The sequence below is a fragment of the Heteronotia binoei genome, chromosome 2 (assembly GCF_032191835.1).
Source record: "Heteronotia binoei isolate CCM8104 ecotype False Entrance Well chromosome 2, APGP_CSIRO_Hbin_v1, whole genome shotgun sequence".
Lineage (NCBI taxonomy): Eukaryota > Metazoa > Chordata > Lepidosauria > Squamata > Gekkonidae > Heteronotia > Heteronotia binoei.
Window position 1 is genome coordinate 21,162,815 of NC_083224.1, and position 70,121 is coordinate 21,232,935.

Sequence of the window (70,121 nt, forward strand, 5' to 3'; positions counted from 1 at the left end):
GGTGTGAGCCAGAAGCTTAAAAACTGTGAGCTAGCTCACACTAACTCCGCTTTAGAGGGAACATTGCTGCTCACTTCTTAGAGACATGATCAAGATGGGTAGCTGTGTTAGTCTGTCTGTAGCGGCGGAAAAGAGCAAGTGTCCAGTATCTGACTTCACTCCTCACTTCAGGTAGAAGCAGTGAAGGAAGTGAGCAGTGACTCACGAGAGTGCATACCCTGCCACAAATTTTGTTAAGTTTTTAAGGTGCTGCTGAGCTCTTGTTCTTTTATAGGCTGAGAGCGAGTGAGTGGGCCAGAATCATCCAGTGAGCTTCAGGACTTGAACCAGAGCTACCTAGGTTCTCTCTGGACACTGGCTTTTCACTTTCTTATTTCCCCTTCCTCCAGCTGTGGAATGGAGTTTGTTTTGTTTTTAAGTATAAGACAATGGCTCTGGTCAGCTTCATTGTTATTTCTTAGTGACATTTACTGATAACTAATATTTGGCTGATTGGTCGAGCATCTGTCTGAAAGACAGCAGGTGATGTTGCAGACCTCTGTCACAGAGCCGTTGCCTGTCAGACGAAACAATACTTACTGTGATTCAGAGCACTGATCTGATGCGCTATAAAAGAGCTTAATTTGTTCGTGGAGCCGCTGGGGGGAGGCGAAGGGAATGGAGGGGCGGGCGGCGGCAGCGATGGTGGCGGGGCGGTGGTAGCGGCGGGGGAGACAGGCAGGCAAACTGGGTGCTTGCCTGAGGCACCAGGAGGGGGGAGCCCAATTTGCTGCCCCCACCCTCCTGGCACACTAGGCAACTGCCTAGTTTGCCTAGCGGGAGGGCCGGCCCTGGGTGCAGTGCTTAGAGTGTCAGAGACCTGGTTTTGAATCCCCACTCCTCCATGGAGACTTGCTGGGTGATCATGGGCCAATCGCGCGTTCTCAGCTGGACCTATTTCACAAGACTGTTGTGAGGATAAAATAGAGAAGGGGAGAATTTTTTAAGCCCGTTTCGGTCCTGACCCATACTCCTTCTAAGCTGTGGAGTTTTGTGAGCAACAATTCAACTTTGTGAGCTAATGGCATTAAAATGTGTGAGCTACTGCATAAATTAGTTTGCTGTGGGGCCATTTTTTTTCCTGAGGTAAGACAAAAATGTGTGAGCTGGAAGCTAACAAACTGTGAGCTAGCTCACACTAACTCAGCTTAGAGGGAACACTGGTTCTGACTGGGGAGAAAAGCGAAGTATGAATGGAGCAGATAAATAGATGTTGGAATACACTGTCAAGAGCACAGGAAAAGAAACCCCTGCAGGGCAACGATGGGAAGTAGTCAGATGGAGATAAAGATGTTGCCCTTTTTATTCTACTAATTGCTGTTTCCTTCTTTGTACCTGGAGTGCAACAGGGAAGCTTACTTAACTTTCTTTTTTTGCACCAGCAGCTACGTAGCTTCTCTAGTAGTGTAATCTCCCTAAGTAAAACCTTTGTTCTTTCTTCACCTCACCTCTCTGCGCAGTTCTTTATGAACAGAACCTCATTCAGCCACAGCGCTCAAGGCAGGGTTGTACCACAGCCACCCCGTTGTGTTTATTTCAGTAATCTATGGTGCTTGTGAACTCTGTGATGTTCTTCCAGTGAAAAAGGCAGTAAAACTGCAAATGTGATAGACAGGAACTTATTCTTCTAGCTTAGCTTCTGACTTAAGAACATAAGAGAAGCCGTTGGATCAGGCCAATGGCCCATCCAGTCCAACACTCTGTGTCACACAGTGGCCAACCCCCCCCCCCCCAAGTGCCATCAGAAGGTTCACAAGTGGGTCTAGAAGCCCTTCCACTTTGCCCCCCCCCCTCATGCACCAAGAATACAGAGCATCACTGCCCCAGACAGTTCCAATAATATACTGTGGCTAATAGCCACTGATGGACCTCTGCTCCATATGCTTATCCAATCCCCTCTAGAAGCTGTCTATGCTTGTAGCCGCCACCACCTCCTGTTGCAGTGAATTCCACATGTTAATCTCTCTTTGGGTGAAGAAGTACTTCCTTTTATCCATTCTAACCCGACTGCTCAGCAATTTCATTGAATGCCCATGAGCTCTTGTATTGTGAGAAACGGAGAAAAGTACTATTTTCTCTACTTTCTCCATCCCATGCATAATCTTGTAAACTTCTATCATGTCACCCCGCAGTCGACATTTCTCCAAGCTAAAGATCCCCAAGAGTTTTAACCTTTCTTCATAGGGAAAGTGTTCCAAACCTTTAATCATTCTAGTTGCTCTTTTCTGGACTTTTTTCAGTGCTATAATATCCTTTTTGAGGTGTGGTGGCCAAAATTGTACACAGTATTCCAAATGAGACCGCACCATCGATTTATGCAGGGGCATTATGATACTGGCTGATTTGTTTTCAGTTCCCTTCCTAATAATTCCCAGCATGGCGTTGGCCTTTTTTATTGCAACCACGCACTGTCTTGACATTTTCAGTGAGTTATCTACCATGACCCCAAGATCTCTCTCTTGGTCAGTCTCTGCCAGTTCACACCCCATCAACTTGTATTTGTAGCTGGGATTTTTGGCCCCAATGTGCATTACTTTGCACTTGGCCACATTGAACCTCATCTGCCACGTTGACGCCCACTCACCCAGCCTCAACAGATCCCTTTGGAATGCCTCACAATCCTCTCTGGTTCTCACCACCCTGAACAATTTAGTGTCATCTGCAAACTTGACCACTTCACTACTTACTCCCAACTCCAAATCATTAGTGAAGAAATTAAAGAGCATGGGTACTGAGCCCTGCGGCACTCCACTGCTTACCGTCCTCCACTGCGAAGATTGCCCATTTATACTCACTCTCTGCTTCCTATTAATTAGCCAGTTTTTGATCCACGAGAGGACCTGTCCTTTTACTTCATGACTCTCGAGCTTACTAAGGAGCCTTTGATGAGGAACTTTTTCAAAAGCTTTCTGGAAGTCAAGGTAAACAATATCTTTTGGGTCCCCTTTGTCCACATGTTTGTTCACCCCCTCAAGGAAATGTAACAGGTTACTGAGGCAAGATCTTCCCTTACAGAACCCATGCTGAGTCTTCCTCAATAACTTGTGTTCTTCAATGTGCCTCCTCATTATGTCCTTGATAATGGTTTTTACCAACTTCCCTGGTATTGAAGTCAGACTGACTGGCCTGTAGTTTCCCGGATCTCCTCTGGAACCCTTTTTAAAGATGGGTGTGACATTTACTACCTTCCAGTCCTTAGGAAACGAGGCAGATTTCAATGAAGGATTACATATTTTTGTCAGGAGATCCACAAGTTCACCTTTGAGTTCTTTCAGAACCCTTGGATGTATTCCATCCGGACCTGGTGACTTATTCGCTTTTAATTTGTCAATCAGTTGTAGGGCCTCCTCTCTTGTCACCTCAATCTGACTCAGGTCTTTAAACACCCCTTCGTTATGGACTTGTGCAAAGGGTAGCTTGGACAGATAAACAGGAATTCTTCAAGCATTGCCTTTTCGCGCATGATGCGATTGCATATGAGTCTATTGACTTCCTCATTTTGATTGGTTCTACTCTGTCTTACCTAGTATTTCTCCTTTTTGGGAACGGGTTGTGCGGTGATGGCAATCAAATTCCAGTCTAGCAGGTCTGTGCAAGTAGAAATATAGTGTACCCTGTTCCTGTGACTAGAATCATCGCTTTCCATTTTCAAAAAGCTCTGAACGTGGAATGAGAGCTATTTTATGGAAGCACCAATTGCAAAAACTCAATGCACTTAAGACTGTGAGGGCCTTAAGAACGGCCTTACTGAGAAACAGTGTGAAAGAGTGTGTTGCAGTTGGCAAGTTCTGGAGCGATGTCACTTCCTTGCTCTCTCCACACGCCATTGAAAAAAATAGAGAGTGTTCCTCCTGCTTCTGAAATGGTTAAGGCTGGGAACTAGTAGCCTGTGGGTATAGTTAATCACCTGTTCGCCACAGCTAATAGCAATTCTTGGGGTGACTCAAATGAGCTTTTTAATGGAAGCTAGAAACAGTGCCTCACACTTGACTCCAGAGGGAAAGAAGTCTCAGAAACATGTCATCTGCTCCCACCACAGAAGTTTCCCTTCCGTGTCAAATTTTGACCTGGCGTTTTCAGCTTCTGCTAGCTATAATATTGGCAAAGATTAAAGGGGAGGTAAGAAAGGGCTTCCTTGTTCTTGGGTATGCAGTGCTCTCTTCGATCTTTGACGAGTACAAGCTTAATTGCACCATCTTCTGTTTCTCTTTTGTTTGTTTTAGACTTCGATTTGCACTCTTATATATGTGAGTGGTAAAGCTGCAGTACTGCAGCCCTAATCTCTGCTCACGACCTGAGTTCAATCCCGGCGGAAGCTGGGTTCAGTAGCCGGCTCATGGTTGACTCAGTCTTCCATCCTTCCGAGGTCGGTAAAACGGAGTACCCAGTTTGCTGAGGGGAAAGTGTAGATGACTGGGGAAAGCAGTGGCAAACCACCCTGTTAAAAAGTCTGCCATGAAAACATTGTGAAAATGTCACCCCAGAGTCAGAAACGACTGGTGCTTGCACAGGGGGCTACCTTTACCTTCCTGGAGGATGCTTCCATCCTTGACCCATTTCAGTCCGGCTTTCGCCCGGGACATGGGACAGAGACGGTGCTGGTCGCCCTAATGGATGACCTTCAACGGCATCTGGATCGGGGCGGCTCGGCGGTGCTGATGTTGCTGGACCTGTCGGCGGCGTTCGACACGGTCGACCATCGGCTACTGAAGGGTCGCCTCGCTGACGCAGGGATTCAGGGGTTGGCCTTACAGTGGCTTTCCTCTTTCCTTGAAGGTCGGGGACAAAGGGTCGCAGTTGGGGGGGAGCTGTCCCGGAGGTGCACACTTGACTGTGGTGTGCCCCAAGGGGCGGTTCTCTCCCCGATGTTATTTAACATCTATATGCGACCTCTTGCCCAGATTGCCCGAAGGTACGGGCTAGGGTGTCATCAGTATGCTGATGACACCCAGCTCTATCTATTGATGGACGGCCAGCCGACCTGCGTCCCGGAAAATCTAGACCGGGCATTATATGCCGTGGCTGAATGGCTCAGACTGAGCGGGCTGAAGCTTAATCCTGTGAAGACAGAGGTCCTTTGCTTGGGTCGCCGTGGTCCGGAAGGGGGAATCCCCCTACCAGCCTTTGACGGTGCGCCGCTGATAGCGGCGGACAGGGTCAGGAGCTTGGGGGTGCTGTTGGAGCCTTCCCTAAAGATGGAGGCTCAGATAGCAGCTGCTGCCAAGTCCGCGTTTTTTCATCTTAGGCGGGCAAGGCAGTTGGCCCCCTTTTTGGAGCGCGACGACCTAGCAACAGTGATCCATGCTACGGTCACCTCGAGGTTAGACTACTGTAATGCCCTCTACATGGGGCTGCCCCTGTCCCGAACTCGGAAATTGCAGCTGGTGCAGAATGCCGCGGCCCGGCTGTTATTAGGTCTCCCAAAGCGGGAACACATTCAGCCGGGTCTTCAGACCCTGCACTGGCTTCCAGTAATATACCGAGTCCGGTACAAGGTGCTGGTTATTACCTTTAAAGCCCTATATGGCTTGGGACCTGTCTACCTGAAGGACCGTCTTTCCCCGCACGTTCCCCAGAGAGTACTGAGGTCGGGAACACAAAATCTCCTTACCATCCCTGGGCCGAAGGAAGCCCGTTTGAAGTCCACCAGAGAAAGGGCTTTCTCTGTTATGGCCCCTACATGGTGGAATCAGCTGCCGGAAGAGGTGAGGGCCCTGCGGGACCTTGTTCAGTTCCGCAGGGCCTGTAAGACGACCCTCTTCCGGCTAGCCTATAACTAGCTTGAGAATTTTAATGTAACTTGCTGGATTTCTTTTATATACAGTTGTAATATTTATTAATGTGTATTAATAACTAAGGCTTTATCTGTTTTATCTGTTTTAAATACGGATCCCTTTATATGTTTAACTATTGTAATTTTGTTGGATCTACTATTGGAAGCCGCCCTGAGCCACTTGTGGGAAGGGCGGGATACAAATCTTAAATAAATAAAATAAAATAAATAAATAAAAATATGTCTTGTATTGAGTTCCAGGCTTTCCGTGGCCTTGAGTTTGAGACAACATATTCCAGCGGCTTAAAAATGTTAAGACCAGTGACTGTTTGAGGAACTAGAACTCTTAAGAAAAGGATCCCAACCTCTAGTTGTGGCCCGTGCTCCCTCTAAGCTGTGAAGTAGCAAAAATTCTACTTTGTGAGCTACTGACATTAAAGTTGTGAGTGATTTGGCTGCTGCATAAATTAGTTTGCTCTGGGGCCATTTTTTCCTGAGCTAAGGCAAAAATGTGTGAGCTGGAGGCTAAAAACCTGTGAGCTAGCTCACACTCAGTTTAGAGGGAACTCTGCTTGCGGCACATGCAATATTTTTACTAGTGAAAGTAGAACAGGTTGTGTAAATTCTACCCCTTATTGAGCAAACATTGCGCGTGTCTCAGTTTCGGCAAACGACACAGTTTAAGCTAGTGTAGTGCCTTTTTTTTTTGGTACTCTAATGGGGTATTGTTCATTTCCTGACTGCCAAATTTTTCTTGCAGAAGGACAATTGGGAATCTGTTCAATAGCTGTATTTGTGATCTGGTCTTGGAAATATAAGAAAAGTTCCCTAGAAATCTTACTTGGTCTTTAAGTTTCCACTAGACTTGAATCTGGCTCTTCTACTGCTAATGAACACAAATATCCCTTCTCAATTATACGAATTGGCTGCTATGGGGTTGCCAATCCCCAGGTGGGGGCAGGGGATCCCCCAGTTTGGATGCCCTCCCCCCGCTTCAGGGTCATCAGAAAGCGGGGTGGGGGAGGAAGTGAAATGTCTGCTGGGCACTCCATTATACTCTATGGAGACCAATTCCCACATGGTATAATGGAGAATTTATCCGGGACTCTGGAGGGGGCTGTTTTTTGAGGAAGAGGCACCAAATTTTTAGCATAGCATTCAATGCCTCTCCTCAAAAGACCCTCCAAGTTTCAAAAAGATTGGACCTGGGGGGTCCAATTCTGTGTGTGCCAAAAGAAAGTGGCCCTATCCTTCATTATTTCCAATGGAGGGAAGGCATTTAAAAGGTGTGCGGTCCTTTTAAATGTGATGGCCAGAATTTCCTTCGGAGTTCAATTATGTTTGCCCCAACCTCTCTCCTGTCTCCACCTCCAAGTCCCCAGATACTTCTTGAATTGGACTTGGCAACCCTAGGCTGCTAGCCATTGAGTACTGCCAAACTGATAACATAGGACAGTGATTTTCAGACTGTGTGTTTTGCTAGAGGCGGAAGTATGCCTTGAAAAGTTTAACCACAGTTCCATGTGCAGCATTCTCTCTCGTTCCCCTCTTCCGCCCGTCACCAGCATCCATGGGTAGCGATAGAGAACAAGAACAAGAATGCATCCTACACTAAAATCAAGGTTGAGGAATCCCTGAAGTATCCCCATTGCTCAGAAATCACAGTTCTGTGAACAAGGCCTGGCAGAAAGGACGACCAGAGGCAGTGTTAAGTAGGCCATCTCACAGCTGTAAGAAAGATGCCTGTTTTGTTCTCCAGCATCCTCGGTATTTCTAGATTCTCTTCTCACCTCGCTTCAATTTCACCAGCAAAATCTTGGACATTCCGTTCTTTTTGTGTTTTGCTGTCCTTGACACCCACAGAGAGCAGCCTAGCAACCCACCCACAACGCTCTTGCACACCATCATTTGGAGATCACCGCTGTCATATGTGGTAGAATTAAGTTTTCCAGGGTGTCCAGCTGGAATCACCACATGTGGGAATATCTTGTATAACTGTATATTATTTCTGTTTGTCGCTCCTCCAAGAGCATCCTTCAATTTCCAATGCTGATCCTTTATAATGCTGTAAATCCAGTTCCGATATATTTAATGTGCAAGTCCCTGTTTGTGTTCTTGAAGTTGCCACCGTTCTTGTTGCATCCGAAGTATTCCCAACTGTAACTGGTTTTTTTTTAATAAAGTCAGAAAATAAAAAACTAGAACGGCATTTTTAATAGTTTACTAGAACGGCATTTCTGCTGACGCCGAGAGATTGCAAAGTAAGATGCTTCATATTGTTGAGCTGTAAAGCTCATGAAATTTGAATGTGAAAGATTATTTCCGTACCGTTTGGGAGCAGATTTCCTTAGTTTCACAGTGAATCACCGACGAGGGAAACGTTTGGCAAACACATGGCATTTTGAAAGCAATTTGATAGAACTACTCATCAGAAAACCAAACATTCCATAATAATTAAAACGATATCCAAAGAAAACTGGTTTTGCTCTAGCATGACAGATGGATGGGCTTGTTCAGCTGCAACTGTTCTTTGGCTAACAGACTTTTGGAGAGGAACACGCTTGTCTGTAAAGTTATTAGCTAGTCCTGATCTAGCTGTCTCCTTCATACATAACAACCAGATGCCTGAAGGGAGGAGAGAGGTGTAACCCAGGGGATTAGCGCAAGGATTGCATCCCCATCAATCAAAGAAGCTCCTTTGGTGGGTACAGGAGAGAGGGCCTTTTCAGTAGCAGCCCCACGATTGATGGAACCACCTCCCCTGGGAGGTGCACCTGGCCCCTTCACTTTCGATCTTTAGGAGGCCGTTGAGGACGGTTTTATTCAGGACTCTCAGTTTGGTTACATTTACTCACAGTTTTGAGCTGTGATCTTAAATTTTGTTTTTATGGTTTTTTTAAATGTATTTTCCATGTTTTAATTGTGTCGTAAGCTGCTGTGAGCCCTGTAAGGAAGAAAGGTGGCTAACATTTTAAATAAAAATCTTTGCTCCCAAGCATCTCCGCTTAACCTCACATGATGGGTGTTGGACCTCAGCCTGAGCCCCTGGGGAACCACTGCTCATCAGAACAGACAGATTGGACTAAGTGGTCCTAATGGCTTGATCCAGTAAAAGCCATGAATGAATGAATGAGTGTGTGTGTGTGTATATATACATAATAAAACATTTTAAAAGTGCCTTTAGTGGGCTTAAAGCATTTAACGTTTACTATGTTGTTGTAATCCTTACTGCAAATCTGTAAGCTAGATCAGTATTACCACCCCCACAGTGCAGAAGAGGGGGCTGATTTATTATTGACTCTGTGTGTGTGTATATCCATCTCCTAAGGTATATCCATCTCCTAATGTTCTTTTACTGCGAGCCGGTTTGGTGTAGTGGTTAAGTGTGCGGACTCTTATCTGGGAGAACCGGGTTTGATTCCCCACTCTTCCACTTACAGCTACTGGAATGGCCTTGGGTCAGCCATAGCTATCTCAGGAGTTGTCCTTGAAAGGGCAGCTTCTATAAGAGTTCTCTCAGCCCCACCCACCTCACAGGATGTCTGTTGTGGGGGGAGAAGACATAGAAGATTGTAAGCCACTCTGAGTCTCTGATTCAGAGAGAAGGGTGGGGTATAAATCCATAGTCGTCTTCTTCTCCTCCTCCTCTCAATGCATTCTAGCATCATTCTGGAAAGGCATATGTATATGAAAAAGGAGTCAGTTCATTAACTGGTACTCTTTTTCCATAGGCTCTAGTCCTCTTTCTCTGTTGAGTTCCTTTGTCTCATAGCCATCATGGTTGATAGTCTGCCCGTCCTTGTTCATTTTGTCACTCCATGCAAACTTCTTTACTGCTATAAAAAGGCTTTCTGCTGATTTAAAGACCCCAAACAGACAGCATCCAATGGAGCGGCAGTTGCCTATGGATCTCATCTGCGTCCCTAAATAGCTGCTGGCGGGGGGCTTTTTTTGGTCTGGGATATTTATGCTTGGAAACCGTTCAACTCGGTAGGAACTGCTCCTATTGAAAAGTCTGGCTTCTTAATGCCCCAGCAATCTGCTGTAATTTGCGCCATTCATATTGCTTAGTCAGTGACCTCATGTTATTCAGCAGCAAATGCATCCGAGCATTTCGTGAGCATGAAGCTCAGAAATGTGAAGTTTTAATTATTGGATGCGGCATTTATTTTGAGAATTATTGCGCTGGTGGAAAGTGTTTATGCGGTAGGAAAAGGTGGGGACAGTCAAATAGTTCCAAACCTATGTCTGTTCACCCATAATGAAGCATGTACCCATCCTTAGCAGTGTGGTGTTCCTTACTGAGGCAAAACTGGATACTCATGAAACTCAAGAGCTCATTGCTGTATTTTGTTTGGAAAGTATGGTGGGATCAGTGCATACAAAACCTCCCTCCCTCATCTGTGTGGCTCCTACATTAACCAAGTTTGGCCACCCCTGGTTTGGAGTAGGGTTTGGGAGACCCAGGTTTGAATCCCCGCTGTGCCTTGAATGCTTGCTGGGTGGCTATGGGCCGGTCACACACCCTTACTCAGTCTGTCTCACAGGAGAGTTAAGAGCCTAAAAAAAGGTAAAGGTAGTCCCCTGTGCAAGAACCAGTCGTTTCCGACTCTGGGGTGATGTCGCATCATGACGTTTTCACGGCAGACTTTTTTTTACGGGGTGGTTTGCCATTGCCTCCCCCAGTCATCTACACTTTCCCCCCAGCAAGCTGGTGACTCATTTGACCGACCTCGGAAGGATGGAAGGCTGAGTCGACCTTGAGCCGGCTACCTGAACCCAGCTTCCGCCGGGATCAAACTCAAGCCGTAGGGACTGCGGTACGGCAGCTTTACCACTCTGTGTCACTTGTTCAGTAGCACCTTAAAGACTAACAGAAATTGTGCTAGGATATGAGGTACCTGAACGTATATGAAGAAGTCAGCAGTGACTCGCGAAAGCTCATACCCTACCACAAATTTTGTTACTCTTTAAGGCGTTACAGACGGGGGACTTGTGTGCAGCTGGCAGAGACTTAGTTTATCCTTGCAATACAAGGATAAACTTAGTTTATCCTTAGTAATACAGACTTGGAAGCTCTGCTCCGGCCATCTCACAGCTCTTAAAACACAGCAGGCTGAGGGTCGCGCATGTGTCCTGTTCTCATCTTGCCATGGAATGTGCCCAGTGGCAGAGACTGGCATGCAGGGTCATCATGCCCTTAGCAGATGGTGCTGAAAGGTTGGGTGGGTGAAGGAAAGCAAACAGCCTACTGCCCAGCATCGCTTCAGCCTAGGGCAAGCCCCTGCAATAGGGTTATGGCCACAAACTGGGGCTGAGTGGAGTGTGCAGTCTTCTTGCCAGGACTTACCGTAGGTTTAATTTCCTTTGACTTAGAGGAAGCTATTTCCTCCTGAAGGAGGGCAGAATGGAAGGGCTGTCCTATAGAGGGTGGTGTGGAATTGTTTTCTGTGGCCCCAGAAGGTAGGACCAGAACCAACGGGTTGAAATTAAATCGAAAGAGTTTCCGGCTCAACATTAAGAAGAACTTCCTGACCATTGGAGCGGTTCCTCAGTGGAACAGGCTTCCTCCTTGGGAGGTGGTGGGCTCTCCTTCCTTGGAGGTTTTTAAGCAGAGGCTAGATGGCCATCTGACACCAATGAGGATCCTGTGAATTTAGGGGGAGGTGTTTGTGAGTTTCCTGCATTGTGCAGGGGGTTGGACTAGATGACCCTGGAGGTCCTTTCCAACTCTTATCAATCTGTGTTTCTGTGACACTGCCAGTAGGCAACCTAGGCGATTGCCTAGGGCGCCGGCCTTCTGAGTGTGCCAAATTAGGAGCCCCCAATGTGATCTGGACTGGTGATGTTATCAGTGCGCGGGGGGGGGGGGCACCAGAAGTGAGCCTTGCCTATGGTTGCAGACAGTCTACGGCCGGCCCTGCCCTTCCCTCTGTATTCTTTTCACATGCGTTATTGTTCCACAGTTCTCAGCACCTGTGGCACAATATTTTCTGCAGAGGTCACTTTAAAGAGATGTCATCTCTTGGTTTAGTACGAAAAGGAAGCAAGTGGGTGAAGGGCCCCCACTCAGTAATACTATGCAGCTACGATCCTGACTTTCTGTAGGAGTTTTGCTGGCAGAATTGCTGGCAGAGCATTAGCTCCTGGCCTTTCTGTTTCGCTTTGCCACTGCACTGTTATGTCACTGCTTCGCTTCAAATGAAGGGTGACAGGCTGGAGCTGCATGTAGAACTTGACAGGGGAAGTAACATAAATGGAGCGCTTTAGTAACCGAAGGGCCTCAGAATTGTTTCGCTGTCTCCAGCTGACTGGTTGGCTTTAAGCGGAAAGAGATTTCTTTTTGAGAACATGAAATGCAGCGTAAGAGCGGTTCGTTCTATTAATAAATATAATAGTTAAGTCTTGTGGCTTGAATTGTTTTCTCCAATTGATTGTCCCTGTTCTACACTCCATGGAATTCTTGATGGAGGAACGTGACTCATTACAGATGCAAAATACCGACTGGGTTAGCAGCACGTGGGCCTAACTTGGACCATTATTTCCCTGTAAGATATAATTTGCAAATTAGAACCTAGTCTCTGCAATGCTCCCCTCCCTCCCTCCCTTTCTCTTCTTCACATCAACTTTGGTTGGGCACTGATGCTAACCATGGTTCCTTTGAAGCCACTGCTTTAAAACCCACTTCAATGGCCGGTCTCATGGGTACCAGTGAACTTTACCGTTTGTGTATATGTATGGCCGTGCTGTAGAAGAAGAAGATGATATTGGATTTATATCCCGCCCTCTACTCCGAAGAGTCTCAGAGTGGCTCACAAACTCCTTTACCTTCCTCCCCCACAACAGACACCCTGTGAGGTGGGTGGGGCTGGAGAGGGCTCTCACAGCAGCTGCCCTTTCAAGGACAACCTCTGCCAGAGCTACAGCTGACCCAAGGCCATTCCAGCAGGTGCAAGTGGAGGAGTGGGGAATCAAACCCGGTTCTCCCAGATAAGAGTCCTCACACTTAACCACTACACCAAACTGGCTCTCCTGTAGCAAATGCCAAGAACAGGGAAGGGGCAGGAGATGGGAACACATGCTCCTGATACTGAATCCCAGCTTTTATAGAAGAAGAGGAGAATATTGGATTGGTATTGCGCCCTTCATTTTGAAGCTCAGAGTGGCTCACAATCTCCTTTCCCTTCCTCCCCCACAACAGACGCCCTGTGAGACGGGTGATAGATAGATAGATAATTTTTATTTGTATCCCGCCCTCCCCGCCGGAGCAGGCTCAGGGCGGCTAACAGCATTATATAAAAACAAAGTTACATCCAGCATTCAAAATTCTGACAAGTTTAAAATCAATCAATCAATTAAATTAATAAAAGTGCTATTGCTATTCGTTCTTTTGTGGTGGCGGTTATCCTTAGCAGCTTCTTTCTTCAGCGAAGGCCAGTCGGAAGAGGAAGGTCTTGCAGGCCCTGCGGAATTGTTCAAGGTCCCGCAGGGCCCGCATTTCCTCTGGGAGTTGGTTCCATAGGCTCGGGGCTACAGAGGAGAAGGCCCGGTTGCGGGTGCATTGCAGCTTCACCTCTCTTGGTCCGGGGGTGGTCAGCAAGTTTTTTCCAGTTGACCTCAGTGCTCTCTGGGGTGGGGCTGAGAGAGCTCTCCCAGAAGCTGCCCTTTCAATGTCAGCTCTGCCATAGCTACGGCTGACCCAAACCCAGCTGCAGGTGGAGGAGCGGGGAATCAACCCCAGTTCTCCCAGATAAGAGTCCGTACACTTAACCACTATGCCAAAGTGGCTCTCTAGGAAGTCTTCGCTCTGCGCCGTGGTGCAATTTAACATACGATCTCTTTTTTCATTGGTTTTTTTTTTTCTGTTTCAGGATCATGGCAAGTCCAAGAACCAGAAAGGTCCTTAAAGAAGTGCGAGTGCAAGACGAGAACAATGTAAGCGAGCGGTTTGGTGTATCTTCTTAGAGGCGGATGATTAAGCGTCAGTGAGTCATGCTGGGCTGTAATTAGATAGCTGCCTTTGTGGGCTTGTCGTGTTAACATAGATGGGGAAAGGTTACTGCACAAATTGGTAATGTGCGCTCTTTCTCTGGACCAGTCATCTCAACACCACTTAATACAGTGCTCATGCTTTTTTTGCTAGCGCAGAATGTGTGTCACAGGGATATCTGCATCTGTGTTATATTTTGGGAAACTGGCGCGTCGCCATAACGTTTCATACCTTCGTAACTTCTGAAATCTGCTTTGCAAGCAAAAGCGTATGCAAAAAAAATCACAATGTTTAGATATGAGGAACAATCCCATCAGAAGACAATTTTTTAAAAAAAACAAACAGATATAGAATGCACAGTCTAGTGGAACATTTCTCCCTAGCATGCTCGCAGGGGCAGCTTTTCAAGGTCACGGCACAGATGGACAGTTGCGTTAGAGTTGCAGATTTGGTGCGTCGGCCCTTTTCTTAGTTACAGGCTGCGTTTCTAGGCAGAATAAGGCTGGAAGAGATGCTTTGATCTGGTGAACGCGATTGGTTTCCCTGTTTTAACCAATCTGGAGCAAAAAAAAAGGCTATTGCGTGTGATCGCTACTGGTGGTGAAAAGTGCTGTCAAGTGGCAGTCAGCTTACGGCAACCCTGTAGGGCAGGGGTATTGAACTCAGTTATGAGGGCCGGATCTGACATAAATGAGGCCATGCAGGGCCGGGCCACGTGTGCCATAAAACGTAATGCCAGGTAGCAGTTTTATAAACTTTGTAAAGGACACAGACAAGCACAACAGTTTTTTAAAAACTTAAAACATTAGCGCTTGTTGATCTTAAAGGTGCTTTCTTTGTATCTCTCCTGTGCAGTACAGGTGCTCTCAGTTTCACAGCACAGCTACTGAGCAGAGCCTCTCTTTCTTCTATTGGCTGAGGCTCCTCCCCTTCCTAGTGCCCCCCGGAGAAGGAAGGAAAGACAGAGAGCTTCCTTTGAAGCAAGCTATCCCTCTCCCCCTATGTCCCAAAGGGAGGAGCCTCAGCCAATGGCAAAAAATAGAGACTTTGCTGTGTAGCTCCTGTGCAATTGAGCAACCCTTGCAAAGCAAGCTGTGATGCAGAAGGAGGGAAGAGAGAGGGAGAAGGAAGCAGATGACAGCCAGTTGCTCGAGGGCCTGATTCGGTCCCTGGGCCGCATGTTTGACACCCCTGCTGGAGTTTTCAAGGCAAAAGATGTACAGAGGTGGTTGGCCATTGCCTGCTACTGTGAAGCAGCCCTGGACTTGCTTGGTGCTGACCTGGCTTAGCCTCTAAAATACGACAAGCTCAGGCTAGCCAAGTCAGGGCCGATCACTACTGCAGTCCCCAAGTTTCCTGCGTGAATGTTCGTTCCTTCTGAAAGTAATACTCTTTTCTGCAGTTCATCTGGTCATAGGGATTGGCGTCTTCCTGGTGGAAAGCGCCATCAAGTTGCAGCTGTCTTAAGGCAACCCCTCCTGGGGTTTTCAAAGCATGAGATGTTCGGAGATGGTTTGCCATACTTGCCTCCTTGATGGTCTCGTATCCAAATACTAACCAGGGCTGACCCTGCTTAGCTTCCAAGATCTAATGAGATCTAGCCTGGGTCCATAAGCCCTTTACTTATTCCTCTGTGGGATGGGCAGGGGGGTTATTCTTGACCCTGTAGCAGGGGTGGCCAAACTGTGGCTTGAGAGCCACATGTGGCTCTTTCACACACATTGTGTGGCCGTCAAAGCCCCCACCACCCCATTGGCTGGCGTGGAGAATGCATTTCAAGTTAAAAGTTGCTTTCTTTCCACCTCGCCCTCCCCTCCCTTCCTTGCTGCTCTCAAACATCTGCTGTTTATGTCTTGCGGCTCTCCAACATCTGACATTTATTCTGTGTGGCTCCTGCGTTAAGCAAGTTTTGCCGCCCCTGCCCTGTAGAGTCATGGTTGTTTTGCAATCCCACAAATATTTTGCAACCCCTCAGGCTTTCCTGCCCTATTAATTTCCCTGCAGTGCTATAAAGTTGCGTGCATCTCTTGGACATAGGTGTAAGAGCAACCTGAACTGTAAGGGAGAAATGCATACAAATGTGGCACAGCTGAACTTTATTGCGTGTGACGCCCCGACGTACATCCCTGTAAATAACGTTTCTGCTATATAACCTGCACAGAGCAAAATGTGGATGTTCTTCCTTTGTACCTGCCTTAAGGTCCTGATGACGTTTCCTTCAGATAAATTAATATGACTCTAAAATATTTCTCTGTTGTGCTATCCTTGTTTGAGCTATACTGTGACCTCGGGCAGAACTGGCTGCCTGAAAGCTGAGCGGAACTCTTTTCTTTCCCCCCCCTCCAATTGCAGGTTTGTTTTGAGTGCGGTTCTTTTAACCCTCAATGGGTGAGCGTGACCTACGGAATCTGGATCTGCCTGGAATGTTCAGGGAAACACAGAGGCCTGGGTGTCCATCTTAGGTCAGTGACTGCGGCATGATGACGATGAATAAATGATGCCTTGTCTTGCTATCAGTTCCTTCTTTGTCCCCGTGGCGCAGAGTGGTAAAGCTGCAGTACTGCAGTCGGAGCCCTCTGCTCACAACCTGAGATCGATCCCAGCGAAAGCTGGTTTCAGGTAACCGGCTCGAGGTTGACTCAGCCTTCCATCCTTCCGAGGTTGGTAAAATGAGTCCCCAGCTTGCTGGGGGGAAAGTGCAGATGACTGGGGAAGGCAATGACAAACCACCCCGTAAAAAGTCTGCCGTGAAAACGTCGTGAAAGCAACATCACCCCAGAGTTGGAAACGACTGGTGCTTGCACAGGAGACTACCTTTACCTTTATATTGCTTGAGAACTCTGGTTATATGTTTGGTTGTATGTTTTTTAACTAATCTGGTCCTCAGCTAAGTGACAAGTTGCATGGTTATCGGCAGGCCTTTTTTGTAGCAGGAACTCCTTTGCTTATTAGGCTACACCCCCCCCCCCCCCCCGATGTAGCCAATCCTCCAAGAGTTTACAGGGCCTACTGTAAGTTTTTGGAGGATTGGCTGCATCAGGGAAGTAGTAGAAGCATCCCACAGAGCCACTCTGGTCAGACCAGTCTCAGTTGCAGTTCTAATGAAGATGCTTACAAAGACAGCCAGTTCAACAAAGTGTATTAGGGTCAGGCAGATATCCAAGTCAAGAATCAGTCCAATAGTCATACACTTACAATCAGTCCAGCCAGGCAAAGGTACAAATACACAGTCCAATAGAATAGTCAAGTCACAGTCCACAATCATCAATTCCTTTGTCCATCCAACAGTATGCCACGCTATATCCGTCCTTTCCAATCTCACACTGAACAGACAACAGGCTACTGTATTTCTATTCACCTTAGCCAATCACATTCCACATTGGTTAATGACATTCACATGATGACACTTTAACACCTGTGTTCAAGGGTTACACAATCCTTTGGCAGTTCCAATATGTCTTAAAGATATAGGACACTGACATAGTCTAATATGCAAAGGAGTTCCTGCTACAAAAAAAAAGAACAAGAAGACTGCGGTTTATACCTCGCCCTTCTCTCTGAATCAGACTTGGAGCAGCTTACCATCTCCTATATCTTCTCCCCCCACAACAGACGCCCTGTGAGGTGCGTGCGGCTGAGAGGGCTCTCCCAGGAGCTGCCCTTTCAAGAACAACCTCCGCGAGAGCTATGGCTGACCCAAGGCCATTCCAGCAGCTGCAAGTGGAGGAGTGGGGAATCAAACCCGGTTCTCCCAGATAAGAGTCTGCACACTTAACCGCTACACCAAACTGGCCCCGGTTAGCGGCATAAGTGGGAGGGAATAAAGAAGACATTGAGTCATAGACACCTATGAGGAAAAAAAAACATAACTGCTGTAGTTCTGGAAAATATATGGAATTTTTAAACCCTTTTTTACATTTAAGAACATCATCCATTTGTTTAGGTTCTAATATTTTTTTTTTTTAAAAAAATGCTCTCTCTTCAGATGGGTGTCTCCAGTGCACTTGTAGGGTTAGGCTCTGCTAATAGTTCTGTGAATGGTGGTGCTACAGCAAAGAACCTTCTGCTGATGCAAACCTCTCTCGGATCAGCAGAAGGCTTCTGAAGCCAGAGAAGAAAGCTGAAATGAGCAGGACAAATCCGTGGCATGCACTTTTAAGCGGGGCCTTTGTTTTATAGAAAAAGCTCTTCAGGAACTTATTTGCATATTAGGACATACCCTCCTGACACCAAGCCAGCCCGAACTGTGTTCCTACTAAAAAAAAAAGCCCTGCTTTTAAGAGTAGGAAACGTCAGATGGTTTCTGGGTACCATATTGTCTTTTTTCCTGTGGCACCTACTTGTACTTTTATTTGGTGCTTCTGTCAAAGAGATTCCGTAAGAGATTAATTACAAAACATTACAAGCTAATAAAATAACAGAAGATCACTGGTAGCTATGTTGGATTTATTGGATTTATATCCCGCCCTATACTCTGAATCTCAGAGTCTCAGAGCGGTCACAGTCTCCTCTACCTCCCCCCCCCTCCACAACAGATACCCTGTGAGGTGGATGGAGTTGAGAGAGCTTTTTATAGCAGCTGCCCTTTCAAGGACAGCTCCTAAGAGAGCTATGGCTAACCCAAGGCCATTCCAGCAGATGCAAGTGGAGGAGTGGGGAATCAAACCCGGTTCTCCCAGTTAAGAGTCCACAAACTTAACCACTACACCAAATTGTTTTATTTTCAGTTTTGTGCGCTCCGTCACAATGGACAAATGGAAGGACATCGAACTGGAGAAAATGAAGACTGGTGGGAATCGCAGATTCCGGGAATTTTTAGAGTCTCAAGAGGATTATGACCCTTGCTGGTCGTTGCAGGAGAAATACAATAGCAAAGCCGCCGCGCTCTTCAGAGATAAGGTAACTGTTTCAGTGGTCGTTTCGGTTTCCCTGGTGCTTGATAATTTCAAGATTTAAACGTGGTATATAGACATGGTGCTTCTCTGAGTGATGAAGATCATGGAATACAAAATTGAAGGATTTCTAACTATTTTCCTGGTTCTGCAATGTTGTAACATCTGAAATGTAAAAGGCACTGAGATTAGAACAGGGAAATTATCCTTTGTGGAATTAGCTGCTAGAGGGTGTAGTGATGGCCACAGGTGTAGACATCTTTAAAAGGAGATTAGACAGATACATGGAGGAGAAGTCTACCAGTGGCTGCTAGCCATGGAGACCGAGAAGAAGACTGCAGATTTATACCCCACCCTTCTCTCTGAATTATAGACTCAGAGCGGCTTACAATCTGCTATATCTTCTCCCCTCACAACAGACACCCTGTGAGGTGGGTGGGACTGAGAGAACTCTTATAGAAGCTGGCCTTTCAAGGACAATTCCTGTGATATCTATGGCTAACCCAAGGCCATTGCAGCAGCTGCAACTGGAGGAATGGGGAATCAAACCCAGTTCTTCCAGTTAAGAGTCCTCCCACTTAACCACTACACCAAACTGGCTCTCTTAAGACCAACAAAGTTTTATTCAGAATGCAAGCTTTCGTGCGCATGCACACTTTTTTCAGACATTTCCTCACCTGAAGAAGTGTGCGTGCACACGAAAGCTTGCATTCTGAATAAAACGTTGTTGGTCTTAAAGGTGCAACCGGTCTCCTACTTTGTTCTGTTGCTTCAGACCAACACGGCTGCCCACCTGGATCTATCCGGAGCTGGAGTTAGCCGGCACAAATCTGACTGAACCTTGCACCAAAAGCCCATTGCAGCCTCTTGTGGTGAACGTCATAAATTAATTACACAACACAGGAAAACGTCCTGGGGGTGCCCGTTGATGACTCCCTGCCTCTGTACCTTTCTCTCTCTCTGAAAGGTTTCTGTCCCAGCTACTGGCAGGGAGTTCAAGAAGCCTCTCGTTACTGGCATTAGAAGTCATCTTTGTAGTTCTGTTTTGTTTCTGTGGTGGAGTAGAAAATAGTTTTAGACTACCGAATGTAATATTGTACTTTTACTCCTTGGGCTAGATCAAGGTGGGCAGCCTCGTTAGTCTGTCCGTCGCAGCAGCAGCAGATGATACTGGATTTACACCCGCCCTAACTCTGAATTTCAGAGCGGTTTAACAAACTCCTTTGCCTTCCTCCCCCACAACAGACACCCTGTGAGGTGGGTGGGGCTGAGAGAACTCTCCCAGAAGCTGCCCTTTCAAGGACAGAGAGTGGCCTACAATCTTCTTTACCTTCCTCCCCCACAACAGACACCCTGTGAGGTGGGTGGGGCTGAGAGAGCTCTCTCAGAAGCTGCCCTTTCAAGGACAGAGAGCGGCCTACAATCTTCTTTACCTTCCTCCCCCACAACAGACACCCTGTGAGGTGGGTGGGGCTGAGAGAGCTCTCCCAGAAGCTGCCCTTTCAAGGACAACTCCTGCCAGAGCTACGGCTGACCTAAGGCCATTCCAGCAGCTGCAAGTGGAGGAGTGGGGAATCAAACCTGGTTCTGCCAGATAAGAGTCCACACAAACTACACCAGAGTGGCTCTACAGTAGCAAAGGAGTCCAATAGTCCCTTAAAGGCGAACAATATTTGTGGCAGGGCAGGAGCTTTCGTGAATCACTGTTCACTGTTTTTTTTTTTCTTTTTTCCTATTCAGGTGGCTACATTGGCCGAGGGTAAAGAATGGTCAGTCGAAACATCTTCTGCCAGAAACTGGACTCCACCTCAGCCTAAAGTTGCTTTGTCTTCAGCTCACCGGTAGGAGTTCATTTGTCCATGCGATGCAGTGGACGGTTTTGTTTTCTTCAGAAAGGGGTTATTTGATAGCAGGAACTAGACCTATTAGAACGCATGCGGTGGCGGCTGAAAATCCCAGCTTTGTGCTATTGTCGAAGTCCTCCTCTCTTCCCTGACGTTAGTAACTTAAAATACTTGATATGACCTTATCGGGCTCAAGACTTTAGCCGCCCTTGCAAGTCAGTCAAGGAAGTGGAGCGGAGATAGGGACGCTCCGAATACATAATATATTTAATTTTCCTATTTCTTTGTTTATCCAATGGGCACTATTTGTTATGGGACCAAACACCCCCCCCCATTATTTAACTTCCCGTGGGGGACACTCAGATGACATATTTAATTTTCCTACTTCTTTGTTTATCCTGTGGGTACTATTTATTATGTCCAAGCTCCACTCACAACCTGAGTTCGATCCCTGCAGAAGCTGGATTCAGGTAGCCAGCTCAGGTTGACTCAGCCTTCCATCCTTCCGAGGTCGGTCAAATGAGCACCCAGCTTGCTGGGGGTGAAGGGTAGATGACTGGGGAAGGCAATGGCAAACCACCCCGTAAAAAGTCTGCCAATAAAACGTCGTGATGTGATGTCACCGATGTTCCCTGTAAGCTGCAGAGCCTTGTGAGCGAAAATTCTACTTTGTGAGCTACTTGAATTAAAGTTGTGAGCTACTGCATCAATTATTGTGCTCTGGGGTCATCCTTTCCGAGCTAGGACAAAAATGTGTGAGCTGGAGGCTAAAAATCTGGAGGCTAAAAAGCTAGCTCACACTAACTCAGCTTAGAGGGAACACTGTCGGTAACAGCTTGGTGCTTGCACATGGTCACCTTTACCTTTTTTTCTATTTATTATGGGACCCCAAATCCCCACATTATTTAACTTCCCATGGGGTCTTCTTCAGATCTTTGTCATTCGGATCCAAATCTGTTACCGAAGAGTTTGCAATGTGCCCCCCCCCCCCCCCGCCCAAGTCTAGTTATGATTGATCTACAAACTGATGAGATTTTTGCAAGACCAACCCCTCTCTCGCCTGCTTCTTATCTTGTGGTTGTTTGCAAATCTCGATCAACATTGTCTGCCAGTTTGTCTCTGGGCACAGTCGACAGGGAGGCTCTTCCCCTTACCGCAGACCATTTAGGACTTTGAAAGTGTTGAAGGACTGTGTTCTTTCACACATTCGATCTCACTCATCCGCTCGGATAAACCCTATTCGTGTTTCACCTCCTCCCAAGGTGTCATGGTCGTCAAAGCCTTGTCTGTCTCTTAGTTCTGTCTCAGATTTGGAACTCCCTGCCCGCATCTCCTTGTCGATCACCTGCATCACCTGGACCCTATATGGCCCAGGACTTTCCTATCTGCGGGACTGCCTTGCCCCACATGTTCCTCAGAGAGCACTTTGATCAAGTCCTCAAAATCTTTTGGCTATTCCTGGCTAGGCTTAATTCCACCAGAGCCTTCTCAGTTGCAGCCCCAATATTCTGGAGCATCCTCCCAGAAGCCATCGGGGCCCTGCGGGACTTATCAAAGTTCCGCAGGGCCCGCAAGACTGCACTGTTTCGGGTGGCATATACATCTAACGGGAGAGGGCTGCCACAAATCTGGATCTATCGCGCTTCAGCACTAAGCGGCTAGGATCTGTACGCGTTAAGAAAGGAAAATATTATATGATCCGCCTGAGTAGATGGAGTAGCCCCATATTTTATTTGATTGTTTGATTGTTTTAATATTGCTTATTATTTGTATTTTATGTTGTTAGCCACCTTGAGTCTGCATAGAAGGTGCGGGATGTAAATAGAACCTAAATAAATAAATCCCCTGCACAGTGAATGCATAGCTACTCCCCGCCCCCTGCCACTCCCCAGTGACCCCAAAGGAAAGCAAAAAACCTCCAGGATCCAAGGGCAAGTCTGGCCTGGAGGAAAATTCCTTCCCTGATTCCAAAGTGGCAGTCGGCTTTCCCCCGGACAGAGCCGCAGGAGCTAAGCACCGGCTCACTCCTTCCTGCCCACCTTCTCACGATCTGCTTAAATTCACAGCGAGTCATAAAAATTGGCATGGCTGTTTCCTACCGTATTAAATCTCCGCTCTGCTTTTATGATCTGAAGCGGTTATAATCTCCTACTAGTTGAACTTTTACACGGGTTTGCATATTTTTGTGTGTTGAAAGATTGCGATGTGTGTTAATGGGGAATACAGATTGTATATTTTAAACAAACGTTCCGTTTGTTGCTGCCGATGGAGAGAGATTGTTTCCCCTCACTGGCTTGCCAAGTTTGGCCAAGTAGAACCCGTCGAACATAAGTTGCCACGGGCTCCTTTAATGTGACAACCTTATTGGCAGGCACTAGATCCAGTCAATTCATGCCGTGGTATTTCCGTGTTACTACCTGTGGGTGTACAGCCCTGTGGCTCAGAGCGGTAAAGCTGCAGCTCTGCTCACGACTTGAGTTCGATCCCGGCGGAAGCTAGGTTCAGGTCGCCGGCTCAAGATTCATTTAGCCTTCCATCCTTCCGAGGTTGGTAAAATGAGTGCCCAGCTTGCTGGGGGGAAAGTGTAGAGGACTGGGGAAGGCAATGGAAAGGAAATGAAAAGCCCCCTATGCAAGCACCAGTTGTTTCTGACTCTAGGGTGACGTTGCTTTCACAATGTTTCCACGGCAGACTTTTTACGGGGTGGTTTGCCATTGCCTTCCCCAGTCCTCTACACTTTCCCCCCAGAAAGCTGGGTACTCATTTTACCGAGCTTGGAAGGAAGCTGAGTCAACCTCGAGCCGGCTACCTGAAAACCCAGCTTCTGCCGGGGATCGAACTCAGGTTGTGAGCAGAGCTTAGGACTGCAGTATTGCAGCTTTAACACTCTGTGTCACCGGGCTCTTGGGCAAAAAAGTCTACCCTGAAAACGTCACGATGCGACGGCATCCCGGAGTCGGAAACGACTGGTGCTTGCACAGGGAACTAACTAACTATATATATAGGTGTGGCTGTGCGAGTGTGAAAATTGGACAATGAAGAAAGCTGACAGGAAGAAAGTTGATTCATTTGAATTGTGGTGTCAGAAGAGAGTTTTACTGGTACTGAGGATTGCCAAAAAATAAAACTGGGTTCTAGATCTAACCAAGTCTGAACTCTCCCTAGAAGCTAAGATACCTAAACTGGGGCTATCGTACATTATGAGAAGGCCTGAGTCACTGGAAAAGACAATAATGCTGAAGGCATCAGGAGACGAGGAAGACCTAGTACGAAATGGATGGACTCCATCAAGGAAGCCACAAGGGCCTTCAGCCTTGCTGTTAACAATAAGATATTTTGGAGATCATTCTTTAATGCCTTTCCTTCTGCCATTCTAAGCAGTAGATTTTCCAGCTTGCCTATGAACATATGAAGCTGCCTTCTACTGAATCAGACCCTCGGTCCATCAAAGTCAGTCTTGTCTTCTCGGACTGGCAGCGGCTCTCCAGGGTCTCAAGCTGAGGTTTTTCACACCTATTTGCCTGGACCCTTTTTTGGAGATGCCAGAGATTGAACCTGGGACCTTCTGCTTCCCAAGCAGATGCTCTACCACTGAGCCACCGTCCCTCCCCAACAGTGCTGTTGCCCTTGTTCGAGTAACGCAACGGAGACTGTCACACACATACTTTTACGCTGTGCTCTCTTATCAGGATGAGAGATGTCAAATACTTATCCCACTACTCTCTGAATTTAAACCTTTGCAAGGCTACATTGACCTCAGACCTGAAGTATTGCAGACATCCTTGTTAAGAGAGAGCCAGAAACTGGTAACACGTGTGGTAGCAAAATTCCGTGCATTAGCTCTTAGGAAGAGGAATGGTGTGATTAAGGAAATGTCATTGATTTAGAATTTATTTTTATGTAAATTTACAAACCTGCTTTCTGCTTGCTTCAAACTGGCTGGTGCTTGGACCGTAATAAAGAATTGATTGATTGAATTGGAGATCATTAATTCAGCATCTTGATAAGTTAGAAGCGACTCGATGACATTTAACACACTCACAAATGTGCAGCAGGGTTGCCAAATTCAGGGGCTGCCTGGTCTGATCTTTCCAACAACAAAGTAGAGGCAGTGGAGAGCCAGTGTGGTGTCGTGGTTAAGTGTGCGGACTCTTATCTGGGAGAACCGGGTTTGATTCCCCACTACTCCACTTGCACCTGCTAGCATGGCCTTGGGTCAGCCATAGCTCTGGCAGAGGTTGTCCTTGAAAGGGCAGCTGCTGTGAGAGCCCTCTCCAGCCCCACCCACCTCACAGGGTGTCTGTTGTGGGGGAGGAAGGTAAAGGAGATTGTGAGCCACTCTGAGACTCTTCGGAGTGGAGGGCGGGATATAAATCCAATATCTTCTATCTTCTTCTATTTTCAAAAGTAGATGTCTCTAGGAACAAGGAGGTTTTACTTTGTTTCTATTGAGGGATTCTCCCTGTGATCCAACTCCCTTGTGCTTCCAGAAGGGCACAAAGGGGGGCTAACCTATGCTTTAATCCCCCCCCCCCTTTAAATTAATTTCACCATGTTCCTAATTCTGTGTTTCAGAAGTTCTGCTGGACAACCCCAGAACGCTGGCGCCTCTTCTGACAAAGCCTTCGAAGACTGGTTGAATGATGATGTTGGCTCTTACCAAGGGTAAAATCGCAGTTCATTTAGACTTGAGGGTTTGCAGATTCAGTTGCCGGCGGCAAGTGCTTCACCCAAATCTATACATCAATGGTGCAACCTCATTTGGAATACTGTATGCAATTCTGGTCACCATGCCTCAAAAAAGATAGCATTGGAAAAAGTGCAGAAAAGGGCAACTAGAATGATTAAAGGGTTGGAACACTTTCCCTATGAAGAAAGGTTTAAAATACTTGGTGCTCTTTAGCTTGGAGAAACGTCGACTGAGGGGTGACATGATAGAGGTTAGAGAAGGTAGAGAAAGGGTAGAGAAGGTAGAGAAAGGGTAGAAAGGGTAGAGAAGGTAGAGAAAGAAGTCCTTTTCTCCCTTTCTCACAATTCAAGAACTCGTGGACATTCAATGAAACTGCTGAGCAGTCAGATTAGAACTGATAAAAGGAAGTCCTTCACCCAAAGGGTGATTAAACAAGGAATTCACTGCCACAGGAGGTGGTGGTGGCTACAAGCATAGACAGCTTCTAGAGGGGATTGGATAAGCATATGGAGCAGAGGTCCATCAGTGGCTATTAGCCACAGCTTATCGTTGGGATTCTCTGACTGGGGCAATGATGCTTTGTATTCTGGGTGCTTGGGGGGACACAGTGAGAAAGCTTCTAGTGTCCTGGCCTCGTTGATGAACCTCCTGATGGTGCCTGGTTTTTTTGGCCACTGTGTGACACAGAGTGTTGGACTGGACGGGCCATTAGCCTGATCCAGCACGGCTTCTCTTATGTTCTAATGTTCTGTTGCCGTACGCTTAGGAATGTAAGATTGCCGTAACTGCACAGCTCACTTCCATTCATACTTTACGGTGCTCTGTGGCTCAACTGTAAGCTTAACAGATGCCACATAAAAATACGAGTTGCATCGAAGCCATGAAGGGCTGTGGCTCGAGCGTTTATAGCCTCTGCTTGGCACGCAGGAGGTCCCAGGTTCAATCCCCCAGCATCTCCAGTTAAAAAGACCAGGCAGTATGTCATGTGAAAGACCACAGCCTGAGATCCTGGAGAACTGCTGCCAGTCTAAGTAAACAGCACTGACTGTGATGGACCCCGGGTCTGGTTCAGTATAAGGCAGCTTCATATGCTCATCTATGTTCATGTACTCTCTGGCTTAGCCCAGGCCTAGGCAGAAAATTTCTTTGGCTCTACAAGCCAGCTCAAAACTTTAGGAGGCAAACTCATTTTTTTTTCAGCTTTCAGTGTTCCATTTTATAATGACTACCCCCACCCCCAATTCTGGCTACCGCAAACCTGATCCTAATGTAGATAGATTCAAGTGGGCAGCCGTGCTTGTCTGAAGCAGTAGAACAAAGCATGAGTCAAGTAGCACCTTTAAGACCAACCAAGTTTTATTCAAAACGTAAGTTTTCGTGTGCTCCAAGCACACTTCATCAGACGAGGAAGCAGGTACAGTGAGCAGGGCTACATATAGCTGGTAGGCGGTGGTTTAGAATTCAAAATGATACAAATATAAGAGCAAACCTTTGATCTGGATAGCATGAGAAAGCAATAAAACAGTATTATGTCAAAATGTGAGAATGTCTGTCAATCACTCTTATTATATAAGCCTGGGTCAAAAAGAGGGCATTACTTTCTCAGTAGTTTTCCCCATCCAACTAATTTGCCTTTTAACATGTAACATACATATAGTTTGCCATTAGAAGAAAAATACATTAAAATATAGCGGAAGATGGTTTAGTATATAGACATTCTCACATTTTGGCACATTACTCCAACTTTGTTCTATAATAAAATTTGTGGCAGGGGTATGAGCTAAGACATGAGCAGTGAGTCGTGAAAGCCCTGCCACATATTTTGTTAGTCTTTAAGGTGCTATGCATGGGTTAGAGAAGGTAGAGAAAGAAATCCTTTTCTCTCTTTCCCACAATACAAGAACTTGTGGACACTCCATGAAATTGCTGAGCAGTCTGGTTAGAATGGGTAAAAGGAAGTACTTCGTCACCCAGAGGGTGATTAATACATGAAATTCACTGCCACAGGAGGTGGTGGTGGATACACACATAGATGGCTTCAAGAGGGATTGGATAAACATATGGAGCAGAAGTCCATCAGTGGCTATTAGCCACAGCTTATCGTTGGAACTCTCTGTCTGGGGCAGTGATGCTCTTAGGGGAGGGACGGTGGCTCAGTGGTAGAGCATCTGCTTGGGAAGCAGAAGGTCCCAGGTTCAATCCCTGGCATCTCCAAAAACAGGTCCAGGCAAACAGGTGTGAAAAACCTCAGCTTGAGACCCTGGAGAGCCACTGCCAGTCTGAGAAGACAATGCTGACTTTGATGGACCAAGGGTCTGATTCAGTATAAGGCAGCTTTATATGTTCATTATGTTCTGCATTCTTGATGCTTTGGGGGTGGGGGGCTTTTAGTATCCTGTCCCCACTAGTAGACCTCCTGATGGCACCTGGGGTTTTTTTTTGGTCACTGTGAGACAGAGTGTTCGACTGAATGGGCTATTGGCCTGATCCAACATGGCTTCTCCTATGTTCTTAAGTGTTAGTAGAGTCTTGCTGTCTTCTATAGCCCCTTCCAAAGTCACTCTTCCAGTTGCAGCCTTTACATTTTCAGTTTTTGGGGAGTTTTTTCCCCCTTACTTCATAGGGGAAAGAAATGCGGTAGTGTGTGTATTATAGTCTTTGACCTCATAAATTGCTCAGCATGTTACATCCCGAAAATGCTTTAATTGAACATTCGTTAGCATCCCCTCTTAACCTTTTCGTCTGCCGGGAAGGCATATAAGATGAATTGGAAGAATATAAATTGAATAGAAGGAAACTCATTAACTACCTAGGCTGCCCGTCTCAAAGACACATTTTATTTGGCACTGCAGTAGCTAATGTTGAAAATTTCCCATTAAGAGCTTATTTCTGTTGGCCTGATATGGTTTTAATAGAGGCATCTGGTCGCTGTGGACAAGTTCAGAAATAAGATTGGCTCGCTGTAGCCTGTAGGGAGTTGCTGATGTCACTAATCTACAGGGTTTCTAACGTGCTGGATGCTGTCCGTTTGCACGCAAACAAATCTGTGGGATCTGTCGAAGCAGCTGCTGCTTGGGCCAGCCCATGCCTACACGACGGGGCTCCTGATTGGGTCCTGGTATTGTTGATCAGAAAGGAGATTACGTGATGAGGAGCTCCACCTTCAAAGAAATGCCCTCCCCCACCCGCTCTACATAAGAACATAAGCGAAGCCATGTTAGATCAGGCCAACGGCCCATCCAGTCCAACACTGTGTCACACAGTGGCAAATTTTTTTTGTGGCTAATAGCCACTGATGGACCTCTGCTCCATATTTTTATCTAAACCCCTCTTGAAGGTGGCCATGCTTGTGGCCGCCACCACCTCCTGTGGCAGTGAATTCCACATGTTAATCACCCTTTGGGTGAAGAAGTACTTCCTTTTATCCGTTTTAACCTCTAGACTTAGCTGTCTAGATCAGGGGCATAGAACTCATTTGTTATGAGGGCCGGATCTGACATAAATGAGACCTTGTCAGGCCGGGCCATATTGGGCCAGGCCATGTGTGTACCTGTTTAAGATTAGGTAGCAGAGATATAAAGTTTATAAAGGACACAAACAATTTTAGACAGACAGACAGAGAGAGACACACACACAGAGAGACAGACAGAGAGAGAGAGAGAGACAGAGACAGATAGAAAGAGAGAGAGAGAGAGACAGAGCCAGCCAGCATGCTTAAAGTTAGCATTCATTGGACTTAAAGGTGCTTTCTTTGTATTTCTCCCATGGAATCCAGGGAATTGGGCAAAGGAAGCTGTGTCTCTTTCCTCCGTTCCCCAGGGGACAGGGTAGGGAGGAGCCTCAGCCAATAGAAGGAAGAGAGGCTTGGCTCAGTAGCTCTGCTGTGCAATTGAGGCAGCCTGGAAAAACAAGCTTTGCTTCCTCCCCAAGGGAGGAGCCTCAGCCAATGGAGAAAATAGAGGTTTTGCTCTGTAGCTCCTGTGCGATTGAGCAAGCCTTGCAAAGCAAGCTGTTATGCAGAAGGAAGCAAGATATAGTGAAGTAAGCAGACGGCAGTTGCTCGGGGGCCTGATAGGAGCCCTCCGGGGGCCTGATTCAGTCCCTGGGCTGCATGTTTGACACCCCTGGTCTAGATTTTGCTGAGCAGCAGAATTAAAAAGTTCTGAGAACGAGTTTGGTGTAATGATTAAGAGCGTGGACTCTAATCTGGGAGAACTGGGTTTGATTCCCCACTTGCAGCTTGCTGCTGATGTGACCCCTGAGTCAGTTGCAAGTTCTCCCTCTGAGTCGGAGGACATCTTGGGTGTTTCCCACCATCGTGTCAGGGAGGCAGGAAACAATTCTTCTTCTTCCTCTTCCTGTGACTTTGGAACACCCATCTCCTCAGTTCTTTTCCTGCCTCGAGAGGGAGAGCAACTGTTTGGTTCTCACAGAACTGTTCCTCTCGAGAGCAGTTTGTGTCAGAGCTCTCTCAGCCCCACCTACTTCACAGGGTGTCTGTTGTGGAGAGGGGAAGGGAAAGGAGATTGCGAGCCGTTCTGAGATTCTGAGTGAAGGGCAAGATCTAAATCCAATCTCCTCCTCTTCTAAAAGGGCGGAGAAGCAGCTCTGGGGCAAATTCCAGGGAGAAAACCAGACATAAACCTGCAAAGAGCTGGGGCTTGTGCCTCTCCAGCTTGGCTCAATGCCGTCCAGCAGAGCAGGTCTCCTTCAGGCCAATGGAGGTTTCAGTAGGTGGTATCTTTCTCTTCTCCAGTAGCCGCTGGGTGCCTTGGCTCTACCCTGTTGGTCAGAAAGCTGCTTCCATTGTGCCTTCTGCTGAGACAGCCAACTTAAATTCACCGTCTTCCTTATTGCTGCTGCAGTGACACTATAGCCCAGGGATGTCAAACATGCAGTTCGGAGGGCAAATCAGGCCCCCGAGCAACCGGCTGTCATCAGCTTCCTTCTGCATCACAGCTTGCTCTGCCAGGCTTGCTCAATTGCACAGGAGCTAAAAAGCAAAATCTCTATTTTTTTTCATTGGCTGAGGCTCCTCCCTTGGGGAGAAAGGGGGGACGAATAGCTTGTTTTGCCATGCTCTCTCAATTGCACAGTAGAGCTACTGAGCCAAGCCTCTCTTCCTTCTATTGGCTGAGGCTCCCGCCCCCAGTCCTCTGGGGAAGGAAGGAAAGCTTCCTTTGCCCAGTTCCCTGGATCCCATGGGAGAAATACAAAGAAAGCATCTTTAAGGAGAGGGGCCTGGGAGACCCCTTTCTGGAGAAGGGCAGGCACAGAAGACCTCTGGTTTTGGATGCCCCATTACAGAATCTGAAACATAAGGTACAGGTTTCGTTTGGTTTAATGCTATGTGCGTGGATGGAAGTGTCTTTCATTTACAAGTCACTTGCTCATTTTCTTCCCCCCCTTGCGTCTCCTACCAGTGGCCAAGAGAATCGCTATGTGGGGTTTGGAAACACAGTGACGCCTCCGAAAAAGGAAGATGACTTCCTCAACAATGCCATGTCCTCGCTATATTCGGTAAGCACATACTTTCCTTCTGTTATGAGTAGATCTTATTTATTTTATTTTAGTATATTTAAGAACATAAGAGAAGCCATGTTGGATCAGGCCAATGACCCATCCAGTCCAACACTCTGTATCACACAGTGGCCAATATATATATGCATACACACACACACACACACACACACACACACTGTGGCTAATAGCCACTGATGGACCTCTGTTCCATATTTTTATCCAATCCCTTCTTAAAGCTGGCTATGCTTGTAGCTGCCACCACCTCCTGTGGCAGTGAATTCCACACGTTAATCACCCTTTGGGTGAAGAAGTACTTCCTTTTATCTGTTTTAACCTGACTGCTCAGCAATTTCATTGAATGCCCACGAGTTCTTGTATTGTGAGAAAGGGAGAAAAGTACTTCTCTCTCTACCCTCTCCATCCCATGCATAATCTTGTAAACCTCTATCATGTCACCCCACAGTCAACATTTCTCCAAGCTAAAGAGCCCCAAGCGTTTTAACCTTTCTTCGTAGGGAAAGTGTTCCAAACCTTTAATAATTCTAGTTGCCCTTTTCTGCACTTTTTCCAATGCTATAATATCCTTTTAGAGGTGCAGTGACCAGAATTGCGCACAGTATTCCAAATGAGACCACACCATCGATTTATACAGGGGCATTATGATACTGGCTGATTTGTTTTCAATTCCCTTCCTAATAATTCCCAGCATTATTTCTGTTCTGCCAATTCCCCATAAGGCTCAGGGCAGAGTACAACATATAATACATATAATACAACATATAATAAAACAATAAAATACAATAAAAACATTTTATAAACGAACAGCTCAACAGCACTCAGAAAATACAGATACGGGATTGTCGTCAAGTGACCAAGGCAGGGAGATCCTGGTATTAACCGGTGTCTGAAATACAAGCTGAAAACCAGAGTTAGTGGAGTTTTGCCCTGACCACACGCTGTTAAAAAAACCCGGAGAGCTGCACAAAGGGATTTCTTAGCCATTACAAGTGTTAATCAGCTTAGCAAAACAAGGCCAGGCTGCCTCATCACGAATCATTGCTATTGTGAAAGGTTTCGACAGTACGTGATTTACATTTGAATGTGCATAATTACGTTTTCCCTGCATTTCATGGCCTTTTGATCTTGCAGTTCACTACGTTTTTTTCTCCACTGCATCATGTAATGTGTGAGCTTTCATTGTGAGGACCCTTCGCACATGTGTTCATGGAAGCTCACGCTGGAATAAAAATTGGCGTGTCTTTTAGGGCAGAGGTCCCCAACTCCCAGGCCATGGACCAGTACCAGTCCATGGCCTGTTAGCAACCAGGCTGTGAGTTTTATAATTATTTCATTAGATATTACAATGTAAGAAGAAGAAGAAGACAATGACAACATTGGATTTATATCCCACCCTCCTCTCAGAGTGTTTTACAATCTCCTTTATCTTCCTCCCCTACAACAGACACCCTGTGAGGTGGGTGGGGCTGGAGAAGGCTCTCACAGCAGCTGCCCTTTCAAGGACAACCTCTGCCAGAGCTGTGGCTGACCCAAGGCCATTCCAGCAGGTGCCAGTGGAGGAGTGGGGAATCAAACCCGGTTCTCCCAGATAAGAGTCCACACACTTAACCACAACGCCAAACTAATAGGAATGTTTTTTTAAAAATAAATAAATAAATAAAAGATATAAATTGCACAATTGTGTCCTCCCAAAGCCCTCGCACCCCCTCCCTGGTCCGTGGAAAAATTGTCTTCCACAAAACCAGTCCTTGGTGCCAAAAATGTTGGGGACCGCTGTTTTAGGGCATAGCTCTGTTGTTCAGGGGAGCAGTGACTCACAAGAGCTCATCCCCTGCCACAAACAGAGCTACTCGACTCCAGCTCTTTTTACTTCTCCAGACATGCGAAAAAGGCTCCCCTGCAGACAGCTTGCCTAAATAATCTTGCCTAAGGGGGGGAATGATTGGCTAGGAACTTTTTTTAACCTGTCAAGCTGAGGAGGAACAAAAATCCAAGCAGCTGTTTCCATTAGTCATATAAGGAACAGGACTGCGACTGGGTGTCGTTAAAAAAACAACACTTCGTTGTTGGTGGGGCAGGGAAGAGCTAAGAGCATGAAGGTTAAAATTTAAGGCCTGTGAAGGTTAAAGAAGATGATGATGATATTGGATTTATATCCTGCCCTGTACTCTGAATCTCAGACTGGTCACAATCTCCTTTACCTCCCTGCCCCCCAGCCCCACAACAGAGGTAGCTGGGGCTGAGAGAGTTCTTACACAGCAGCTGCTCTTTCAAGGACAACTCCTGCAAGAGCTGTGGCTGACCCAAGGCCATTCCAGCGGCTGCAAGTGGAGGAGTGGGGAATCAAACCCGGTTCTCCCACATAAGAAGAAGTAGAAGAAGATATTGGATTTATATTCCGCCCTCCACTCAAGAGTCTCAGAGCGGCTCACAATCTCCTTTACCTTCCTCCCCCACAACAGACACCCTGTGAGGTGGGCGGGGCTGGAGAGGGCTCTCACAGCAGCTGCCCTTTCAAGGACAACCTCTGCCAGAGCTATGGCTGACCCAAGGCCATTCCAGCAGGTGCAAGTGGAGGAGTGGGGAATCAAACCCGGTTCTCCCAGATAAGAGTCCGCACACTTAACCACTACACCAAACTGGCTCTCCAGTTTGGAGAGTCTGCGCACTTAACAAGCCATAAGAGTCTGCGCACTTAACAACTACACCCAGCTGGCTCTCGAAGTCCTGATGAACTTCTCCTTTTCTTCCTACCTTACCGATTATATTTTTCTTGCGACTGTTCTGGTGGTTCCCACACTATGCATCTTTGGTGGGTGCATTTATTGAACGTGGGGTGCCCTATACTGAATCAGCGCATTGGCTATTCAGGATCAGTGTTGCCTATTCAGCCTAGCAATAGCTCTTTTTACCCAATTTCTTTTGCCTGGAGATGGCTGAAAATTAAGCCTGGGACCTTCTGTGTGCTGAACACTAGCACTGCACTGCACCGCAGCTGTCCTTTGCCATTTGCAAATTTCAGCAGTGAGCTTTCAGAACCCAAAGAATTATATCAAAGTTTAGAGATAACTCGGCTTCCCGTAGCATTTGTCGCCGAGAGAAACAGATGTTTGCTTTTTGTATGCAATATGTGCTGTATTTATGAAACAGACGTTTGCCGTATTTATTACTGCAAGGTTAATCGCTACCATTTCTTTCAGGGATGGAGCAGTTTTACCACTGGAGCAAGCAAGATCGCTTCAGCAGCTAAAGAGGGTGTAAGTAAACCGTATCTGAATATTGCAGTTGCCTTGAAATATTTGAGTGCAGCAGCTTTCACATTTTCTTACTTCAGGGAAACTTTTTTTTTAGATTAACCTGGCTGTTGACGTGAATTGCCAAATCATTCTCTGGTCTCTTGGGTTATAGGGGGTTATAGTTATTGGGTTATAGTTGGGCATTGTAGTCAGTCGATATGAACCGAATGAGCAACCTGCTGCAGCTTTGCTTTTCAGGGGATGATTGGTCCTGGTGAACCGGGCATCTTTTACGGGAGCCTTCACCGTTATTGAGCTCACTGAGAGCCAGTTCGGTGTAGTGGTTAAGTGTGCGGACTCTTATCTTGGAGAACCAGGTTTGATTTCCCCACTCTTCCACTTGCAGCTGCTGGAATGGCCTTGGGCCAGCCGTAGATCTCACAGAGCTGTCCTTGAAAGGGCAGCTTCTGTCAGAGCTCTCTCAGCCCCACCCACCTCACAGGATGTCTGTTGTGGGGGAGGAAGATATAGGAGATTGTGAGCCGCTCTGAGATTCGGAGTGGAGGGCAGGATATAAATCCCAGTATCTTTTTCTTCTCTGAGACATCTCTGACAAACTTCTGGGGATCTCAAAGGTTCTACAGAACACTTTTAGAAAGCCATTTTTATTATTATTATTATTCCCAACTGCCCTTCCCCAGAGAACTGGGCTCAGGGCAGCGTACAACATAATCATACTCTTCAGATAAAAGCTGAGTTCCAGTCACAGATAATGATCACGGTGCTTAGCCCCATGCAGCATTAAAAATGCCATCTTCTTTGCCTGAGTTTTTAATCCATAAAAGGTGGTGATGCACAAAACTAAGTTCCGATGTTAGTGGGGCTATGTAGCTTTTAAATTAGCCAGGGGAGGCAGGGGTTACATGCAACATACTCCAACACACAGCTGTTGGAAACTGCTGAGCATGTGCTTTTAAACTACCGTGGAGAGAATACGTCGAAAAAGCAAAAACTGTTTGTTTTTCCTGTTGGCAGGCGACCAAATTTGGATCTCAAGCAAGTCAAAAGGTGACTATCGCATGCCCACATATTTCACGTTCAACCCAAAGCTAAAAAAAATCTTCATTTCCATTTTTTCCTTCCTCAGCAGTATGCATTCTTTCGGAACATTTGCCACGCTCCCCAGTCCTGTTAGAGAAACTGCATCTTAAGTTTCAGCCTCAGGGTTGCTGTGACCAAACCACAGTGTGCTCATTTCAACTAGGAAGGAGGTCTGGGTATATTTTGAAATACACTTGTGTATCTACTGCCTCCAGTACCAAAGGCAATACGCCTCTTTAAAATCAGCAGCTGGGGAGTCCAGATAGGAGGATGCCACTACAGTCTCCTTGTTGGCTTCCTAGAGGCAGCTGGTTGGTCACTTTGTGAACAGAACGCTGGGCTTGATTGGCCTTTGGTTAGAGCTAGGGTGGCTCTACTTATGTTCTTAAACGTACTGGGTGACAGACACAGCAAACCGATGCAGAGTTACTCTGGTCCAGGCCCACTGGTTTTAGTAGGCTTAGACTGGAGTAACTTTGCATTGTACTGAGAGCATTTCCACTGGCTGTCCACTTAGCGGCTGGCTTAAGAACATAGGAGAAGCCATGTTGGATTAGGCCAGTGGCCCATCCAGTCCAACACTCTGTGTCACACAGTGGCCAAAAACCTCAGGTGCTATCAGGAGGTCCATCAGTGGGGCCAGGACACCAGAAGCCCTCCCACTGTTGCCCCTCCCAAGCACCAAGAACACAGAGCATCACTTGTCCCAGAGAGTTCCAACAATATGCTGTGGCTAATAACCATTGATGGACCTCTGCTCCATATGCTTATCCAATCCCCTCTTGAAGCTGGCTATGCCTATAGCTGCCGCCACCTCCTATAGCAGTGAATTCCATGTGTTAATCACCCTTTGGGCGAAGAAGTACTTCCGTGCTTTAGAACATAAGATTGTGCCGAGACAGTTCACCCTGAAATCATAATTCAAGTTGCTTTCGTACTTGGCAATAGCCCCACTGACAGAGCTTTTTAAAGGGTTGGTAGATTTTACAGTCAGGTAACAACATCGCTTTGTTTTCCATTTGGACTGAGAAGGTGTCAGAGATAGGAATGAGCATGAACCAGCTGACAACCTAAGTTCTGTCAAGGGCATTTTTTAATGTGAGCATCTCCCAGTTGTTGTTTATGTAATTTACAGTCCCCCCTTTCTCACTTGGACTCAATGCAGGTTACATAGTCAGGCAATACAGTCAGCAAGATAGGACATTCAGTGAACAATGCAGTAGGATTAAGGTTGTAGAACCAATCGGAAGTTTAGAAAACAGAAGTGAAGCAAAGCATTTGTCTTTACATGACTTATTAGCCGTTGGAAAAATTACACAGTAGGATCCTGAATGCAGTAGTATAGACCACAGGCACTAATAATTTATCTAAATCAGGGCTTTTTTTTTGTAGTAGGAACTTCTTTGCATATTAGGCCACACACCCCTATTGTAGCCAATCCTCCAAGTGCTTACAGTAGGCCGTGTAAGAAGAGCACTGCGTTCAGGGTCCCAAAAACTCCTTCAGATCCCCGGACTCCTTCGATTGTCCACCACTAGAGCCAGAGTATTCTCAACGATAGCCCCCGCTCTGTGGAATGCCCTCCCCGAAAACATCAGGGCCCTGCGGGACCTGCCACAGTTCTGTTGGGCCTGTAAGACCGAACTATTTAGGTTTGCCTTCAGTAATTAAGGGGAGGTAGCAAATGTCCCACAGCGCTGACAGTCCCACTGGACAAATATAGATATTGAGAAACACCAACGTGCATCTTGGATTTTATGGTTCAAATGTGTAGAACTGATTTTATTGTATATTGTTTTTAGTTTCCGATGTGGTTTTTAGCTGTTGCCAGCCTCCCTGAGGCCATTAGGGGAGGGCGGGATATAAATCCGATAAAAGAAATAAACAAATATGCAAATGAGTTCCTGCTACAAAAAAAGCCCTGATCTAAATTAACTTTGGGGATTGTTTAGCACAATCCAGCTCTTGCCTGCTAACTAAACCCGACTAGCCGTAGAGAAGAGTCCGGGAGCGCCTTAAAGACGAACAAAGTTTGTGGCAGGGGCGTGAGCTTTCGTGAGTCACTGTTCACTTCAGATGCCTCAGAAAGTGAGCAGTGACGCACGAAAGCTCCTACCCTGCCGCAAATTTTGATAGTCTTTCATGGGCTACTGGACTCTTGTTCTTTTCTACTGCTACAGCCAAGCACGGCTGTCCATCTTGATCTAAACTCAGCAAAATGGATCCTGAGGTGTGGGGCCAACAGGCTAACATGAGCCTCTCTTCACAGCGGGAGACTCCCAAAACAGCTTCTTACTCCCAACCTGCTTTTGAATGACTCTAAGCGATACGTTTGTACAAAGGAGCTAGATGCATGTATTTCGGGTCTGGGGTGCTCTCTAAGACCCACACTTAACCTGGGGAGCGCAGAGTTGCTAGCAGCCGGTGGGACTGATTAATATCAGCTGCGGTGTAATAGTTGCCAACGCTTTGTGTGCTTTCTGAGGCAAACCAAAGTGTATATTCCGTGGCAGGAATTTTGCCTTAGTCTTCATGCAGATGCTGAACTCTGAGGTAGAACACGAAGAGTTTGTTGCGTTGATCGTCCCTCCCGCTCTCATTTCAGAAGGGAGAGTTTCTTATTTAAATCCTTATTTAATGTCATGTTGTGACAAGGATCTTCGCTATCTACACGCTCAGTTGATGTTAGCTAGCCAGCCGTTGGGCAAGTCACTTTGGCACAGGGGTCTCCAACGGGATGCCAGCAAGGCTTCTGATTCAGCAAGAGATTTGATTTGGCCGTGCAGGGTTTTTTTTTTTTAAGTGCTGCTGCTTTGGCAGCCACTGCCACCACAGCACAAGGCTCTATACTACGTCAGCGACGTGAAGATGTATGTCGTTACTTTGTTTTTGGCTCCGCCTCCAGTGGCAGCCATTTTGTGTCTGGCTCCGCCTCCTGGGGCAGCCATTTTATTCCTGCAGCCACCATGCTGCATCAGGATTCCAAATGTGCCCACAGGCTCAGAAAGGTCGGGGGATCCCCCTGCCTTAGCGGTGTTGCTGTTTTCCCCGCCTTCCTCAGTCTGGGCTACTCTGACATGATGGCAGATTTCCACAGTGAGCCATGGGAGTTCCTCCTCCTTGCTTCACGCATACCGTCTAGCTTCACTTTCGGCCAGGATTGTGATAGATGTATTTCTTTTAATTTGGCCATTCAGCCCAGCGCGTTAAAAAGGGGCTCAGCGTTTTCACTTGTCAGCGAGGTGCCGGTTTGGGGGATGACGGATGTGCTTACTTGCCTAGGAAAAAAAAAAGTGCTTCGGATCTTTTGCTAAAAGCTGCTTCTTCTACCTCCTTTGCTCTCTTCCCTTGTGCTGCCCGGTGTAAAGTTTTGGGGCCACAAACAGCAGGCAGAGCCGGTAAAGCCCTCTCCCTCTATTCTCATGCATGGAAGCTTTTATAACTGTGCTGAATTTGTACATTTTTGATGCCAGCTGTTTCCTTTTTTTAAAAAAAAAACTTATTCTCCCCTCCTCCCCCCGCCCCCCGTTGAATCAAGTCATTTTTGTTGAATGGTGTTGTCTCCATTTTTCTGTAGTGTCTCCTTTGGCTCAGGCTGCGCTGTCAATGTATATTCAGTCCCACACAACTCTGCCTAAACGTTAACGTCATGGGCCATGGGGTTGCGCGAGCCATGGGAACGAGGGATTCCCAGAATCGCATTAGAGAAGAGTTTAAAACGGGGGCCAGTAAGAAATGTTTCCTAGAAGGCTTTGTCAGCGGGAGGAGAGTCTGCAGTAACCAATCAACAGAGGGGCCAAATTCAAGTGCCCTGGTTTGTTTGTTTTTTTGCACACGGCCGGTATCTGTCAGAAATGCAGGCTCCATGATCAGAAAGTTGCATAGCTTAACTTGGTTCAGAGGGTAGCCATGTGGCTCTGCCAATAGAACCGCTAGATTCAAGTCCAGTAGCGTCTTCAAGACCAATGAGCTTCCAGGACATTCCAGTCCCGGGATGGAATTCTCCGCCCTGGATGGCCCAGGCCATCATCAGCTCTGGAAGCTAAGGAGGGTCAGCCTTGATTAGTGTTTGGATGGGAGACCACCAAGGACACCCAGGGTCACTCTGCAGAGGAAGGCAATGGGAAACCACCTCTGTTCATCCCTGGCCAAGGGAGTGCCATACGTTGACTGTGATTTGACAGCTCTTTGCTCACACAAGCTTTCTGGAGTCAAAGCTGCCTTCATTTGTGTCTGCCAAAGGGAGCTCTGATTCTTGGAAAGCTTGTATTTGAACAATCTTGTTGGTTTCTAAGGTGCTACTGGACTCTAATCTAGACTCAAATCTTACTCTTCTAATGCAGACCGACATGATGCTGGGTTACTGTATTTGGGGTGACATATTCAGATACTTGCCCCAAGAAAGCTGGGGTTTTGCTTCACTTGGCATGGAATACTTTTTTCTGCAGACTGAAGAGCCGGTTTGGTGCAGTGGTTAAGTGCACGGACTGTTATCTGGGAGAACCAGGTTTGATTCCCCACTCCTCCACTTGCAGCTGCTGGAATGGCCTTGGGTCAGCCATAGCTCTGGCAGAGGTTGTCCTTGAAAGGGCAGCTGCTGTGAGAGCCCTCTCCAGCCCCGCCCACCTCATAGGGTGTCTGTTGTGGGGGAGGAAGGGAAAGGAGATTGTAGGCCGCTTTCTGTCCTTGAAAGGGCAGCTGCTGTGAGAGCCCTCTCCAGCCCTGCCCACCTCACAGGGTGTCTGTTGTGGGGGAGGAAGGGAAAGGAGATTGTGAGCCGCTCTGAGATTCTTCAGAGTGGAGGGCGGGATATAAATCCAATATCTTCATCTACCTCACAGGGTGTCTGTTGTGGGGGCGGAAGGTAAAGGAGATTGTGAGCCGCTCTGAGACTCTTCAGAGTGGAGGGCAGGATATAAATGCAATATCTTCATCTACCTCACAGGGTGTCTGTTGTGGGGAGGGAAGGGAAAGGAGATTGTGAGCCGCTCTGAGACTCTTCGGAGTGGAGGGCGGGATATAAATCCGATATCATCTTCTTCTATCTTCTTCAGACTCCCAGTTTTCTCCTCATGCTGTTATTGGACTCTCCTGTCCCCCAGGAGCAGCATTTTCTGGCGACGGGTCTAGATCAGGGGTGGCCAAAGTCGCTTAATGTAAGAGCCACAAAGAATAAATGACAGATGCTTGAGAGCCACAAGACATGAATGTCAGATGTTTGAGTGCAGGAAGGAAAGAAGGAAGATAGATGGTGGGAAGTGGAAAGAAGGCAACTTTAACTTTAAATACGTTCTCCAAGCCACCAGCTGGCTTGGCTTGGAGAAGTGATTTAAAGAGAGACATGCCTTCTCCCAGTCAGCCAATGGTACAGTGGGAGTTTTGAGAGCCACACAATATGTGTGAAAGAGCCACATGTGGCTCCCGAGCCGCAGTTTGGCCACCCCTGGTCTAGGTGATGAGGGGAGGCAGGACTTTGATGCATCTTGCTGACAGAAGTCCCTTTCTATTAACAGAACATTTAGTTTGAAAGCTGCAAGTGTCCCACGTCTTTTTTTTTTTGGCCCCGTCTCTGTGACCTTAAGAAAGAGAAATCCGTTTAAAATATTTTAGACGGCTCGCCACCCCCAGATAAAGAGCGAATTACTCAGTACATCTTCTCCTCTTCCAAATGATCGCATGTTACTAAACCCATCCAGAATGTGCACAACGCCCCAAGGATAATAAAGGAGGATTTGCCAGAAACAGTGGGAAAAAATAAGAGGTTAGGAGAAATGCTAAAAATACGTTCCAGCTTTTGAATACTGGATGAAGCGACATCTGTACCAGGCTGTACTCCCCCAAACACCCAAGTTATCTTGGGGCAATCTGGATCTTCTTGCGCCACAAGCCAAGAGCCCGTGCGTCACAGAGGGGAGGAAAGGAAAGGTCCCCTATGCAAGCACCAGTCGTTTCCGACTCTGGGGTGACGTTGCTTTCATAACGTTTTCACGGCAGACTTTTTACGGGGTGGTTTGCCATTGCCTTCCCCTGTCTTTTACACTTCCCCCCCAGCAAGCTGGGTTACAGAGGGAGGTCTGCAGAATAGAACAGTTCCAGCAAGACACTGCTCAAAAGTGGAGCTCTTGTCTTTTTTTCCGTTCATCCCTCTAAATGGTCCCTGCTTAACATTTGTTTTACGTGACACAGATTTTTGCCTCCTGAGATCATGACCCTAGTTGAGGCAATTCTTACTGGCCTGGAGAATTGGGGGTGGGGGTGGGGACTGCAGAAACCACATGGGAGAGATGGGAGTCTTAAATCACAAAACCATTCCTAGTAATTAAGCTTGCTCTGTTAAATACATGGTGTAACGCTTCATTGTTATTTTTTTGCACTGCCACAGTCTATGACTAGTAGAGAAGCCCTTCTGGGTCTCTGCCTGGACAGCATTTTCATCATTCTCAGAGTGTGCTTGCGCGTCTCGACAAACAGCATGGACCATAATCTGCCCTTTGATGCGAGAGGGAGTCTCAAAACAGGCATTCCTCCTGACCTCATCACTGCTCGCTGTGTGCCAGGAGCGTGTGCTGTGAAATTGGAGCAGTGCTCCTTCCCTCCAGAACCAGTTTGGTGTAGTGGTTGAGTGTGCAGACTCTTATCTGGGAGAACCGGGGTTGATTCCCCCACTCCTCCACTTGCAGCTGCTGGAATGGCCTTGGGTCAGCCGTAGCTCTCGCAGGAGTTGTCCTTGAAAGGGCAGCAGCTGTGAGAGCTCTCTCAGCCCCACCCACCTCACAGGGTGTCTGTTGAGGGGGGAGAATATATAGGAGATTGTTGTCCTTGAAAGGGCAGTTGCTGTGAGAGCCCACTCCAGCCCCACCCACCTCACAGGGTCTTTGTTGTGGGGGAGGAAGATAAGGGAGATTGTGAGCCACTCTGAGGCTGAGATTCGGAGTGGAGGGCGGGATATAGATCCAATGTCGTCGCCTTCTTCTTCCGACAAAAGCCAAAACCCACGTTGGCTGTGAGTGTGTGTGGCCATGTCAGTTTCACACACCACTCCGGTAAGGAAATCTTCCGCTCACACTGGTTGGGTCCCACAGTGAGCTTTGCACTTAGTATTAGCTGGGGCTCTTTCCTTGGGTATAATTGTTTGAGGATAGCCAAGCCCTGTGGGTGAAAGTCCTTACGTGGCTGTGTAGCGATGCTGCTAAAAGCAATATGGTTTCATAAGGACCGTTCCTTCAAGCCTTGTTCCTAGTTTGAGGGACTTGCAGGAAGGGCCAATAGAAGGTTACTGATGAATTTTCATCATCCCCGGTGCCTTGTGTCTCGATGTCTTATTTTTTTTTTAACTGTTTTCTTTTTGTCACCTTGCATCTTCTTGTGCTTGAAGCTCACTCAGTTGCTTGTCCAAGGCGAAGCTTTTTCTGGGCTTTCTCTGTCCTGCCGTGCCTCGTCTCTCCCTGCCCCTCCCCCCAAAGTCTTTTGGCTACTTTCTGCGGCAATACATGTTAGATGTCTCCTATGAAGAAGAAAGTATGACTGACTTTTCTTTTGTTTTGCTTTTAACTAGGCTTCAGAGTTAGGTCAGACTTTAAATGAAAATGTTCTCAAACCTGCACAGGAAAAGGTAACTTTGGAAACATGTAAATTATTATGGATTTTTAAAAATTCACTTATCCACACAAGCGTCTCCAGGGTGAATTCTAGGCACGTGTGGTGTCAATATCATTCCTTCCAGGGCTTTTTTTTCTGTAGCAGGAACTCCTGTGCATATTAGGCCACGCCCCTTTGATGTAGCCAACCCTCCTGGAGCTTACAATAGGCCCTGTACTAAGAGCCTTGTAAGCTCTTGGAGGATTGGCTACGTCAGGGGTGTGTGGCCTAACATTCATAGGAGTTCCTGCTACAAAAAAGCCCTGGTTTCTTCCCAATATGATGTACAAAACATACTTCCAACTGGAACGTGCTTAAGCTGTGGTCCAGCCTTGTACAGCAACAGAGCCACCTGACTCAAGGGTCCGCAGCTGTTTGCATGCAGAAGGTCCCAGGTTCAATCCCCAGCAGCTTGAGTTATAGATCAAGGCAAAAAGCGATGTGGAAGACCTCAAGTCTGAAACCCTAGAGAGCCACTGCCAGTCTGACTAGACAATGCTGACTTTGGTGGCCTGATTCAGTGTCAGGCCGCTTCATGTGTCTGTACGGCCAGAAATCAGCAGCCAGGCATTCGACTACCTGGTTCAAATCCGTGCAAAACTCCTTTCTTCCCTTTGCCATTGCAGTCGGTTTGGGCTGGAAAAAATCTGCCATGTGCAAAAGGTGAGGTAGTCTCCCGCACGTTGCCCCACCCCAGGAACAGTAAATAAAGAAGAAAGACAGTTAAAAAAAACTGGCAAAAACAAACTGTGTGGCACTATACAAATCTTATAATATTTACACCAAGTCAGTCTCTCTTAATAACATAATCAAAAAGTCCTTGTATTCTCAAAGCACTAGTCCTCCGTCGTCTTCTCCTGTCAATACAAATCCAAACAGCAAGCCCAAAATCCACAGGGACCGGTTTCGATCTTACACATCTTTGTCAGCCAGGGGCTTCTCTGTAGCTCTTCCGTTTGTAAGCGGCTTTTCGCTTTCTCACCGCTATTCAAACATATTTTTTTTTTAAAAAAAGTTATTCTTAACCGGAATTCCAGTCCACTTAATTTTTCCAGTGCAAAAACACCAGCCTGCTAATTTTTCCAATGAAGGTTTCTGCAACTTCTGCAGAGGGACTTGACCAGCCGTTGAAGTTGCAGAAACTTTTGTTGGAAAAATTAGTGGACTGGTGATCCGGTTAAGAAATAATTATTCTCTTTTGGAAGAATACGTTTGAATAGTGGCGAGAAAGCGAAAAACTGCTTACAAACGGAAGAGCTACGGAGAAGCCCCTGGCTGACGAAGATGTGTAACGTTGAAACTGGTCCCTTTGGATTTTGGGCTTGCCGTTTGGATTTGTATTGACAGGAGAGGAAGATGGGAGGACTAGTGCTTTGAGGATACAAGGACTTTTTAACTGACTTGGTGTGAATAAGATTTGTATAGTGCCACACAGTTTGCTGTCTGTTTTTGCCATCCCCAGGAGCGACATTTCAGGGGGGCAGCATTTTGGACTGCCGTGGGAGGCGGGAAGATTATGCTCCTATGCATGGAATCTTGATGGGATCCAACCCCTTGTCTCAGACTCCTTTTGCTAGCCAATGCTCGTTCTGCCGAAAATGCAAACCCATCCTGTTTCTAGGCTATACCCAAAGTACTGGCCAAAAAAAATAAAATAATGAAGCCCAACGGCGTTATCAGAACGTCCCCATGAGCTTAGTGCCACAGAGAGGGTGCCTGCAACATTGAACATTAGCACACAGTGCTGGGGAGACTTGCTCACCACAGCAGGGGCAGCTGCTGAAAAGGCCCTGCCTTCACATCTCACTGTTCTTGAAGGTGGGCTGTCTGAGGGCTTGTCATCAAGTGTGCATGCACGGTGCCCCGTTGTAAGGCAATAAGCTTGAACTTGATTTCTGCATCTAAAGGGAGCCGTTGCTTAAAATGTTGGTGTCCACTGTGCGAATGAAGATAAGGGCTCATTCTCTGGGCATGCCGCCCCCCCCCCTCGTGTTTCCTTGAGGTGAGGAGGGTGCTATTGGACCACGGAGGCTCCGCTAGCGCCTTGCTGTCTGCGTGGCAACGCCTGCTTGGCCCATGTTATTGCCAGCTGGGTTCAAGCCAAACCCCATGCAGCGTTGCTGGGCACAGCTGGCAGCAGTATGGGCCCAGGAGGCTATCACTGTACCTTGCTTTTGGCTCCAGAAACACTTTGCTGTGGCCCTGGTAAATGCCATATTCCAGCTGCCATTCTTTTGACCAAAACCTCTCTAATTTTTGAAGAATACTTTTGCAGGGTATTGATAGTCCCAACTACACAAGTAATTCCCAGGAAATCTTTTTTCCTAACATCACTCTAGCCCAGAGGTGGCCAGACTTGCTTGGTTTAAAAGCCGCATGGAATAAACGTCAGATGTTTGAGAGCCTCCAGACACGAGTGCCAGATGTTTTGAGAGCCACCAGACACGGGTGCCAGATGTTTTGAGAGCCTCCAGACACGAGTGCCAGATGTTTTGAGAGCCCCCAGACACGGGTGCCAGATGTTTTGAGAGCCTCCAGACACGAGTGCCAGATGTTTTGAGAGCCCCCAGACACGAGTGCCAGATGTTTGAGAGCCCCCAGACACGAGTGCCAGATGTTTTGAGAGCCCCCAGACACGGTGCCAGATGTTTCGAGAGCCTCCAGACACGAGTGCCAGATGTTTCGAGAGCCCCCAGACACGAGTGCCAGATGTTTGAGAGCCCCCAGACACGAGTGCCAGATGTTTTGAGAGCCGCAAGTCGAGGGAGGGAGGGAAAGAAAGCAACTTTAACTTTAAATGCATTCTCCAAAGAGACTAATGCCTTCTCCAATGGGGCGGCGGGGACCTCACGAGCCACACAATATGTGTGAAAGAGCCACATGTGGCTCCCAAGCCACAGTTTGGCCACCCCTGCTCTAACCTCAGGCAACCCTACATGTAATATTTTAAACCTCTCCTGTGGATGTTCTCCATGTGCCCTGACGCGGATCAGAGTTCTTGGTCTGGATATTGCAGCTTTCCTGCTTAAGGTGGATGCACTTGCAGCTCTGCAGTGCGGCTTACTGCCGACATTGTAAAAAGCTTTGAGTCCAGTGGCACCTTTTAAGACCAACAAAGTTTCCTTCTGGGTATAAGCTTTCGTGTACATAGACGCTTCTTCAGATACATTGGAACAAACTGGACCAGAACTTTGTTCCATTGCTCCAGACCCACACAGCTACCCACCTGAATCTGTGTGTTCATCTTCACAACAAGCCCGCCTGGTAGGTATTTCCAGTTTACGGATGAAAAAGGGCTTGGCTCGGAGATGTAACATCAGTAAGCTACATAATGAGTCCCTGGTTGAGGCTGATAAATAATCAGAATAATAAAAGATTGCCCTTTTTGCTGTGGGTTGATCTTGAATCGCTTACCCTGCTACTTAGGCAAGTGGCCAAGATTCCACTCTTTTTCCAGTCCTTATATTAAAACCATGGAGCATACAATAAGATGGTTAGTGTAGGCGAAGGGGGTTTAAGAGCTGATGTTGCAAGAACATGGTACAGCTCTCTTTGGGGATTATAAAGGTAAAGGTAGTCCCCTGTGCAAGCACCAGTAGTTTCTGACTCTGGGGTGACGTCGCATTGTGACATTTTCATAGCAAACTTTTTATAGGGTGGTTGGCCACTGCCTTCCCCAGTCACCTATACTTCTCCCCCCCCCCCCAACCCAAGCAAGCTGGGTACTCATTTCACCGACCTCAGAAGGATGGAAAGCGGAGTCAACCTTGAGCTGGCTACCTGAACCCAGCTTCCGCCGGGATCGAACTCCGGTCGTGAGCAGAGCTTAGGACTGCAGTACTGCAGCTGCTTGGTGATTATACTGCCTTGGAATTCAGATGAGGGATTTCTAGCTTGTAAGCGCATCAGAGCCTGCTTGGGCAAGTGGACACAAAAGAACATTTTGACACAGGGCACTTTGAAGCAAGAAGTCCCCTATTCTTGTTGCTTTATCTAAGCAGAATAATTTACATAAGTAGATAAGTAGTCCTGTATCTATGTTTCTACAAGCAAATGGACTGTTTCAGCCCCCGTGATCAGTGGCAATATGTCCTTTGGGGACAGCACACTGCTAAATTCTGTGTTATCCGAGTGCAAGGGCTAGTGCTGCTTGTGGGCTTCTGAATTAGATTTACTCAGGGCTTTTTTCATAGCAGGAACTTCTTTGCATATTTGGCCACACCCCACTGATGTAGCCAGTCCTCCTGGAGCTTACAGTAGGCCCCGTACGAAGAGCCCTGTAAGCTCTTGGAGGATTGGCTACATCAGGGGTGTGTGGCCTAATATGCAAAAGAGCCCCTGCTAGAATTCTATCTCTGGGCCCCGTACGAAGAGCCCTGTAAGCTCTTGGAGGGTTGGCTCCATCAGGGGTGCGTGGCCTAATATGCAAAGGAGTTCCTGCTACAAAAAAAGCCCCGGATTTACTATAAGATACTCCGCCTTCTTAGAGAAGAGAACGAACATCATGTGCAATTCAAAGTAGGCCTTTGTTTAAAACTGGCTTTCCCTTTTGAAAACTGTCTCATTTGTTGACTCACTCTTCATACGTAGCTGTGAAAAGCATCTAATTTCTCAGACAGTTAGCATGATTCAAAGGCCCGCAATTCCCTAGTGGAAGATTGGTGAAATTTCAGCCATTTCTGCAATCAGGTCCCTGTTTTGACAACTGCAGTATCCAAGGAATCGTTAGGATTTTGGGTTCACTTGCGGCGTAACTAGTTTTTCTCGCAGGTTGCCCTATTGTAAGCTCTCTCGGCGTCATCACATCACGTTCCTAACTGTGGGCGTCTTGCTTTGCGTAGGTGAAGGATGGGAAAATCTTGGAGGACGTGACCCAGGGAGTCTCCCATTTGGCTTCCAAGGTACGGTGGCCTGCCTAGCTGCTAGGAGGCCATTCATTAAGCCGGTATCCATATTCCTTTGTTGCACGGAGCCGCTTCAGCCGCGGCACCCTGGCATCAGCAGACAGCTTATCCGGAAGCCCACCTCACGCGTCACTTTGGAGCAAACTTGATTGCATCTGTCTTGCATGGCAACTGTGTCCGATGACACCCCTCCTGTGGTCACGTGATACTCGTGCCGTGTTTGAGTAAGCCGTTGCGGACTAGGGTAATGTGTGAATTGGGCCCTGGTCTAAAACCTGTGGTCGTCTGTAACCGATAAAAGGGATGCCTAAAATTGGGTATTGAATACCAAAGATGTTGCAGTAGAATAGCCTCACATGGGAGCTCAAGTTCTCCGCCTAAAGAAGTGGGAGGAAGAGAAGCCCTTTGAATAGCATTGGACTGAAGGCTACTCTGAAGCATCATGGGACGTCTGAAATCAGTGAGCCAGATTACTGGCCATCGAGCTCACAAAGGAAAATGGAAACGGCTTAAATGTAATATCAGTACTTCTTGGCTTTTTTAATATGTGCCTTCTCGCTCTCCTCCCCCTGCCCTTGCTGCCGTTGCCTGGTCAAACCGGTAAGTGCTTTTGCCGCCTCTTCATTTGAAATACTTTCCTCGGATACTTGTTTGGTGTCGTGGTGAAGCGCGCGGACTCTTTTCTGGGAGAACCGGGTTTGATTCCCCCACTCCTCCACTAGCACCTGCTGGAAATGGCCTTGGGTCAGTCATAGCTCTCGTAGGAGTTGTCCTTGAAAGGGCAGCTTCTGTCAGAGCTCTCTCAGCCCCACCCACCTCACAGGGTGTCTGTGGTGGGGGGAGAAGATAGAGGAGATTGTAAGCCGCTCTGAGTCTCTGATTCAGAGAGAAGGGTGGGGTATAAATCTGCAGTCCTCTTCTTTCGTTTTCAAGTTGCTGGGATGGAAATGTTTTAAGAAAAGGGTTGTTTTCATAAGTAGCTGCAGAGAACTTCGTTCATGGCGCTTCAGTAATTTTCATAGCACTGTCCTCCTTTTCCCCTTTTCCTGTTAAATTCAGCCTCTGCATGTTGTGCAGCACCTGCCATCTTAATATTCCTTCTTGTGGCAGCTTGAAGGCTAAATTGTTCAGCAAAGACCTTTTAAAGCAGGGGTGTCAAACTCATTTGTGATGAGGGCCGGATCTGACATAAATGAGACCTTGTCAGGCCATGATGGGCCAGGCCATGTGCGTTCCTATTTAAGATTCAGTAGCAGAGATCTAAACTTTATAAAGAACACAGACAAACACAATTAAATATATATCTAATGTTTTAAAAACTTTAAACTTGCTTAAAACATTAGCACTTGGTCTTAAAAGGTGCTTTCTTTGTATCTCTCCCATGGGATCCAGGGAACTGGGCAAAGTAAGCTCTGGCTCTTTCCTTCCTTCCCCGGGGGCCAGTCGGGGGAGGAGCCTCAACCAATAGAAGGAAGAGAGGCTTGGCTCAGTAGCTTTTTTGTGTGATAGCCTGGCAAAGCAAGCTCTGCCTCCCCCCTTCTTCCCCAAGGGAGGAGCCTCAGCCAATGGAATAAATAGAGGTTTTGCTCTGTAGCTCCTGTGTGATTGAGCAAGCCTGGTAGAGCAAACTGTGATGCAGAAGGAAGCAAGAGAGAGAGGGAGAAGGAAGCAGATGACAGCCAGTTGCTTGGGGGTCTGATAGGAGCCCTCTGGGGGCCTGATTCAGCCCCCTGGACGCATATTTGTCACCCCTGTTTTAAAGCTTTGCTTGTTGTCTGGCACGCTTCTGGTCACGCATCTCCTGGCCTGTAGACTTGTACCCTTGATTCTTCTAGTACTTTCTAGGGTGGACATAAAAAGCATGTTGGAGGCTTTCTCTGCCAGGGGACACCTTCCTTGGTGCCTCTCAGGTGTTTTTTAAGAAAGCGAGTGGAGTCAGGTGGGGCTCTTGCCCTTTCAGGCTTCTGATTGACTGTGCAGAGTAAAACCACATCGTTTCAGCAGCCGCCGCCACCACAGCGTTGACTGTGTTCTCTCTTGCTCCTCTTTTTTAGTGTATTTATAAATTCCCTCCCCCCCTCCTCCTTTGCACTTGGGCTTTCTCGCTGCAGTTGGCTTCTCCTCCTGCAGCAGCCATTTTGTGGCTGGCCTGCCGCCTTGTGTCAGAATTCCAAAGATGTCCAGAGGTTCAGTTCACAGAGCTGGTTTGGTGTAGTGGTTAAGTGCACGGACTCTTACCTGGGAGAACCGGGTTTGATTCCACACTCCTCCACTTGCACCTGCTGGAATGGCCTTGGGTGAGCTACAGCTCTGGCAGGGGTTGTCCTTGAAAGGGCAGCTGCTGTGAGAGCCCTCTCCAGCCCCACCCACCTGTCTGTTGTGGGGGGAGAAGATATAGGAGATTGTAAGCCGCTCTGAGTCTCTGATTCAGAGAGAAGGGCGGGGTGTAAATCTGCGGTCGTCATCGTCTTCTTCAAGAAGGTTGGGGACCCCTGCTCTAGTCATTGACCAGGATGCAGACAATTCCTCATTCACACTTACTGTGTTTCTGCCTGGGCACGGAGGAGTCCCCGGTTTCTGTCGAGACTCCTTCAGGTAGTGAAGGGCGGGGTATCAATGCAATCTCCTCCTTCTCTTCTTTCGACCGCACTTAGCTTGCATCACAGTTTGGTGCAGCGGTTAAGCGCGCGGACTCTTATCTGGGAGGACCGGGTTTGATTCCCGCTCCTCCACACACAGCTGCTGGAATGGCCTTGAGTCAGCCGTAGCTCTCTCAAGAGTTGTCCTTGAAAGGGCGGCTTGTGTCAGAGTTCTCTCGGCCCCACCCGCCTCACCGGGTGCCTGTTGTGGGGGAAGAAGATAAAGGAGCTTGTAAGCTGCTCTGAGATCCGGAGAGAAGGGTGGGGTATAAATCTACGGCCCTCCCTCCCTCCCTCCCTCCCTCCCTTCCTTCCTTCCTTCCTTCCTTCCTTCCTTCCTTCCTTCCTTCCTTCCTTCCTTCCTTCCTTCCTTCCTTCCTTCCTTCCTTCCTTCCTTCCTTCCTTCCTTCCTTCCTTCCCTCCCTCCCTCCCTCCCTCCCTCACAGTATGCCACTTCAGAGGGTCCTTGAACCTTCAGGAGCAATTTTGGACATGCGTACCAGAAACTGCACAAAAACACCCACACTGTTGGCTGCACGGAGCAGGATGCATATCCTTTTAAACCCTGGCATAGCATGCGGTACCTCCAGGTCAGTCCTGACTGCCTGTGCAAATGCTGACTTGTTTTAGCTTTTCTTTTTCCCACGATGGTTGCTTGTCGCGCAGTTTTTTCACGGTCCCCCTTCCCCTTCTGTTTCCTTTTCATTTGTTAATGTTCACAGACAACTTAGTCATAATCAAATGAAAGGGGAAAAGAAATGCAAAATACATAATTGCGATACAATATTTCCATTATAGCATATTAGTAAACATCATCAGTGAAACGTTGAATCGCAGCCGAAGTCACAAGGCTGGGATCAGCTAACAACATGGCTGCAAGCTAGTCCGTTTTCAAATATGACTTATGCTCCAGTTATCTCGGGTGCTGCTATCTTTATTACAGTCAGTGAAACATGCCAAATAATACCTAACTGGTTCCAATACCTCCACAGGTCCAGGGTGTAAGCACTAAAGGATGGCGAGATGTTACCACATTTTTTTCTGGAAAATCTGATGAGCCTTCTGAAAGGTACTTAAGGTTTTTGCTGGGTGTTGCACAATGGGTGTGTGTTTGCAGGGAATGTGTGTGATGCACGTATACTATCTAAGCTCCTGCATCTCGCGTGCCATTTTCGTGCGACCGCATGTACGGATAAAGCATAGCAAGGGCCTTTCTTTAAGCTGGTGACCGCGTCTGAATTTGCTGAAAGCCAGCCGAGAAAACAGCGAATGACGAAGATTCCATGAAACTCCCTGTGCTAACAGACTGTGCACTTGTGAATGTCCAGAGATAGAAACTTTAGAATGTGTTCCTAAACTGTACCTTTGACTCTGACTTGCACTCCATACTAATTGAACTCTGTCTGAGTGAGCAAACGGCGATGCCTGACAAATATAAAATCACCTTCCTGTTGTCAACTGGGAACTAATTGGTAATTGAAACGGTTGCAACATTTTTATATTTAGCACTAGGAGGCGCTTAATGTATTTGCAAATTGCCGTTGGATGGATGGGTTGGTTCCTTGTTGTGTTCGATGTCATGGCAACAAAGGTTATTGACAGGGCTTTTTATGTCGCAGGAACGGGGCCTCCAAACCGGGGGATTCCCTGCCCCCACCGGGGGATTAGCAAACCAAACGGGATGAACACGGTAAAGTTAGGAAGCAGGGCAGACCCCTGTTCTACAAAAAAGTCAATTTCAGTGAAATTTACAAGAATGTTGTAGTTACTCAATAAAAAAATATGTTCTTTGTACTGAGCAACTGCAACGTAGTCTTGTAAATTTCACTGAAATTGACTTTTTTGTAGAACAGGGGTCTGCCCTGCTTCCCACCTGGGGATTGGCAACCAATGTACCCAGTTCCTCTCAAATGGGAGGATTTTCCTCTTCTCGGTCAGCTTTATTATCCTACTTCTTTCCTTACTAAAGGATCACGGCCGCTGTCCCTTAATCCAGTATTCCCTTTGATTGACCACTCCACATGGAGCCTGCTGGGTGACCTTGGGCCGGTCACCGTTCTCTCAGAATTCTCTCAGCCCCATCTCAGTGGAACAGGCTTCCTCAGGAGGTGCTGGGCTCTCCTTCCTTGGAGGTTTTTAAACAGAGGCTGGATGGCCATCTGACAGCAATGAGGATCCTGTGAATTTGGAGGGAGCTATTTGTGAGTTTCCTGCATTGTGCAGGGGGTTGGACTGAATGATCCTGGAGATCCCTTCCAACTCTATGATTCTACCTCACAAGCTTCCAGTTGTAGGGAGAGGAAGGGAAAGGAGATTGTAAGCCTCTTTGAGACTCCATAGGGGAGAGAAAAGCAGGGTATAAAAACCGACTCCTCTTCCTACTTAATGTCCAAGATCTGACAGTATCAGACTGGCTTGGACTATCCAGGCCATAGCTCCCCCATAATACTCCTATATAAACTCTCCATCCCAGTGCCCAGTGTAAAAAGAAAGGCAGGAGAGAAAATATTCCATAGAGCTGCAGTGGAGTCTCTGTCTGGCTCAGCCCAACTCCCTACTCCAGTGTGATCTCTTCCAAAGCGGTTAAACAGCACCCTTGAAAACCACGATGGGAAGTTTTAAGAACAAGTCAAGACTATATTCCTTCTGTCCAAAGTGAGCAAAACTAACGATAGCTCTTTTTAAAAATTTTCCTTCTCCAAAGGGCACCTGAGGGAGACAGCTACCAGAACAGCAGTGGCGAAGGCTACCAGAACAACGCAGTAGATCAAAGCTTTTGGGAGACCTTTGGGAACTCAGACCCTCCCAAGACCCACAAGTCTCCAAGCAGCGACAGCTGGACGTACGTGGACAATTCTACCGAGAAGAAGAGCTCCGATAGCTGGGATGTCTGGGGGTCTGGGACAGTCTCCAATAACAAGAACAGTAACAGTGACAGCTGGGAAAACTGGGAGACCAGTTGGGAGAACGCAGGAGGGGAGGGCAAAGCCAAAAAGACCCCTAGGAAGGCAACGAAAGAATCTTCTTCGGCAGCCGATGAAGCGTGGGACAGCCAGCACTGGTAGAACTTTGTCCCTGTCGGGTGTGGCTTTGTAAAAGAAGTCATACCTCTGATGGAAAGGTTCCCAACTTAGCAGGATTAACACCCTTGTCATTGGGGACCTGTTAAAACACACGCTTTAACTGTTCCATTCTCTTTCCACTCCTGTTTACAACAACAAAGAGAACTGTTCGTCCGCAGATTCTTGTAATTACCATACGAAGATTTGTCTCTCCCATGGAAATGACTTTCCGCTGATACACTCCCGCCATGCTGCCACCGGACACGGGACATGCCAGCTTGTCTAAAGCAAGCGTTTGAAGGACGCTGGTTTCACGCGAGCATGCGTTCATAGCACAATCCTGCATGTGTAGTTGTTGCAAGATCATCCGGCTTCTCTTTAGAACTTCTGGAGGGGACGATGTTCGCAGTTTCTTCAGCGGACTGCACATTAATGAACTGGAAGCAAATCTGCTGTGAATCAAGCCAGGATGGCGATTAAGACACTGTTGAAACAGTTTTTTCAGATTTATCCAGGTTTGAAATCATTTAAAAATTGCTTATTCTCTCAGAAGAAACCGTTGAGCTTTTTCCTTGAGGACGTTTGGAGAGACAACAGATTTGATGATTTTATTCTTCCCGAAAGCAGATTTTAGAGGATGCGCTGTCAAAAGATTCCCCCCTCCCCTTGAAACGGAAAATACTTCATCTCGTTTTCGTGCACGACGGGTTCCCTTTGCTGCTGAGGATTTTAGCAGGACTGCCTGGCATCTCAAAAGGTTATCTTTGCGGAAAGATCACCCAGCAGAGACCAGATATGCGAACGAGGTCAAACTGGAGCGTTCTGGAAGCGAATCATTGTTTGGGGGACATCATTCCAGTTTTCTATTTATTTGAGTCCTTCGAACCCATTCAGTAATGAAATCGGTTTACAAGTTGCTTTACCTGATTCCTCTGCCTCCCCTCCTCTTCCCCCCCACCCCTTAGAAAGTTATCATGTGATCAGGTTGCAACTCTTACCGTGTTGTGTTGTGTCGCATGATGTGTTAGGCAGATCCAGGTATTTTCTTTTGACAGGGTTCTTCTGTAAAACAAGGCCCCCGATGGCCGCGATCAGATTTTTTTTGTTGTTTTTGTCATTTCTGTGCCGCAAACATTCCGAGTTTACAGTTTGGCTATTCGCGTTGCCATTGCTTGCTGGAAATCTTTGAATCGTGGCGTGGATACCGATAAGGAATTTTTCGCATCGCCAGCGTAGAAATCCTGCTTGCCAGCCTGGATTTCGGATGCATCTCCTTTCCAAAAAGACGTTAACGGCGGCTGGCAGCGGTATGTGTAGTGAGCTGTTGCAGGGATGAACTAGCAGAGTTCAGCTAAGGTTGCTGCTGTAAATAATTGTCTTCAGCGGTGCCCCTCTGACCATGAGCAACCCACAAAGCGTCCATTGTTGCTGGAGGGAGCGCAGCTGCGTAGTTCAGTCGCTCTGGATTTACTTCGTGGTGCAATATGTCGGCTTGTTCCGTTGTATTTAATTTAGTCTTTCAAACTGCCAGCTTAAAGCTCCCTTCTGGTCTCTCTCCCGCTTTTCCTTCTGCTCCATCATCCTCTATTCGGCATGGCCTGGCCTCTTGTGCCCCGTAGCAGCAGTGATGAGGCGGTCCACACACCTGTCTCTTTGAGAACCCTTCAAGGTGTTTTTTCTTGCACCAGACTCCTGTGTCTTACTCTGAGGTTTCCCGCTTTTCACAAACAGTGGTGCCATTTTTGCAGAACGCCGACTCCTCCAGCGTGGGTGGGTGTTCGTGTGTGTGTGCGTGCCCCCCCCCTCCCCCATTAGCACTCTTTCTGTTTTGAAGATGTGATGGGAAATTGACCATGTGGAGACTAACTTAAGCATATACGCCACCTTCCATTTTGTTCGCTGTCTCTCAGGTTCGTGCTTATTGCCTCATTCTCAAAACCTGCCCTGTTTGCTTTGCAGATCTTCTGTGCACTTGTGTGCGTTCCCCAGCTATTGACTTGACGGTAAGTCTTCAGTCAGGGTTTCCAGTAGCAGAGACAAGAGCACACCCTCAAGGAGTCAGCTGCCTAACTCCCAAAGAGGACTCTCTGCTCAAAAATACAAAGCTCCTTTGCATTTCATATTGGACTGTTTCTTTGTTTCGTTCTTTGTCTGAACATTCCCGCTCACTGCCTGAAGAGAATAAGAACTTGGCATGAGCAAAAATCCTTTTCTTCCCCTCATTGTTACGGTGTATCTAGGCCCTTCTAGCACTGAAAAAAGTTTTTTTTGTTTTGGTCTGAAGTTACATCTTGTCCTGCTGACAGTCTGTGCTTTTGAAAGGCCACCAGCCCATCATGCAGGCTGTTATTTGGGATGTGCCAGCATCATCTTGGTGACACCACAAAAGTTAAGCGATCAGGCTCTTGCTGCCTGATGAGCCCAGTCGCCTGGATTAATCTGTCAGTCTGTCACTTGTAACCAGGCCTCAGATTCAGTGGGAGCTCACGAGCTCAGCTCCTGAACCTTTCTGAGAGTTCCACCTCTTCCTTCTGAGAGTTCCATCTCTTTGTTCATTGAATAGTAGGTACAGCTGCATAGCAATCCCTGGATGAGCTCCACCACCTATTTTTCTACAAAACAACCCCTGGTCGTAATCAAGTCCGTTCGCTCAGGCAGAGATGGCAAAACAACATGCCATTGTTTTTCAAGGGATATGGTGTCTTGCTTTTGGCTCACCCTTGATGACAGGGTCATTGCTTTGACACCCTTGTTTTATCAGGAGAGCTGTCCCGTTTTCTTCCGGCGCAATATAAAGAGAAGACTTGATTTCTTCTCTGCTTATAGCAGGGTTCGAGCAAGCTTGGAAACAGTGACTTCCTGGATTGTCTTTGACAGGTAAGAAGAAAGAATTACCTTCGTAAAGGGGACGCATTTTGCAAATTGGAAGATCGGCTGGTTTTCTTTTCATGCCGTAAATGGCTGACAGGTTATGACTCACCTTAAAGCCCCTTAAAGACTAACACAATTTGTGGCCGAGCGTGAGCTAATACCCTACCACACGTTTTGTTAGCTGTTAAGATGCTACTGGTCTCTTGCTCTTTTCTTTTCTGCGGCTACAAACAGACTAACACGGCTGCCCAATTCTTGAGCTGTCATTAAAGATAAGTCTTTCCCAGCCGCTTTGCTTCCCAGAGCCAGTTTGGTGTAGTGGTTAAGCGCGCAGGCTCTCACCTGGGAGAACCAGGTTGGATTCCGCACTCCTGTACTTGCAGCTGCTGGAATGGCCTTTGGGTCAGCCGTAGCTCTCATAGGAGTTGTCCTTGAACGGGCAGCTGCTGTAAGAGCTCTCTCAGCCCCACCCAGCTCACAGGGTTTCTGTTGTGGGGGAAGGAGATAAAGGAGATTGGGAGCCGCTCCGAGACTCTGATTCAGAGAGAAGGGCAGGGGTATTAATCTTCTTTTCGGGAGGATAGGCTTTTTTACACTTCAGTCTAAAAACGTTCAGCAAACCTCTTTATCACCCAGGTGCAGAAAGAAGTATCCTTTGTTTAAAAAAAAAAATTCAAAGCAAGTAATCTTTAATAGCCATGCATGCTAAGTGTGTAAGTAAAAAGGTACTAAGTATGCAACTGCTAACATACTGAATGGGACTTTCAGGCTAAATTTCTTATTCTGAATGCGCGTAATTAATTCCTTGAGTTACCAGTCTCTTAAGGGCTGCCTCCGCCCTGGAAATTGGCTGCTACATTACATCAGCAGCAAAGAAGATAGACCTATAATCGTCTGCTACTTCAGTAAAGTTAAAGGTAGTCCCCTGTGCAAGCAGCGAGTCATTACCAACCCATGGCATGATGTCAGGTCACAATGTTCCCTTGGCAGACTTTTTACGGGGTGGTTTGCCATTGCCTTCAGTAGAAGGACAGATACGTCGAAGTGCCTGTGAGTTGAGAGCCCACATAATTAGGTTAGCGGCAGCTTTTAGTATTTTGTATGGAACATGGCAGTAGGCGATAAACCATACAGTATAGTCTTGATTAAATCTCAATAATCTATCCCGGATGCCATAGTGACACTAAGATCGCGAACAGTGCCCATTCATCAAAGCCGCATTCGCGCGCGCTTTTTTAACCGCGATAACGAAATGGGCTTATTCTCCCTTAGTTAACAAAGATGTCAAAGCAAAGCTTTCTAGATATCCAGAGTTTTTTTTTAAAAAAAGAGGTCAGTGTAATTGAGGTGCACGTGACGCGTATAAAAAAAAAGTATTATTTCTTGCATCCACGACAGAACTTAAATGATTTCAAAGCATCAGAACAGCCAGATTTGCCTGGATCGCTTGAACCACCAGTCTCTTCTTTCACGACGTCAACTGCTAAGGGTATCCCATGTCATCGCAAAATACCTTTATGCTTTCAGCAGAAACATCCAACGTCTGAGCCTCACACCCCTGCACATTCGTCCTTACCATGCAGAGCCTTATTTCTTGACCTTCTCTCCCACTAGACCAGGGACACCTGGCCTCATTATAACCACAGTCTCCAGCTTTCCTCCTTGGTGTGATATCCTACCACCATTGCCTTGACCACTTACAATGCCAGTTCCGCTGTCTCATTCTTCTCACTGTGGATAAATTTTGGAAAATGTGTATGACTTTCAGAAGAAGTAGCTATGAGCATGGAGCCTTGTATTTTACTCCTTCTAGCTCCGCATTATGGAGAACCTACACAGTCTGTCTGAAGTTTAGGCCCCTGGAGAGTCCGTTTTCCCATATGATTCACCAGCAAGGCAAATAGTTGACTGGAATCTGCCATCAATTCCTAACTGTTAACAGCGGTTCCCCAGTGGAACAGGCTTCCTTGGGAGGTGGTGGGCTCTCCTTCCTTGGAGGTTTTTAAACAGAGGCTGGATGGCCATCTGACAGCAATGAAGATCCTGTGAATTTGGGGTAGGTATTTGTGGGTTTCCTGCATTGTGCAGGGGGTTGGACTAGATGACCCTGGAGGTTGCTTCCAACTCTATGATTTTATCAGTTCCGGCCTGTCCAGGAAGGCATAAGCCCAGCCCCTTGGGCTACGGAGTCCCTCTGTGAAAAACTGTAGTTGTATTGGAAATAGCTGAAAACCTAGAAGCCCTAAAGAAAACCAAGTATATCTTGTTGAAGTGCCATTTGCGAAGTTGGGCGTTTGTGAGAATGCAGAACCAGCATGTGTTCACCGTTGGGATCCATGACTGAAAAACTTCTTGCTGTACAGTCTTGCTGAGATCTCCATTTGATGACTCCCCAAGGACACGGCGCTCCCACCCGCTCTAACGTAACATTCCATGGGTAGAAATTTTTATGTATTGATGTAGTAATTTGTGCAATAACTTAAAAACTGTGAGGTGAGCCTCCTTTTAATTTAAGCCAGAGCACAGAGGTGACGTCTCGCTCGTGCTGAGGCCTAAGTGACCAGTACCAGTGGAGGACTCCACCCCGAAACTTTTGAGTATTACAAGTCTGTGGCTTCAAGAGACTTTTTAACTGGGCTCTTAAACCCTTCCTCCTTTACATTCCAGGTTGGAATAACCAGTCTCTGGAGCCTCTCTTTTGAGAGGGGGGGGGGGAGGGTGTGGGAGACGAGATCCTCTCAATTTTCCTACTTTCTGTTTGTGAAAGTTCACAGGATCTGTGAGCCAATACTCCCCATGTTCTGTTGAATCGTACTTGATTTAAACCTACTGTGTCATCTTGAAAAAGAAAAGAAAAAAAAATCCAATAAAGAGAAATGGAACAAAAATGCTTCAGGTGGCCTGAGAACTGGATCTGCTTTACTCCAAAGGGTTTTTTTTGGGGGGGAAGGGGGGTGCCGTTGACTTGACTGCTGTTTGTTTCTGTTTTGCTAAAAGGGTTTAAAAAAAAAAAAAAGGTCCCCTGTGCAAGCACCAGTCGTTTCCGACTCTGGGGTGACGTTGCTTTCACGACGTTTTCCCGGCAGACTTTTTACGGGCCTTCCCCAGTCCTCTGCACTTCCCCCTCCCCAGCAAGCTGGGTGCTCCTTTTACCGACCTCGGAAGGATGGAAGGCTGAGTCAACCTGGAGCCGGCTACCTGAACCCAGCTTCTGCCGGGATTGAACTCAGGTCGTGAGCAGAGCTTAGGACTGCAGTACTGCAGCTTTACCACTCTGCGCCACGGGGCTCTTGCTAAGAGGGTATAGTCCCAATAAAGCAGACTGGAACTTGTTGATGAGAACTTATGGAAAGGGCCCAGAGGAAGTCCTTGGCTGAGTTCTCCTCAGGGCAAATTCCAAAGGGAAAATGTCCTTGTGAAGTGCACCAGCATGCAGGGAGAGGAAATGCGGAAGGGAATTTTTAGGTGTGTTGAACTCATTTGTTACAAGGGCCGGATCTGACATGGTGTCATAAATAGTAATGCCGGTAATTGAGATATTAAACTTTATAAAGGACACAAACACAAAGATTTTTTTTTAAATTAAAATAAGACGCACTTAAAATGTTAGCACTCTTGCAATATTTTGTTTATTTAACCGTCTCTGACAACTGACAGCTCCTTGCTCTGATGAGCCTCAGCCAATAGAAGGAAGAAAGGTTTGGCTTGGCAGCTCTGCTGTGCAGTTGAGAGAGCCTGGCAAAGCAAGTTCTCCTTCCTTTCTTCTCCAGGGAGAACTTTGCTCTGTAGCTCCTGTGTGATTGAGCAAGCCTGGCAAAGCAAGCTGTGATGCAGAAGGAAGCAAGAGAGGGAGAAGGAAGCTGTTGACAGCCAGTTGCTCGTGGGTTTGATAGGACCCCTCGTAAGGCTTGATCTGGCTATTAGGCCACATGTTTGACACCCTCGCTTTAGGGATATTCAAGGGAGTCTGAGCCCTGAAGAACCGATCTGCCATAGAGTCACAGCTAACGGGATTACATTACTCCTAGGGACAAGGGCACAGGAAGAATCGCACAAATAAGGTGGATAAGACTTTCCGAGTGGAAGGAGAAGGAAGGTTTGGATTATGTGGTTGCGAGAATTTGAAAATCTCACTCTGGAGATCCTTCAGCAGATGACTGGTAGACTGCTGTTGGCTACTAAAGGATTCATTAGAGATCTCCCAGCGTACGCGCACAAAGAACGAAACCCCGGTGTAATTATTGGAACTTTTATCATTCAGGTAAGATAAAACTCATTATTCCCAAGGTGGTACATCCAACTGAAATCTCGCTGAATGGAGAGAAAAGCACATGAGTGAATACAGAGAACGTCCTTGAAGGCTGCTCTTGGGATAAACTATCTGGACGCTTGAATGGAAATAGGTGTCGTGGGGATAATATAGTACAGAACTTCAAGGCTTCCTGGGTAGCTGTAGGATGCTGATAAGTGAGCGGGGCGGTGTCTCCATCCTGTTAGCACTGCCACAATCTTTTCCGTGTACGGCTAGCAACCCTTGCTTGGATTGCATCTACCCGTGTAGCATTTCTGTCGCTCATGTAACTTTAGCTGTAACTTTTTTTTAAAAAGCAACTGGCTGAAAACTGATGCTTCCGCACTCCCAGGCGGATTTTCTCACCAAAAACCATTGCTCCGTTCATTGACTTAGCTGCCCTTCAATAGTGTGTGTTTCTCCTTTATTTTATAAGCTTTAACTGTCCCACCCTGTCACAGGTAATAGTTTAGACTTACGTTAGGGATTATTAAGAAAGGGATTGAGAATGAAAAGGTCAATATTGTAATGCCCCTGTATAGATCTACAGTGCGGGGGCCTCGTATGGAACCCCGTGTAAAGTTCTGCTCAGCATATCTCAAAAAGAACATTGCAGAGCTGGAAAAAGTGCAGAGAAGGGCAACCGAGATGATTCAAGGATAGGAGCACTTTCCCTTGGAGGAAAGGCTGAAGACTCTGGGATTTTTCTGTTTAGAGAAGAGACAAGTCAGGGGGGGACATCATAGAGGTTTATAAATTTATGCATGGGGTGGAGAGAGTTGACAAAGAGAACTTTTTCCTCTCTCTCCCAACATAATAGAACTCCAGGGCATCCAATAAGGTTCTGGGCTGAGGAGAGCCTCCTCATTCAGAAGCACTAAGCCTCTGAATCCCAGAGCCAGGAGGCAACGTCAGTGGAAGGGCTTGGCCTCTATGTCCCCCCCTTTTTTTGGCCCGCCAGTGGAACTGGTTGACCACTGTGGGAAGCAGGATGCTGCACTAGATGGACCACTGGTCTGATCCATCAGGGCTCTTCTTACGTTCTTATGAAGGCCTTGGCCTCTGTGCCCTGTTGTTGGCCCTCAAGAGGAACCAGGTGGGCACTGTGTGGGACAGGATGCTGGGCTAGATGGACCACTGGTCTGATCCATCAGGGCTCTTCTGATGTTCTTATGAAGGCCTTGGCCTCTGTGCCCTGTTGTTGGCCCTCAAGAGGAACCAGGTGGGCACTGTGTGGGACAGGATGCTGGGCTAGAGGGACCACTGGTCTGACCCAGCAGGGCTCTTCTGATGTTCTTATGTAGGCCTCGGCCTCTGTGCCCTGTTGTTCGCCCTCAAGAGGAACCAGGTGGGCACTGTGTGGGACAGGATGCTGGGCTAGAGGGACCACTGGTCTGACCCAGCAGGGCTGTTCTTACGAAGGCCTCGGCCCCTATGCCTTATTGTTGGCCACTGTGTGAGACAGGATGCTGGATTAGATGGACCACTGGTCTGATCGAGCAGAGCTCTCCTGATATTCTTACGAAGACTTTGACCTCTGTGCTTCGTTGTTGCCTCTCCAACCCATGTATCTCTTAGCCCACGTGTTTCTTTCCACCTCAAGGAGCCAACTTCCATGGGGCTAGAAATGCTTTCTGGGGTACAGGACGACAAAGACGTTTGGGGATCTTTTAAGCCCATGGATGCAACCGGCTGCTTTTGGGAGTGCAGTCAGAGTTTTATGAGTGAGACCGGGAATAACAATGGAAAGCCTGATGCCATGGTAGTGGGCACAGAGGAGCAGTCACTTCTAACGTCATCTAGACACTGAGCTGTTTTTGGAAACACACCATGAGATATGATGCACTGTTGATTTAAATGTAATTAGCAAGGAAAAGCATGTAATGTCCACCAGAGGGAGATATTTTAACTAAAATTTAAACAGGCAGTCTCACCTCTGCCTTTTCAGCTGACAGATGAGCTAGAAATTTCATTTTGTTCTTGCACTCCTTTGCCACTCTCCATCCCACGTAGCTTTTTGTCTGCAGACCCACAAACCCTTGGCCTTGCCTTGTTTTTAAGGTTCACGGTCTGCTAAGGTAGGAAGAAGAAGACGGATTGCAGATTTATACCCCGCCCGTCTCTCTGAATCAGAGACTCAGAGCGGCTTACAATCTCCTTTATCTTCTCCCACAACAGACACCCTGTGAGGTGGCTGGGGCTGAGAGGGCTCTCATAGCAGCTGCCCTTTCAAGGACAACCTCTGCCAGAGTTATGGCTGACCCAAGGCCATTCCAGCAGGTGCAAATGGAGGAGTGGGGAATCAAACCTGATTCTCCCAGATAAAGAGTCCGCACACTTAACCACTACACCAAACTGGCTCTCCAGTTAGAATACACCATCTAGTGTAGCAGGAGAGCCAGTTTGGTGTAGTGGTTTGCACAGACTCTTATCTGGGAGAACTGGGTTTGATTCCCCACTCCTCCACTTGCAGTTGCTGGAATGGCCTTGGGTCAGCCATAGCTCTTGTAGGAGTTGTCCTTGAAAGGGCAGCTGCTGTGCTCACTCAGCCCCACCTACCTCACAGGGTGTCTGTTGGGGGGGAGGTAAAGGAGATTGTAAGCCACTCTGAGTCGGAGAGAAGGGTGGGATATAAATCTTCCTCTCCTTTTTCCTCTTCTTCCTCTTAGCTCCTTACGCTGACAGTGAATTGGATACAGCCCTAAGAGGTCTAGTGGAACATAAGCTTTTGTCAGTCTAATGCTTCATTAGGTCTACCAGTCTGGGAAGTACCCCTCCTCTTGCATTTACAATGTTTTTGCTGTTGGGGGCCCTGAATGAAGAAGAAGACTGCAGATTTACGTCCCGCCCTTCTCTCTGAATCAGAGACTCAGAGCGGCTTACAATCTCCTATATCTTCTCCCCTCACAACAGGGGCTGAGAGGGCTCTCACAGCACTTGCCCTTTCAAGGACAACTCCTGCAATAGTTGGCTGATCCAAGGCCATTCCAGCAGGTGCAAGTGGAGAAGTGGGGAATCAAACCCAGTTCTCCCAGATAAGAGTCCGCACATTTAACCACTACACCAAACTGGCTCTCCCATTTTCATCTGCAAAGTTCTGTTCCTCCTCATGAGGATTATTGCCGCTGTGAAAATATAGAAGCAGATAGGCTAGCCATGCACAGCTGTTCTTTCTTTGTGTGTTCTCTGCATAGGCGCAATTCAGAATGCATGAAAGAGCTGATGTAAGGCCCCCCCCCCTTTTTTGCAAGTTTTAAATGGTAGATTTTATTGTGGAAGTCCATTATGCTTTCTGTGAACCACTTGCAGGGGGAGAAGGGTTAAAAAAAATTCCGAAGATGTTAATTTAAACCATTTATACCCTTCCTTTCTTTACAATGTTGGAAGCAGCAAACAGAAGAAAACAATATATTGTAAAATCAAACGCACTAAAAAAACTTTGACAGAAAAATGTAAGTAGAAGCATAAAAATAATGCCGGAATAAAATAGAACGGCATTAAAATACAGCAACCAAATAAATTCTCTTTCCTGTGAGCAATAAAATAATATAGCATAACAGCAGATAAAAATGTTTTGAATAGCAATAGTAATGGAGGACAGAACAGTCCAAACTATGGAAGCATGGAAATAAAGATGTCCTTGCCTGATGTGGAAATGATAGTGCCAGCTCTGGGGGAGAATGTTCTAGGTCCCTGGTGGTCCCAGCACTAAAAAGGTCCTTTCCCATACATTCAGAAAGGTCTCCATTCAGTTATATCGTGGGTCTTAGGAACTGGGCAGCTGAAATCCTAGAACCCCAATGTGCCTGTCTGGCTGCTGAGTTTGGAAAAATAATTGTCAGGGATGGGTATGAACCGGCTCATGAGCTAAAGACAGAGTTAGCTGCCCTGGGCCTGTTCGGGGAGAGCGGGATGCAAATTTGATAAAACAAAGTTCATCGTTTGCAAAGTGATGTTTGCAAACTGAAGAGCTGCCATGAACTTCCACAGATTTGAAGATAGTTCATGATGGTTCATGAAGAGCAGAAAGCAGGGGTTTAAATGGCTTTGAGCCGTTTAAACCCCTGCTTTCTGCTCTTTATGAAAAACACCTCTTCGCAAATAAACAGCTCCTCGCTGCTCAGCTACTTGGTTTAAGTGATTAGGAACCATTTAAACCCTTGCTTCCTGTTTCCTGCGAAAAGCAAGGATCGTGAATAGATATAAACAAGCCTGTACAGTTCACGAACCAGCATATCGATTTGGGGTTCAACCATAAACCGAACCACAAAAATTTGGTTTGTGCCCATTTCTAATAATTATTCCTTTGTAGCCCAATTTTTTTTACTGAGACTCAAGGCAGATGACAAAATATTAAAGAGTTTGAAGAAGATAGAAGATGAGAATATTGGATTTATATCCCACCCTCCACTCCGAAGGGTCTCAGAGCAGCTCACCATCTCCTTTACCTTCCTCTCCCACAACAGACACCCTGTGAGGTAGATGAAGATATTGGATTTATATCCTGCCCTCCACTCTGAAGAGTCTCAGAGCAGCTCACAAACTCCTTTACCTTCCTCCCCCACAACAGACACCCTGTGAGGTAGATGAAGATATTGGATTTATATCCCGCCATCCACTCCGAAGAGTCTCAGAGCGGCTCACAATCTCCTTTCCCTTCCTCCCCCACAACGGACACCCTGTGAGGTAGATGAAGATATTGGATTTATATCCCGCCCTTCATTCCGAAGAGTCTCAGAGCGGCTCACAAGCTCCTTTACCTTCCTCCCCCACAACAGACACCCTGTGAGGTGGGTGGGGCTGAGAGGGCTCTCAGAGCAGGTGCCCTTTCAAGGACAACCTCTGCCAGAGCTGTGGCTGACCCAAGGCCATGCTAGCAGGTGCAAGTGAAGGAGTGGGGAATCAAACCCGGTTCTCCCAGATAAGAGTCCGCACATTTCACCACTACACCAAACTAGCACCAGTCGTTTCTGACTCTGGGGTGGTGTCACATCACAATGTTTTCACTGCAGACTTTTTACAGGGTGGTTTGCCTTTGCCTTCCCCAGTCATCTACACCAAACTGGCTCTCTTTGATCAAACAGAACGCAATAACCAATAAACAGTGCAACAGAACAGAGATTATAGAATTAGAAAATGATGGAAGCAGACATATGCAGGAAAACGACATAGCAAAAACATTGGATTACAGGGTCCATTACCTTGCATTCAGATACCCTCCCATTCCTCTCACAGGTTTCCAGGTCAAAGGGTTCCTCTCCTCTCCTGTCACTCCATCTTATTTAGACCTTGTACCTGCCTTTTTGTGCATATTCTGATAAGGACAACCAAGGCCCCACTTAAGTTCACGTCTTTCTTTTCTGCTAGTGGAGACTGTTCATTTATCAGCGCTGCTGATAACAGCTGCCCACTTCCTGGTTGCTGAACAACTGGCCATGCTTTTATGTAATTAAAACAGGGCATCTGGTTTATGGTTGCTATGGAGTTAGGCTGCTGGGCTGAATTTCGCCTGGCTAATCTGGTTTATGAGCACTTTTCTCATCCCGTCTAACGTCGTGTTTTATATATGTTGAATGTTTCTTCTTCCTACATGTTTTGAGCAGAAAGGTTTTTCCTTGTCCTTCTACGGAGACTGCCCTGACCTCAATGGCACAGGCTAGCTTGATCTTGCCGGACCTCAGAAGGTTAGCCCTGGTTAGAACCTGGATGGGAGACCACCATGGAAGCCCTGGGTCGATATGCAGAAGCAGGTAATGGCAAACCACGTAAGAGCATAAGAGGAGCCATGTTGGATCAGGCCCATGGCCCATCTAGTTCAACACTTTGTGTCACACAGTGGCCAAAACCCAGGGGCCACCAGGAGGTCCACCAGTGGGGCTGCAACTCCAGAAGCCCTCCCACTTTTGCCTGCCAGGCTCCAAGAATACAGAGCATCACTGCCCCAGACATAAGAACGTAAGAGAAATTGTGTTGGATCAGGCCAGTGGCCCACCCAATCCAGCACTCTGTGTCACACAGTGGCCAAGACCCAGGTGCCATCAGAAGGTCCACCAACAGGATCAGAACTCCAGAAGCCCTCCCACTCTTGTGCTCCCAAGCATCAAGAATACAGACCTTCACTACCCCAGAAGACAGAGTGTTCCATCTATAAAGGTAAAGGTAGTCCCCTGTGCAAGCACCAGTCATTTCTGACTCTGAGGTGGTGTCACATCACAATGTTTTCACTGCAGACTTTTTACGGGGTGGTTTGCCTTTGCCTTCCCCAGTCATCTACATTTTCCCTCCAGCAAGCTGGGGACTCTAACCTTGTGGCTGATAGCCATTGATGGACATCTGCTCCGTATGTTTATCCAACCCCCTCTTGAAGTTGTCTATGCTTGTAGCTGCCACCACTTCCTGTAGCATTGACTTCCACATATAGGAATGCCTCTGAATGTCTCATGTCCGGAAAACTCATTGGGGTCTCCATACGTGCATCTTGATGGCACTTTCCATGTCCATCTCCTGAGTCCGGGCTCTCTATGTCACAGAGTCTTGTCTTTGTTCTTCCTGACCCTCTTTCAGACGACTGCTGATACTGTTGCTGAATTTTCCCATGACACATAACTTTTGGCACATAGGCTCTGGCCTTACACCTACCTTGATCAATTCTGGACCTTGTGGCATACAATAAGACATTGGATTCAATATGTATGCCCCTGATTAGGACATAAGGCTGAAGAATAAGAGGCCTCAATTAAGCCTTTGTCACTTCATTAAATTTCCTTGTGGTCCAGCACTGTTCTATTGGTTTACTGTATTCTGTATTATGAGCCAACATGCATACTTACTTTTCTGACCTTTGAAGACGACCAGTCTAGGTTGAAATGCGTCAGGCCAAGTTAAGTGGGTTCCCGTTGTGGTTTTATCACCGTACAAAGGATAGAGGCTAATGGAAAAGAAAGTAAAGGTCCCCTGTGCAAGCACCAGTTGTTTCTGACTCTGGGGTGACGTTGCTTTCACAACGTTTTCACGGCAGACTTTTTACGGGGTGGTTTGCCATTGCCTTCCTCAGTCTTTTACACTCCCCCCCGCCCCAGCAATCTGGGTACTCATTTTGCCGACCTTGGAAGGATGGAAGGCTGAGTCAACCTTGGGCCAGCTACCTGAATCCAGCTTCTGCTGGAATCGAACTTTGGTCGTGAGCAGAGAGTTCAGATCACAGTACTGCAGTACTGTTGCTTTACCACTCTGCCACGGGGCCACTAGAAGCTAATGATGGACCCCTAAATGGTTTTAAAAAGGTAAAGGTAGTCCCCTGTGCAAGCACCAGTCGTTTCCGACTCTGGGGTGACGTTGCTTTCACAAAGTTTTTTTTGGCAGACTTTTTACTGGGTGGTTTGCCATTGCCTTCCCCAGTCATCTACACTTTTCCCCCAACAAGCTGGGTACTCATTTGACTGACCTCAGAAGAACCCAGCTTCCGCCGGGATCTAATTCAGGTTGTGAACAGGGAGCCCAGACTGCAGTACTGCAGCTTTACCACTCTGCGCCACGGGGCTCTTAGCTTTCTATAATAAATGTATGTTTGCTTATGCTTTTAATGTTTGGCCCTTTAATTGCATATTAACATTTTCGGTTTCTTCTCTTTTCCCGTGCCCCACCACACTAGCTTCTTTTCAATCAAAATTGGGCATTAAAGTAACAGGATGCAATTTGTATTCTATATATAAAAGGATGGGTGGCAGAGACTGGAAGTGCAGCCAGGATAGGCTCAGGAGCTGCTAAATTTCTTTCCCCAGCTGTCTTTTTTGCTGTAGAGCCACTGGGTTAGATCCAGTGATTCATCAGTAGAAGTGTGCTGACGGAAGCAGGAGAGATAATGTCCACTGATGGTGGCCCAAGGTTTCTTGGTTACCCTACAACTGTGGTTTTGATGCCACTCTTTAGTAGATACGGAGGTGGGAGGTCTAGAGTGAAAATTTTATTGGGCACTCAGAATTATTTTGCTATAGTGGTTAAGTGTGCGGACTCTTATCTGAGAGAACTGGGTTTGAGTCCCCACTCCTCCACTTGCAGCTGCTGGAATGGCCTTGGGTCAGCCCTAGCTCTCGTAGAGTTTGTCCTTGAAAAAGCAGCTTCTGTGAGAGCTCTCTCAGCCCCACCTACCGCACAGGGTGTCTGTTGTGGGGGAAGAAGATAGAGATTGTAAGCCGCTCTGAGACTCTGATTCAGAGAGAATGGTGGGGTATAGATCTACGGTCTTCTTCCTTCCTTCTTCTTCTCCTTCCTCCTCCTCCTCCTTCCTTCTTCCTTTCTTCTCCTTCTCCTCCATCTTCTGCATCGTCTTCTTCATCTTTGTTGTTGTCTTCTCCTCCTCCTTCTCCTTCTTCTCCTTTTTGTTTACCTAGACTTCTAGAAAGCTTTTGATAAAAGTCCTCTTCAAAAGCTCTTGAGTAAACTCAGTAGTCATGGGATAAGAAGACAAGTCCTCTTGTGGATTAAAAACTGGTTAAAAGGGGAGTATAAATGGGTAGTTTTCACAGTGGAAGGCGGTAAGCTGGTGGGATACGGCAGGGCTCAGTACAAGCTTTGATGCTTTTTGACTTGTTCATTAGCGATTTGGAGTTGAGAGAAAGCAGTAAATGGGCTAAGTTTGCAGATAACGCTAAAGTTGTTCAGGGTGATGAGAACTAGGGAGGATTGTGAGGCATTCCAGAAGGATCTGTCAAGGCTGGGCAAGTGGGCGTCAATGTGGCAAATGAGGTCCAATGTGGGCAAATGCAAAGTAATGCAGATTGGAACAAAAAATCCTAACTATAAATACACATTGATGGGGTCCAAACTGGGGGAGACCAACCAGGAGAGAGATTTTAGGGTCATGGTAGAGAATGCGATGGCAATATTAAAAAAAAAAAGAAAGGCAAATACTATGAGGGGGATTATTAGGAAGGGAACTGAAAACAAATCAACCAGTAGCATAATATCCCTGTATAAATCAATGCTGTGACCTCATTCGGAATACTGTGTTCAGTTCTGGTCACTGCATCTCAAAAAAGACACTATAGCACTGGGGAAAGTCAGAAAAGGGCAACTAAAATGATTGAGGGGATGAAACACTTTCCCTGTGAAGGAAGGTCAATGAGGGTAGGGCTCTTTCGCTTGGAGAAACAACTACTGAGGTTTACAAAATTGTGCATGGGATAGAGAAGGTAGAGAAAGAAGTACTTTTCTCCCTTTCTCACGATACAAGAACTCAGGGGCACTCAATGAAATTGATGAGCGGTAGTCTTTTATGTATGAACAATTTTATTATTCTGCAATACATTGTAACAATAATATTCGTCTATTAATAAAAACTTCATACCAATACATTACAGTTTCAAACCCCCCCCCCCTTTTCGTGACCTCCACCTGTGCATTTTGATGAGCGGTGGACTTAGAACAGATAAAAGGAAGTCCTTCAGCCAAGAGTAATGAGCACATGGGATTCACGGCTAGAGGAAGTGGTGGCAGCTACAAGTATAGGCAGCTTCAAGAAAAGATCAGATTAAAATGTGGAGCAGAGGTCTATCAGTGACTATTAGCCACAAGGTAGAGATGGAATGCTATGTCTGGGGCAAGTGATGCT

General features: G+C 47.0%; 1 protein-coding gene across 7 annotated transcripts; it reads left to right on the plus strand.

Moving 5' to 3' along the window:
* The first annotated feature begins 13,686 nt into the window (after nt 1-13,686).
* On the plus strand, nt 13,687-54,445 carry ARFGAP1 (ADP ribosylation factor GTPase activating protein 1). Of its 7 annotated transcripts, XM_060230655.1 has the most exons (13): nt 13,687-13,747; nt 16,155-16,264; nt 18,530-18,701; nt 20,435-20,535; nt 25,114-25,203; nt 30,652-30,748; nt 33,970-34,026; nt 35,041-35,073; nt 38,475-38,504; nt 42,662-42,718; nt 47,586-47,645; nt 51,280-51,356; nt 52,992-54,445. In XM_060230655.1, the coding sequence occupies exons 1-13, from the start codon at nt 13,688-13,690 to the stop codon at nt 53,350-53,352; spliced, it is 1,305 nt and encodes a 434-aa protein (XP_060086638.1). In that variant the 5' UTR covers nt 13,687; the 3' UTR covers nt 53,353-54,445. The 7 variants fall into 7 exon arrangements, with proteins under 7 accessions (XP_060086638.1, XP_060086640.1, XP_060086639.1 ...); XM_060230657.1 differs by lacking the exon at nt 47,586-47,645 and having other exon boundaries at nt 51,286-51,356; XM_060230656.1 differs by lacking the exon at nt 38,475-38,504.
* Nucleotides 54,446-70,121: the final 15,676 nt, after the last annotated feature.

Excerpts from the sequence above, each read along its gene's own strand:
- ARFGAP1 (XM_060230655.1), top strand. The coding sequence starts at position 13,688 with ATGGCAAGTCCAAGAACCAGAAAGGTCCTTAAAGAAGTGCGAGTGCAA. Across the intron at positions 16,265-18,529 it reads GGCCTGGGTGTCCATCTTAG|TTTTGTGCGCTCCGTCACAA; the intron begins GTCAGTGACTGC and ends TTTTATTTTCAG. Across the intron at positions 20,536-25,113 it reads GCTTTGTCTTCAGCTCACCG|AAGTTCTGCTGGACAACCCC; the intron begins GTAGGAGTTCAT and ends TCTGTGTTTCAG.